Source organism: Kogia breviceps, chromosome 14 (genome assembly GCF_026419965.1).
Source record: "Kogia breviceps isolate mKogBre1 chromosome 14, mKogBre1 haplotype 1, whole genome shotgun sequence".
Taxonomy (NCBI): domain Eukaryota; kingdom Metazoa; phylum Chordata; class Mammalia; order Artiodactyla; family Physeteridae; genus Kogia; species Kogia breviceps.
The window spans coordinates 5,395,844-5,467,378 of NC_081323.1; the positions used below are offsets into that span (position 1 = coordinate 5,395,844).

At 45.4% G+C, this 71,535-nt stretch overlaps 2 protein-coding genes across 3 annotated transcripts; both read right to left on the minus strand.

The window, feature by feature from the left end:
• Window positions 1–5,380: 5,380 nt before the first annotated feature.
• Window positions 5,381–23,156, minus strand: RAE1 (ribonucleic acid export 1). Its single transcript, XM_059038974.2, has 12 exons — window positions 22,956–23,156; window positions 19,912–20,008; window positions 19,274–19,378; window positions 18,186–18,278; window positions 14,203–14,289; window positions 13,158–13,244; window positions 12,651–12,722; window positions 11,504–11,611; window positions 9,159–9,265; window positions 8,999–9,074; window positions 8,219–8,413; window positions 5,381–5,843 (listed from the first exon to the last, which is right to left on the minus strand). The coding sequence occupies exons 1-12, from the start codon at window positions 23,135–23,137 to the stop codon at window positions 5,757–5,759; spliced, it is 1,296 nt and encodes a 431-aa protein (XP_058894957.1). The 5' UTR covers window positions 23,138–23,156; the 3' UTR covers window positions 5,381–5,756.
• A 5,905-nt stretch (window positions 23,157–29,061) lies between these two features.
• SPO11 (SPO11 initiator of meiotic double strand breaks) lies at window positions 29,062–41,920 on the minus strand. 2 transcript variants are annotated; one of them, XM_059038976.1, is made up of 13 exons: window positions 41,790–41,920; window positions 39,809–39,922; window positions 38,430–38,518; window positions 37,942–38,008; window positions 37,604–37,712; window positions 37,176–37,259; window positions 36,191–36,227; window positions 35,790–35,899; window positions 33,409–33,508; window positions 32,955–32,992; window positions 31,954–32,030; window positions 29,663–29,774; window positions 29,062–29,181 (listed from the first exon to the last, which is right to left on the minus strand). In XM_059038976.1, the coding sequence occupies exons 1-13, from the start codon at window positions 41,918–41,920 to the stop codon at window positions 29,062–29,064; spliced, it is 1,188 nt and encodes a 395-aa protein (XP_058894959.1). The 2 variants fall into 2 exon arrangements, with proteins under 2 accessions (XP_058894959.1, XP_058894960.1); XM_059038977.2 differs by lacking the exon at window positions 39,809–39,922.
• Window positions 41,921–71,535: the final 29,615 nt, after the last annotated feature.

Genomic DNA, 71,535 nt, shown 5'->3' on the forward strand with positions numbered 1-71,535 from the left:
CGGGGGTGACCCAGCACTGCCAGTGGCCATGATGACGCAAAGGGCGGTGCTGATTTGGATCCATGGGATGCCGGGGATTGACAGTTTCTTCTCAGTACTGTGTCCAGTTCCTCTCCCCACCACCGCCTCTGCCCCACACCTGGCGGAAAAAAACCAAAAGAATGCACACCAGTTGCTTTTTAGGGGCTGACTTACTATTTCAGCAAGTGTGTAACAGGTTTTTCTTATTTGCTTTGGAAATGGCCCTCACCTTAAAGAATATTTCTCAACACACATCAATGCAAAATTCACAATAGACTTACATTCAACAGGCTACATTACTTAACTCTGCTTCCATTTGCCTTTTGGTGACATAACCCCTGTTGTGATTAAAAACTCTCAAAACCACAGCCACATGGTTTTGCCACCTACTCCCACCTTCTGCTCAACAAGATCTGTGAAATCCGGGTAACCTCACTTAGCAGGACACCCTGCAGACCTATGAAACAGTGGCAGTCTCTGGGTATCAACCCAGCACCTCTCAAGGAAATAGGACGCTTGTGTTGAAACTGCCTTTCCTAAACACCGCAGCCCTGAGAGATTTCCCACCAGGCACTGTGGACCCAAAGACTGGGGCTATACAGCTTGTTCAAGGGCCTACAAAAGTGTCTGGGGGTGAAAGAAGAGAGGGGGAGAGGGGGGAATGAGAAGGAGGGGGCGAAGGGGGAGAGAGGGAGAGGGGGAGAGAGAGAGAGAGAGAGAGAGAGAGAGAGGAAATTGGCTTCAAAATATAAAAATCACCACCCAAAATTAACATTTCATCGTGTCTACAAATGTAATACTATCAAATGGTTTAGTGTTCCAAAAATTTGTCAGAAAACATGTATGAGAAATTTCCTGGTATTCAAGGTGATCATTAAGAAATCACTGCCAAGTGTGAATTAAAGACTGCCAAATAATTTCAGAAGTAACACATGAAACAAAAATTTTCAGAAAATTTGCAGCAAGAATGTGTATTTAAGGAGGGATGTGGGTGTATTTTAACATATGATGTGATGAGTGGGGAAACCTACAAAAAGTCAGCGGGCCTGGGGCCCCAATGCCCCAGGGACATACACCGCGAGCAGTAGATTCACATTTCTAGGAGCCACAGGTACAAAAGTATGATCAGGTGAAATTAATTTTATCATCCAGAATATTATTTGAACGTATAATTGACATAAGAAGTTAATGAGATATTTACATTCTTTTCGTTTTTGATATCTTCTGTGCCAAATTTTACATTTACATCTCAATTCTGACTAATCACGCAGAGGCCTAGAGCATCCAAAGTTACTAAAACTCATTGTAAAATGGCCTGTTTGCCTCCAGTACCCATCTGGGATGGAGATTTTCCGAATCTTTCCTTCCCAAACCAGGGCAGGGATGCTAAAGGGTGAGCAGGTGCTCGGAGCCCCCTGCGCCCCACACAACAAGGCTTCAATGTCCCAGGAGGAAACCAATGGGGACATTAAATTTTAAGTAGAAAAGTCAGGAATCTGACCACTGAAAAATTGTCCCCTTCAGCATTTCCTAAGGAGGCCATCAATCTTCTAAAGATAAAGGTGTATTATTTTAAAGAATAGTCTTCTAGAAGGATAAATAATCTTTGACTTCACTTTCCAACTATTTGACAAGCTTACTGACAGCAGCAAACAGACAGTAAACATAACACTTCTTTCAATCAGCTGAAGTCGGTGAAACTGAATACAGAACCTTGTCCCCAATGCTGCCATTGGCGTCACTGGCGCCCTCTGCTGGCCACACTGAAACACCGCCTCCCCCTGCGACCATCCTCTCAGGGACGTTTTCATTCCAGCAGGCTCCGTGGGATAGGAAACTTCCCACCGAGGCCATCCCCCGTGAAGTTACAACTGCAGCAGCTGACACTGGAGCGTTTATTACGTGCCAGCCACAGAAGCCCTTGGCTTTAAATACAACCACCTTTTGCGGTAGCTACTTTTAATGTCTATTTTACAGATGAGGTCACTGAGGCTCAGAGAAGTTTAAATCACAAGCTCAAGGTCGCAGAGCTGGTCAATGACAGTGCTGGGATGTGAAGACAGGCAATCCAACTCCGAGTGCATGTTCTTAACTATAACGTTGTACAGGCCTTTCAAATGTCACATTAGAACTGATATAATCACCCCTCCCATTTTGGGGAGAACGCAAGGGCATACTTATGACTGGTACTCATGCAATACTACTTGAGGTTATTACTGAACCTCAAGAACTCACCCTAAACCATATAAAAAGTAAAAGGGACAGAAAAATGCCCATCTCTGATATTATTAAAATATACATACATGCATAGATTCATATATACACATGTAATGGTAGCACAACAATACTTACCATTACTATATGCAACATACTGGAGTGGGTTCTGTCATCTTCTGTGGCTCCATTTAAAAAAATGCTACAACTACAGTCATTGTACCACCTATGAATGGGTCATGATTTAATTTGGAAAATGCTGGCTTAGATGTTCCTATATGCATTCAAGGTTCATTTCCTACAGAGCCCTTCCTTAAAAGGAAACTCAAATTTTGAATTAAAAAAAGTATCCCTCCACTCTACCAAGTAGCCTAGAACACACGGAATAATGTCACCTTTGCGGAATTTTCCAGCGAGGTACGCTTGCACCTTGAAGACGACTTTCAGGTGTACGTTTTAATTTCCATTGTATTATTTCCTGTCTCATTTTCATTGCTTTATTTTCACTATATTGTTTTTTATGGTTACTTTCTACAGTACCTTGGGCAAGAGATATTAGTTTTCCATATCCTGAAATTTTTTCTCTTAATTTATAGCAGCAACAAATTTATTTTTGAAAGGTAACTATGTTTTCAAGAAGTGGATCGATCTGAAGAAAAATCATTAAATACCAGTGGAAGCGGTGGCTCAGCCTGCCTGGGCAGCTGCACTGACACCCGCCGTCCAGCGCAGGGTCCCGCCTCTGAGGAGCTCCTCTCCTGCTGGAACAGCCATTTCTCTGGAAGGACAGCAGTCCCTCACTGCAGGAAGTCGGGCACACACCCAGTTCCACCCAACCCCACCCCTGCATCCTCCTGTCCAGGGCTGGTGACAGATGAAGACGTCGGTAAGGCAGCCTTGGGCAGGGAGGGTTTGGAAGACCCCCGCTGCCTGAGCGGGATTCTCCCAGGCAGGCTCAGACGTGGGCCTGCAGACCTGCGCTCACACACAGAGAACCACAGTTCCCGACACTTCCAGGATCTGCCCCTCTGGACCCGGGTCAGACCAAACGTTAACAGGATCAGAGAGGTGCTCCTCCCTGTACTCAGGTTTGGGAAAACCCATAAGGACACCTTGTCCGGCATCCCTTTTTTTTTTTTTTTTTTTGGCTGTACCATGAGGCATGCAGGATCTCAGTTCCCCGACCAGGGATCGAACCCACGCCCCCCTGCAATGGAAGCGCGGAGTCTTAACCACTGGGCCACCATGGCGGTCCTGAGCAGCATTTTAATATGATCGTGTCCACAATTAACCAAGAATGTTATGCTATAAATAGGGATGAGAAGAAGCCTAATAAAACCAAGTGGAAAACTGAATGGAAGCAAAGTTAACTGTAGAATCTAGGTGGTAGATACATGGTCACTATAAATCCCCAACTCCTCTGTATGTTTGAAAGTTTTCATTAAAAATGTTGGAAAAAAAATAAGTGAAAACAAAACTTGTCTTCTGCATGAGGTTTACATATTCCATCTTCAGCAAAAGCAGGAACTCTATTTTTAACTGGGTGTACATTTTTAATGGCAGAATGACTTGACACTTATTAAAGCAGTCAAGATTACACTTGTATCTTTCCAAACTAGAAGATGCCATCAAATTTATGACTACCTATTGAGCACCTACTGTATGCAACATACAGTAGCGGTGCCTGCGGGGATGAGGGTGTTGAAGACGGAGCGTTCCTCAGACTTCACACACCTTTTAGGAAACATGAGAACAAGTATCTTAAGTGTAATGACTTCAACAAATATTTACAGGTTCATCGTTAGAAAAAACACGGCAGACTTTTATGTTCTGGGTTCTAGGCCGACAGAGAACTGAGCCCGTCTCCCAGCAAGGAGCTTACTTTACTCCTGGTTTCTGGCAGCCCCAAGTCCAACCCTGGACTTAAGCCAATGTTTTAAATTTGCCAATTAGGAAAACTATCCCCTTGGTGATGTGACAAGGAAGGCCCAGTCTTGGAAAAGAACACTCTAAAAGGCTCATGACTTAAGACTCACTATTTTGTGGTCATTTTCAACCACAGCCAGTCACTAGCTTGTAAAAAGAGTAACAAAACTGCAGCTGAACTAAAAGTGATCCATTTATTCTCGCCTCCAACGAACGTCGGCTACTGAAATAGCCTGAGCTTGGCTAGAGCTTGGCTCTCCTAGTGGCAATCTTTCCTACTCGCCGTATCTGCCGATACACACAAATCGCAGAGCTGCAGGGCTGATTCATAAAGGGAAGGAAAAAGTTAGCTGTAAACAGTTAACCTGAAAATTAAGACTTTTCTAGTGCACTTGCCTTTCCCTCTCTCTCAAAAAAAAAAATAAAAGAAAAAAATAACCAACCCCAAACAAAACTTTTCAGACCAAAAGAACCAGAGAGTTAATGGTCTGAATTCATCTGTGATCTGACTACCAAAGAATTTAAACCGTTGAGTGCTGGCAATGTCTTTCAGTAGAAAACTTTATTTTGTCTTTTAAGAGTAGGCAAACATGTCTTACAGTATTATCAATACCAGAGCTCCACACTCAGGAAGTTAATTTACACACCAGCCCCAAAGAGTAAAGCAGAAAAAGCATTTGGGATTGCAGGGTTAAAACACAACAGGCTCTCATTTCTGATACTTACCAATCAGGAATTTTGAACTACATGAAATAAAAAGGCAACACCCCAAACCTATGGCTACTGGGGGCGCCAGCTCCAAGAACTTCCCATGCAGGGAACTTGGGTTCTAACTTGAAGGCCACACATGCATCACCCACTTGGGCTTTGTCCACAAAGGCCTTGTCACTCAGAACAGGAACACCCCTGTTCCGGTCACCAGGACATCTGCCCTGCACAACTGAAAAGCACTGGAATGTCCAAGACAGGAATGAAGGGAACAAAAGAAAAATACATTCAAACTCTGCCCACCAATGCTTGGAGAGACTGCTGCTACACAAGCCCCACAGCAGAAATACTCCCAGCTCAGGATTTCCTCTCTCCTAAGGGGCAAAATTTCTGCATTTCCCACAGCGCCTCTGCAATCACAAATCAAAACCCAATGATGGTGCTGGGCACGGCAACCACTTCAGAGCTTACGGTGGGGGCGAGGGGAGAGACGGACAAAGGGAGCTTAGGAGACAATCTTCTAAATATTTTATTACAAAATACAGTGCAGGGCTCGTAGAATGTTTCCCAATGTTCTCTAATACACACACTGCTGAACGAAGCACTGCAAAATACCTGGCAGTTGCCCACGTGAATCTAAGAACTTCTATAATAATTTTAACCCCCTTAGAGTTACAGACGAAACCTGTAACCGGCAGTGGAATGGAGAGATGGACAGTCGCCGTGGCCACCAGGCTCCGGACTGCTGGACAATGACATCATTTTCTCCAGGGGTTGAAATCCATATCCATGGCTGACAACCCACCGAAAGCTGGGACCCAAACTCGTACAGAGACGAGGCAGAGCGGAGAGAAGAGAACTCTGGCCAACCCACAAGTCTCCAGCCACTACTTCTTATTCCTGGGCTTTAACTCTTCAGCTGCGTTACGTAGGAAAATGTAATTTTTCTTTTGGGGGTTATAAAATTCATGTCCCTAAAGGGGAAAAAAAAACAGTACCTTAAAAACTGATTAAAAATCGGGTTAGTGTTTTGTGGGCATTTTTAACACGCCAAGTCCTGTGCTCCATGCATGATGTGTAATCTCTCTGGAGGAATAAAACAGGTAAACTGGAGAGAAAAAAAAAGTCAGACGTTAAACAAAACCTTTAATCCTCAGAGTAAAGGTTAAGGACTTGGTGGAAATGTCTTCAGTATGCCCCTGAGAAGGATGGTCTTCTACATATTTATCTTTTCAGCACCGAGACTTCTGCCCGCCTTCCACCGCTTTACTGTCAAGATGCTCCCCCTCAATGAGCACAGGCTAGGGAGGGGAGGATGGCGGAGGATGAGCTGGAGGTTTCTCAGCACAGGAGACTTCCGCTCTGTGACGCCACCGGGAGCAGGTTAAGCCCCAGGACGCGCCACCCCAGACGCAGAGGGAGGTGAAGTGCAGGTGTCAGCGTGTCTGCTTGCGCCCGTGCTGAGGAGGAAGGGGGGCTGTGTGACGCTGGGGGAGTCGGAAGCACCCAGCTCAGGCCAGGCTAGAAAGGGCTGTGAACAAGCCGAGGCCTGTGAAAACTGTCCCACAGGGAAAAGGAATGGCAGCCACAAAGCTAAGTGACAATGACAATGACAGGACTTATGATTCAGGAAGACAGCAGAGTGGTGTGGGTAAGACAGGTGAGTGGAAACCCGAGGTAACCAAAAGGCCCGGAACAAGGAGGTGGGAAGCGCCTCTGGGTGCGTTCTGCCGTCTGCAGTGCAATGATACGCTTTATTCTCACTCCTTGACAGTTACGCCAAGATAGTTCTAGAAGTTCTGCTCACCCAATGACCATTAAGTCTCATCATAATACACAAAGTACAGCTTTTCGGAACAGTTACGCTCAAGCAACAAGCTAATAATATTAATCATATGTGGGGATAACCGTCCTTCAACTAAGAAAGTTAAAAGATTATAATTTAAGTGTTCCACGGTTAAGTTGACATTAATTGCTCAGATGAATTAATTCTGAGTAACATTCAAAGCGATGAGCTTTGCCTTTACACTGCTTTCAATTTACAACTATTTTCTCAACGCGTGAAACACACAGAGCCATGAGTGTGATGTGAGTTAAACATGGAGTTTTAATGCGGCTGCAGGCTGAGCAGGTGACGAAGAGGAGATCCATCAAAGAGGCCCACGGGGAAACTGAGGCCTCAGGCCACAATCTGGCTCCAACCCCAACCAGGCAGAACCAAAAAAGCACACTCTTTGCAAAACTGAGTGCGTGGCTTCCACAGGTGAATGGATAAACCAACAGTGATACATCCAGACACCATGGAATACTACTCAGCTGTAAAAAAAACAGACTAGTGACACTTTCAACAGCAAAAGAGTACACAGTATACGAGGCTACCTATATAAAATTCTAGAAAACACAAATTCACCTATAATGACAAAAAGCAGATCAATGTGTGCGTGAAGGAAAGGATTACAATGATACACAGAGCAACTTTGGGGGAGATAAAAACGTATGTTATCCTGACTGTGGTGAGGGTTTCCGGGGTATATACACAGATACTGAAACTGATCACACTACACTTTAAATGTGTGCAGTTTACTGCCTTTCAGTTACAATTACAGGAAAGTTGCTGGAAAAAAGGTAGCTCCATAGCTCACATAAGCAAATGCTCAGAGAGCGCGCGCCTCCCACAGGCCTGAGCAGGCATCACCGCAATGCGCCAAGCAGGCAAGACGTACTGCAGGTGAAGTGGACAGAACTCCGTGACTGCCCAGCTCTTCTGAGAAAGAGGACCAAAGGCGACTCCAAGAACGACACCCCACCGACCAGGAGGTGTTTGCCTCAAAGAGGAACGAACACAGGAGAAGCAGCAAGCCGGAGGGTAAGGTGGGTTGGGGGGTGGGGGGAGAGACACCACGGCTCTGGAACCCAAGTACCCAGGTCTGCTCTCTTTACCATCACACTGGGATGACTCCAAAACACAGCCAGGACCCTGTCAGTCCCTAACTTCCCTCCTCCCCACACAGCAAACAAGCAGAGAGCCAATGCCTCTGGTGGAAGGCCCACAGACTTGCTGAGCTCTCTTCACTCTCACCCAACAACCCCTGGCATCACTGGATGACTTGGATCCCCCAGAGTGGTGGCCACTGGGTTTACACTGACCAAGCACTTGACGTGGGCACGTCCTCAGGGAAAGGATGAGAGGGAGGCCCTGCTGTTCCCTTTGCAGTCAGGTGACGGTGACATGCCATTTGCAGACACGCAGCGTGTCTGAGGAGGCCTCACGACTCAGGCCCAGGCCTTCCGACTCCAGAGCCTGGCTCTGCTGCCTGAAGGGGCCCAACGCAGGTTTGGGAATTCTCACCTTTGACCAGTCATAGCTGGAAGCATATGCAAATATGTTTCCATTGTGATTGAAGCAGCAAGCCGATATCGGTTGATCTAACTGTTCCGAAGTTTTTAGTTTTGTTCTGGCATCTTTGTCCCAAAAGCTGAATCTACCATCAGATCCCACAGTTGCAAGGGTGCCATGAACAGGATGGAACGCAATTCCATTCACCTACAAATGATGGATATGTACAATGAGAAGCAGAGGCAGAGGGGGAGGAGAAGTCAGGTTTTCACCAAGGCAGGCTTCCTGGTTCAGTCAGGACACAAAATGGAACAGGCCGTCAGTTCAGTAGAGCTGGCGGCCCGCTGATGACAGGAGAAACTAGCCCCACTTCCTGAACCAATCGGGAGCCCAGGACTGAATCTCGTCTCTTGTTCAAAACACGAGTCAGCAGAGGTTAATAACTAAGTAAGCTAGTGACACCAAGGAGCGAACCTCAGGAAAATGCCTTTTTCTTTTTCAGCAAACAGCAATTTCTTGGTTTTAGCTAAGTGTATCAACTGTCTACCAGCACTCATAGAGGTGGAAGTTGCTCCCCCCCAAACTCCTAAGCCTGCGTTCAGAAACAGAGAGAACAAAGACGGTCAACATGTTCATAAAACAGAAAACTGAAACCTCTCACGTAAGCCATTTATCTCTGCAACGCGAACACACACAGTGACGGTGATCTTTTCTGACCCCATAATGACTCAGCTACCCACCTCCAAGTCTAGTTTCTAGACACGTTCTCAGGGTTAGTTTCTAAAAACGTACCGCGTAAATGTCCTGCGGAGCTGAGGTGTTGGTTCCGTTAGACCGATGGCACTTAAAGGTGAAGTTATCTTTGGCGCTGGAAAACAAAGGCCCAACTTAGTGCTCCTCCTTAAAGAAAAGCCTCAAGTGAAAATCTTCAAGCTGATCAGGCCTCACTTACGGATTTGGGGGGTTGATGTAGTGAATGGCAACTCTCCCCTCAATGCTTCCCAGGGCAAAACCTGTCGGCTTGTTCTGTTTGTCTTTAAAAATAGCCACACATCGATGCTACAGGTGGGGGGAAAAACGTATATCATCACAACGTAAGCTGTAACATTCCATAACTAATGTGACTGTAAACAGCTTTTACCCCATTGTGGGGTTTTGAAAGAACCACAAACAGTATTTCTCAAATATGGTAAAGAAGATAATTTCTATTCCTCCAGGAAGCATTATTTTCTTTTTACGCAGCCACATGATCTTATGAACAAACCTCGGACCAAGCGCTTCCATCCAGGCACTGTTCTCCCTCTGCCACCCTGAAGGCCCTGCGGTCACTGCAGCGGTGCACGCGGCCCTCAGAGCCCCGCCAGGTCCTATCCTGGGGCTGGCCCCCTGGTGGGTCGGGAGAACATGTCACTTTGATTCACAGCCCACCGACTAGGCAAGTGTCCTCTAGCAAGCCACCCAACGTTCCAGAGCCTTTACATCCCCAACTGGAAAAGGGAAGTAGTGTCTGCCTGTGGAGCACGGGGGACCAAGGGTCAAGCATACAGTGGACGCGGCCAGAACTTTCCAAACCGTGAATACGCTATGCAGAAGCCAGACACTGCACTTAATCCAACACTGAGTTTGAGGGTCCAAAGGAGGGTTTCCTGGACTCCACAGAAGATCCCACAGAAACAGCCCACGGCCCAGCCTCCGGGGGGTCGGGGGAAGGAGCACAGATCCACATTCTTATTGTCATTCAAGAAGAGCTGCATTAAATGTGGATGGAGGGAAGGAGAGAAATGAACAGATCTGAAACCACATGCAGGGTAGAAGCAAGCTTGGTGGTTGATGAGATGGGAGAGGAGGAAAGGAGGGAGAGTGAATCAAGGATGAGTCCTGCTTTCTGGCTTAGACAACTAAGGGGTGGAGGCCCTATTTAGTGAGACGCAGAGCACACTGGGAAGAGCAGGCCGGGGTGGTGGCGAGGGGCAGGTAAAGACTGCTCACTTGGCAAACACAGAATGCCGTCTATTCAGGCCTGGCTCCAGGTGCCAGGAATGAGGCGGCAATGAACACAAAATCCCTGCTCTCACTGAGTCTGTGCTCTAGTCACAAAAAACAGGATGAGTAAACCCTACACGTATGTATATATGACACACACGCACATGTATATGTGCATAGCCTGGGGAGAATGAGCGGGGAGGATGCTGAGAAGAGGTAACATGACCTGCAGAAAGTGGTCCCGGGTTTGGCACGGGATGCTCTTGGGCTGAGACATGAGGAGGGTGCACAGGAGCTGTTAGACTGTGGGTGTCCTTGTCAGGAGCACAGAGGCAAGGCCTGCTGGGGATCCAAGTCTCCAGCCCACAAAGCATACCTAAGCAACAGCAACGGCCGGCAGATGTAGACGCCTGGGGAACCTCAACATGCAGCAAGAACCAGCGAGGAAGACAAAGCAGCAACCAGAGAGGCAGGAGGTAAGAGGCTGGCATTACAGAAACCAAGGACAGAGTTTTAAGAATATGTAATAAGAACAGCAGCGAATGCTGCTGCCACGGTAAGATGAGGCTTGCTGAGTATCCACTGGAGCTACTGATTAGAAAGCCATCAGTGGCCATGCCAGAAACAGTTTCAGTGGAGTAATGGGGGCAGAAGTCTCAAAGGAGGGTGAGAGATGAATGGGAGGTAAGGGAACCAAGAAAGCTCACGTAAGACACTTACTTGACTTCACAGGGAAAAGGGGACGGAGGTGGCAGAGGACGTGGGGGTCAGAAGAGGCTTGTTTCCTAGGATTGGACTTGAGCCTGGTTCAGTGCCAATGAAGTGCAAGAAGAGGGGAGATGAGATACAGGAGAGAGGCAGGTGGTTGACAGCCGAAGGCTCCTGAGAAGGCTCGCCTAACAGCTGGAAAAAGGCAGGGAAGATGCAGGTATAGCCTGAGTTCTAGATGCAGAGGGAGGAAGATGGGGAAGTTCCCAACCATCAGCTTCTACGTTCTCGGAGGGAGTGTCCAGGGGTCTGAAGAGAGTGAAGGAGATCTAAGAATCCGTGGCAGGTGAAGACCGAGCTAAAGACGGAAGCTGTGGATTCACAATGGAACCAATCCACCGAGGTGTGCACCCATTCAGCAGCATGCAGCAAACCCGGGGGATGTTTGCAGAAGATGGCATTTACTCACTGAATATTTGTGTTTATATCCTTAAATTCACCCCCTTTGAATGTCTGAAAGTACAACGATTTCCATATGTGGCCACGTGGCCAGATTGCCTGCGACAAGTGCTAAATACGAGCTTCTTGATTTGACTTGTGACTCACCTGATGTTTCAGTGGAGATTCTATCCTCCTGAATTCAGAAGGCTGATTCTCTAACTGATAGACAATCAGTCCCCTCTCTGCAGTTGCCACGACAGCCATAGGATATATCTGGGAAACACAGGAAAGCAGAGACATGCTTCAAGTGGACTGTGCTCTTTTTTATACCAAAGTATTAGATCAATTCTTTTTAGAGTCGCAAAAGTAAGTCTGAATTCTTTTTCAAGTTTAACAGTTCAATGATATTGTCACATTTCAAGGTAACCTAGAGAAATCGTATTTGAAAGTAGAACATTCATATCTTTTTAAAGGACTCATTTTTTAAAACTACAAAATATACATTTAGAAAAAGTACTGAGAAATAGAGAAGAAATGAACGTCACCTCTATCACCCCTTCAAATGATAACTGTTGTTAGCATTATGGTATGTCAACCCCCGTCTTTTTTCCTGAACATGATACAGGTGTGTATATGTATGTTTCTATATAACGCTGATCCTTTACTCAAAGCGTGTTCAGTGAGCACCGCCCCGCACATTTTCCAGAGGACACTAGCAGTGGCCACATAGCTAACATTCCCTCCAATGAACCCACCACAGGGTTCACTTAACCATGTCTGTCTTGTTGGCCCACTGGGTCACTTCCCATGTTTTACTACATTATAGAGAAAAAACATTTGCATCTTTACTTTTCTCATGATAAATGCCTAAAAGTGGAATTACTGGGGCAGTTGGTATAAAATTTCAACTTATTGCTAAACCAACAGAGAAAGTTCTTTAGTTTCTATCCCGCTCACTCAGAGACAGTCACCAAAGCTCTAGCACCACACCACAAAGTTACTTCCAGTCTTCCTACAGCCACACAGTGCATGGCATTCCGGGGACAGCATGGCACTTGGCTATCTGCGTATGTTCATACAAGTGACTAGAAAAATGTGACATCTAGTTTTCTGTAATCCTGGAACATATGCACACAAAAATCTACAGATTTAATTAAGACAACCGAGGCACTCCAAACTACATCCCATATCTATTATTAAAGTTTGAAGTGTTTTTACATTACCCTCTAATTGCAAGATATCATAAGGTAAGAAGTGTCTTTTTTTTTTTTTTTAAAAGGAAATAATTAATATTAAGTTAAAAACTCCTTACCATGTCAGCACAGTAACACCTTTCAGGGAGTTGTAAAACCATCATAGGATTTGATGATCGTGTATCCCAAAACTAAAAGACACACAAAAAAACAAAACAAAAAAACCCAATAAGTGACCATTCAGAGCTAAAGTCCAAATAGTGCAAGAATAAATGTTGGGCTTCCCTGGTGGCGCAGTGGTTAAGAATCCGCCTGCCAATGCAGGGGACACGGGTTCAACCCCTGGTCCAGGAAGATCCCACATGCCACGGAGCAATTAAGCCTGTGCGCCACAACTACTGAGCCTGAGCTCCAGAGCCCGCGAGCCACAACTACTGAGCTCATGTGCCACAACTACTGAAGCCCGTGGTCCGCCACAAAAGAAGCCCCCGCACCCCAATGAAGAGTAGCCCCCGCGCAGCAACGAAGGCCCAACGCAACCAAAAATAAAATTAATTTTTAAAAATAATAATAAAATAAATGCCAATCTTGGTCAGGCCATGCAGTCCCTCAACAGCACATTATACCTTCAAAGTCTTATCCCAGCTCCCGGTCATCACACAGCTGTAGTTTGGTGCTTTGATCCAATGTATAGTTTTAACAGGAGCATCGTGCTTTCAAGATAAAACCAAAATACACCAAGGTGAATGTAATAATATGCTACACAGCTTTGGTTCTGGAAATTCAAAGAGAAGGAACCTTAAATACTGAGGTCATACCAAACAAAAACCAAAGGATAGTTCAGCCCTTCCCCGTGACCAAAACATTCACTGTAACATCAAGAGCATGTATCTACCTTCCATTCTAACAAAATTTAATTTGATTTTATCCATAGTTAACTAGCATGTGAGAGTGAAAGGGGGAGATATTCAGGAATAACTCAGGGAACTCCAACACAGTTGTATCACTTAGATGACACGCATTAAGAGATTGAGGAGATGCTTCTAGCACACAGTACTGCGATCTCACAGTGTGCAACACCTTCCTGAAAATGTCTCAGTGTCAAGAGGCTCTTCCTCACCAGGCCAGACCCTCTGGTTCCAGGTTCTCTCATCTTCCTCATTTCTGCTTTTCTTAGCAGTCTTCACACAGAACCTGCCTGCTGTCCCGTGCAGACTGTAAAAGCTCCTGGCATGTGGAAGGGTCCCTCTTACCCACTTCTGTATCTCTACTCCTAAGGACAGTGCCTGGAGTATCACAGGCATTCATTCGATACAGACTTGTCGAACGAATGTGTGACCAAAGGCAAGCCACACACGGGTGTCAGACTGTTGAGGGTGAGCTGTACCATTTACAGATTTCAACGTCACTAGCTCCGTATTATGCCCTCCTCATCCACACACTACGGAAGACCCATGACAGAACAATTGATGAAACACTAGTTAAAACGAGAAGGTGTACAAAATTGGGGTCATTTTTGTGCTACAGGGGTCTCTGGTATATTTAAATCTAATTGATTTGGAATGGTCAAACTGCCTCTTTCCTATAATAGAGAATTATTGTATAAGCAATCATCGCAACCCTGGACACCAGCCTTGCCCAGCCTTCCTGCAGAGGGTACGCTTGTACTACCTGTGCTATCTGTATCGCCTGGTTACTGTTGAGGTCCCACATTTTGGCAGTTTTATCACATGATGCCGTAAATACTTTGCTTCCATCCTAGAATAAAATAGAAAAAAATCTGACATCCTAAGAAAAATAAAACCTCTATGTGAACATCTAGATATCAGACTGAACATACCGAGGCAGGTTTTATTTTGCAATTTTAATTTTTCCCATTATTTGGGGGGCCAGAGTATTGCAAGCTACACTATCATATACAAAACGTATTTTCTGCTCTTTTTAATTGTTAATTTTTTCTAAGAGATAATATGTAAAAAGGTTTAAAAAAACTTGAACATTTAGAATTATAGAGTGAAAATGAAGTCTCTCCTGACCCCAGCTCACCGCTCAAGAGGCAGCCATGGCCACTGGCATGTCCTCCAGGAACAGCCTTTGTACATCCTGTATCCATGTGTATTACCTACCAGGAGCCACTTCAAAATTTTTTTATTTTCATCAATTTCAAGCCTTCACAAAAGTTGCAAGAATAATACAATGAATACTCATAAACCTATCACCTAGATTCACCAACTGTAAACACTTTGCCACATTTACTGTATCTCTTTCTACCCCCCCATTCCCGCTCTACACCACATGTACAATCATGATTACTTTTCAGCTCAGTATCTCATAGCATTCTAAAGTGAATGCAATAAAACTACACTAATTTATGATAGTCACTAGTCCAATGTAAACTATAGAATAGGTTAAAAAATTGGCAGTCACTGTATAGTGGTTTTAAAATACTCACAGAACTCATAAAGTAGGTCAGTCAACATGAAGCACAAGGTAATTTAAAAACAAAAAGTACTGAGTTGAAAATTCTAGACCAGCTGTCAACAAATTTTTTTCCTTAAAGGGCCATATAGTAAATATTTTAGTCTTTGCAGGTCAAAAGGTCTCTGTTGCAACTCCTTAACTTTGCTGTTGTAGCTTGAAAGCAGCCACACACATTATGTAAATGAATGACGTGGCTGTGTTTCAGGAAAAGTTTATTCACAGAAATTGGTAATGGGTCAGATTTGGCCCATGGGCCACAATTTGCTGACCCCTGCCCTACAGTACTTCATTTCTAGTTCCACAGCTCAAAGATTTACCACTACCTTCCCCTAGCAAAAACTTCTTCCCATTTGAAGTCGCCAGTTCCCCCTGCGAAAGAAGAGAGAAAACGTCTCTATTAATGAAGCTACGAGGGCAACTCCACACATCCTTGGAAAGACGCTAATGAACGGGGCAGGAGGCCCCGAGGCTGAGGGAAACACTGGCCCCTAAATCTCAGAAAATGCCAATGCTACCGGCTGTAGGATGCCAGGCCCCGGTGGACACGCTGAGACAGAGGCCAGTCTATCAAACAGCTGGGGCACAGAAACGAGATTCCCAAGTGCTCTCGACTCAGCTCCTCTCAGGTCCACCTGCTGTGGCCAGACCGACCGTCCTCAGACTGCCAGAGAATCACCCTCACCAAGTTTGGCTTTTATGCCTCAAGTGTTAACTGTGGCTCTTCTGTGCTTCTGTGCCTTTCCACACCTGCCTTCCTCTCCCAGGCTAGCTCCCATTCCTGTAAGCCCCTGTGAGGGAGGCTGTTAAGTGCATGGGCTCTGGAGCCAGGAAGGTCCAGGTCTGGGCTCAGCCCTTCACCCCCTATATTCCCTCAAACAAGTCTCTTAACCACTGCCCACAGGTGCCCCACTAGTCTTTACGTGGCTGACTCTAGCTGTCACTGATTTCCACTGCCTGAAATCCTTCTCTATTTCTCTACATCTGTCTTAAGAGATCATGAGCTCCATAAGCACAGGATTTGCCGACCTCACCTACTTTGCCTTCCACTATATCCCAAGTGCTTAGCATACGATAGGTGCCTGACACTTATTTGAACTAAATGATGTTATTACCTGTGGTAAAACTATTATTATCGTCACCTTACAAGTGAAAAAAACAGACTCAGAGAGATTAAATAACTTGGCAAAGTCAATAAGTGGAGATACAGCTGAAATTTGAACCCAGGCCTGGAATGGATGAGACAATGCTCTAAAGCTATATAAGCAGACGGTTTACTTTTAAGATTCAGCTCAATTCCTGCCTCTTCTGTGGAGCATTCACAGCCCCCTTCCCAAACTTTATAGCTGCCTTCTGGGTTCTGTCCACCCAGCACAGTGCATCCTCTCTCAGAACTCAGCTCACTGAATTGGAACTCTTCGTGTCTATGTCTCGAGGCCTCCACTAGATGGCGCACAACAAACAGGCGGTACACATCCTCGTAAACCGCAACGGCCTGCTCAGCACCATCTGAGCAACAGAATTCCGGTGTCAGTTAATTCTACTTCTTACCATACTTGATAAGAAACTTACAATTCTGATCAGTAAAGAAAGGCAGGCAAAATAAATTAGAAATATTTAAAATCTATTCAAGTTGCTATTTTTCTGCAGGTAAATGAAAACTATTATTCGTCTCATAATAACCCAATCAGACGTGTCAGAAATACATTTTACAGATAACAAAAATGCTTTAGAGAAGGCTGTCAGAGCTAATGATTAAAATGGGAGCAACTCTGGCTCCTTAACCATCTCAAAATATTTATAAATAGTAGAATCATTTCCTATTTGAAAGCTAAGTAAGATCACATAAAGTATGGTGTGAGTAGTTTGATATTTCTCATAAAGTTAAACATATATTACATATGACCCAGCAAGCCCACTATTAGATATTAATGCAAGAGGAATGAAAACTTATATTCACAGAAAATCCAATATACAAATGTTTATAGCAGCATTATTCGTAATGACCAAAAATGGGAAACCCAAATGTCCTTCAGCTGGAGGATGGTGAACGAAGAGTGATACATGCATACCATGGATTACTACTCAGCAATAAGGAAGACAAACCGCTGCCAGATACAACGACCTGGATGGACCTCAAATGCAGTGTGCTCAAAACAGCCCGATTCAAAGGGCTTCTGTTTATGACATTCTAGTAGAGGCAGAACCACAGGGACAGAAAACACATCAGTGGTTTCCAGGGACTGGGGGCTGGGGAGGATTTGACTACAAAGGGCGGAGGATATCCTTGGGCTGATGGATCTCTTCTATATTTTGACCACAACTCTATGCATTTCTCAAAACTCACAGAATCATACACTAGAAAGGTTCAATTTTACTGTTTGCAAATGGCATCTAATAAAAAAAATTTGCATGAGCCTGAGGAGGGACCTTGAGGCTCAGCTTCCTCAGCACAGCTGCCCCAGACTCTCAGTCAGGCCCCTTTGTTCTCTCACTTCCGCAGGGTTCAGCCTCAGCAGAAGGGAGGAGAGAAAGGCTGGGCTGTCAATCCTGGGCTCCTCCTTTACAGAGGGGGGAGTCCTCCACAGCTGCGGCTCTTGCTGTGTGACTTCACCATCCCTGCTGGTTTCTTTGTAAATGGAACCTTCATTAAACTCCCCAATCACCCACCCACTCCCCCAAAAAGAAAATAAAGAAGAGCTCAGAGCTGAATAAACTTGAACACGTTTACTTATATTGCTGATGTTCAGGATTTGGGAGGAAAAAGACTTCCAAAAAAACAAAATATTTCAGAAGTTTAATAATGGAAAAGGATTAATTTTTCCCCTCGGACTTATTTTCTGGGACAGTAATTTCTAATTTTAAAACAACATAAGCTCATGGCACATGTAGAGGTAGGAAAGGCTTTAAAAAATTGTCTAATCCCTTGCTCAAGGAAATATGTCAATAAATTAATGGATTTTTTTAATGCAAGGAAAGCTTTCAGAGAGACTAAAGTTAACATGACTAAAGTTAACTGACGACATTATGAGTATCAATAAATTACTATATTTAAATTCAGAAACAGCACTTCTACAATGTGTATACATACTTGCTATTTGTGTTTCAGGTTATATAAAAACATATATACATTTATATACACTCTGAAAACATGAAAAAAACTGAATGAAATTTACATCACTCCAGCAGACATCTAGCACAGGCCCAGTGTGCATCTGCTGGGCTTTTGGAATAGTCTGTCCACTGTCTTGAACTTCCCAGCATCGAACCTATAGTAATAAAACAAATTAACGCAAACAGCCAATTAATGATACATTATATGCATTTTAAGCCCTTTGCTCCAAGCCATAATCAGATAAACACAAATTTACATTATAGACATTTCTTTCCTATCAAATTAACAAAAATAAAATGAATAATACTTGGCGCCAGCAAGGATAAACTGAAACTTGTACTACTGGTAAGTGTGTGAATTGGGACGGCTCTTCTGGAGGATATTTATCTGAAATCCTTAAGTCTGTACCCTGCGTCTCAACTATTTTGGGACTTGAGGATTTCCCATGATGTACTTTACACGCGTTATCTGAATTAATCTCTACAACAGCTAAAGCTCTGTGAACTTACTGTCATCTCCATCTCATGAAAGAGGACACAAGGCTTAGCGAAGATAACTGGCCCAGGGCCCGTATCGAAGAGAGTGGCAGAGCCACTATGTGTTTAGGAGTGCGGCTGAATGTTTCACGATTGCTCCAGCAGGCCACTTGCACCCCTTTGTGAAGTGCCTCTAAACACCCTTCGCTTATTTTTCTACCAGAGTTTTTATCTTTCTTTTCTTATGCTATCATTTCTTTTTGGTAAGTATAGTGTCTGTGCAGGATTTATGCTATATCTAAAGGTGAAAAAACTTTAACATATGCCTGAAGAACATCTGCAGGATGTCTAGAAGGGAAATTTGTGTATACCGTCATGGACAACTTTTATTTTCAATGAATACTACAGATCTGGGAGTATACTTCAAGATACTGAACTAGAGTAGGAATTTTTGAATGATGCATATGATCCTGCTTTCTTAAAAAATCGGCACAAGAAGGGACGCCTGCCATTCAGATGGGTTCACACTCTAAACTCGGTGCTTAAAAAAAGCCACGAATAAGCCTGAACTCTCTGCTTCATCCACTTGGAGCAAAAAAACACACACAAAATTGCTAACTGTGCTCATACAAAGAGATATGACAGAGAGAACATGCGTTTAAGGAGCACTTACATCGTTAGCCCACGATCCTGCAATAAGGAAGTTCCCCGGCAAGGTTGGTGGGCTAAAAGATAGACAACCAATGCTATCATCAGGAGAGGATGTTACTTCAATATCCTGGGGTGGAAAAAGTCCGTGTTAAAATGCATACATCGTCACAATTCAATGTGAATTAGACCTTTCCTACTTTGCTAAGAAGGGGCGTGTAACTAAGCCAGTGAGAGCACTGGTGCTGCGGGGCGACGGGCAGCACTCTCGAAGGCAGGCCCACAACCGTGCTTCCCAGACGATGGCCCGCCCGGCCACTGCTGCCCCCAAGGGCTCAATCACAGCATCGCCTGCCTCCCGCCGCCACAGACATTCTGAGCCAACAGTTGTGGGCTGGGCCCTAGGAATCTGCAATTTTAACAGGCATCTCGAGTGATTCCAGTGATCGGGAATGTCAGGGGGAATAGGACACAGTGTCCCCTTGACACTGTGCGTCCAGGGGACACACAGTTTCTCTGCTCCAGTATTTGAGAAAGCAGCCTGGACAAAATTTCAGTTTTCACCCCCAAAGGAGGCTCCCAAGCCATCTGGGTCTCTCTCACTGTCACCAGAGTGGGGCCCCCTGCAGTGTCTCTACAAACCCATGAAGCCTCAGGCGGTACCTTCATAGGGTTGTGATTATCTGCAGCGGCGCTGCCAAACATGCTGGCTCCCCCAGTGCCAAACCCGGAGGCTGCTCCAAACAGGCTCATCTTGGCCCTAAAACATAATGGGAAAAGTTAAGGACAGGTCCTCTCTTAAGTAATAAACATCACTGAGAGGCAAGATAAAGATAATTAAGTTATAGAAGGGAAATAGAGTGTAAATAAATTAATGGCTTGATGTCAGGCTTCTCTCTCCTGAAGAGATCTAAATATGCGATAAACAGAGTGCTTTTTAAAAATAAACTTTCTATTTTAGAATAGTTTTTAATGGAAAATTCTTAAGACAGAAGAGTTCCCTGGGCCAATGCAGGGGACACAGGTTCGATCCCTGGTCCGGGAAGATCCCACATGCCACGGAGCAACGAAGCCCGCGAGCCACAACGGCGGAGCCCGCGTGCCACAACTACTGAAGCCCGTGCACCTAGAGCCCGTGCTCCGCAACAAGAGAAGCCACCGCAATGAGAAGCCCACGTGCCGCAACTAGAGAAAGCCCGCGCACAGCAACGGAGACCCAACGCAGCCAAAAATTAATAAATTAAATAAATAAATTTTTTTTAAAAAAAGAAGAGTTCCCATACACCCCACATCCAGTTTCCTTCTTAACTTTGTCACAATTAATTCACCAACACTGACACATTACAGCAGAGTATTTTTCAGTCACCAGGTAAAAAATAAATTCACTCATTTCTTTTGACACACTTGGAGACGACGCTGAGCACCAGGAACACAGCTGGAAACCAGGAGAAGAGGCCCCATTCTTCCAGCTTCCCACGTAGTGACAGTCCACTGTCTTCGTACTAACTTCCCACTCTGGATTAGGTCAATATCTCTGCATGAAGCTACTTAGAAAAGCAACCAACCCTGACAGCGATCGTAGGAGTTCAAAAAAGTAATCCATTTTGGTCTGCTTAAGTAGCAAAAGGTCTGGCATTACGTTCTGGACGTCGGTCCAGCAAGAATCTCCCCCTTTGAGTTTTCTCCTGGGCACCACAGTCTAGAAGGCCCACCTGGGTTAGAACCCTGCCTCTGCCACTCACCAGAGCTGGGGCCCTCATCTCACCAAGGCTCATTTTCTCTATTCTGCAAACACAGAGAATATTAACACCTTCTCCAGGGTTGCTCTGAGGATCAAATCAGATTATCTATGTAGAAAGTGCAGTGTCTAGTGCATAGTGGGTCATAAACAACTTTCCCTTTTTTCCTTCCAAGGAGAAAGTCTATGTATTATAACTCTGATGCCACATTTTCAATTCTGTCATTGGTTAGTAAATTTTTACACCCAGAAGCCTACCATATCAGCAACCTCTCCCAAAGGAGGCTAGCAGCTGAGTGACAAAAGTGACTAGCCCAATAACATACAGCTCATGTGACAGGAGATAACAAGAGTAGCATCTCTTAAGAAGACAACACAGAATGGGAAAACTGTGAGGAATTCTGGGGAGGTATTTGAATTTCCCGAGCTTTATGAAAAATAATCAAGTGTAGACCTACTAGGTCTATGAAACCATTAGTAGCTCAGAAAGCAACCCTGTGAGAGGCCGTGGTGCTTGCTGACCACCTCTGCCTCAAATGTTTGAGATGTATTTGAAACACCAGTTAACTGCACAAGCAAACAAAGGAATGACAGGGCTTCTGCAGTCAAGCCCAGGAACTAAATATATGATTTGGGGCACATTAGTTAGCCTTGATTTTCTCATCTGTAAAAACAGACCCTGAAATTCACTTCACAGAGTTACGAAAACCAAGTGAGGCTGTACACACAGTGCCTGAAACGCCTGTGCCTTCCTCTCTTCAACCATCAAGTTGGGAGAGAGCATTTCTGCCATTAGGGATGAACTAAGGGAGAAGAACACAGACCATGGAGCATTAATCAACCTACGGGGGCCACATGTTGTGCAGGACACCGAGAACCCTCTAGAAGTTCGGAAGACAAGTGTACGTCTCCAGCCTACCGAGGCGCGCGCTACTTCCCTCCTTGCTGCACCCCAGCTCAGATTGCTTCCTCTCTGCCCGGGAACAAAGCAAGCTCCTCCCAGCCCTAGAGCATTCCTACCAGCTGTTCCTCCAGCCTGGGATGATCCGCCCTCTCCCAAACCCCCAGCTGTCTCAGTTTGAATCTTCAGGTCCCACTTCAAAAGGGGCCTCCTGCGAACTTTTGCGGGTGACGGAAACGGTCTAAAACTGCACTGTGATGATGTTTACACGACTCTATTAAACTTCCCCAAATCATCAAAATGTACATTTTAAACGGATTATCGTGTGTAAGTGACATTCAGTGAAGCTGTTAAAAGCATCTTCTTAAATAAAGGAAGGCCCCTCCCAGAGGCTTCCCTGCCTTCCTAATGTAACACATTGGAGCCTCCATCGCATCTCCGTCTTCTTCACAGCACCTGTCCCCATCTGGAACTTGTTAGCAGTCAGTCGCCTCCCCAGAAGAGTGCCAGTTCCACCACGGCAAAAAGCCACCTGGACGCTCCCCTAAAACACACCTGGTCCTCAGCACAGCGCCTAGCACTTCACAGATATTTGCCTGGGCACAGTGTGTGCACGTGGATACAGGACTTCTTGGCGGAGGGAAGAGAAACAACCAGTTTCAGAGAGGAATAAATGCAACAAAGGAGATGAAACCGGTTACCGTGGGGGAGACTAAAGGGGGCTGGCCTTCCGCAGAAGAACGGTCCGGAAAGGTCAACGAGGTGGCGGCTTCTGTCTGATGAGAAGCCAGACGTGACAAGGAAAGGCAGAGGCGACAGAGGCTGCCATCCACTCTGTGACCCTTCCCGGTGCCTCGGTTTCCCCACGAGAAAAACGAGGGGGTTAGACCGGAGGTGACCCGTAAGGCCCCTTGCACCTCTGACGTCCCTCCCAGGGGCCACTAATGGAGTTCGCCAACGGTCCTGCTCGTGCCCCAGCGCCTCGCGGCGGGCCGCACTCGCCCGGGAGGACCCGGCCTCTGCGGCGCCATGGCGGCGGGGAACGGGGGGAAGCGGCAGGGGGCCTACCTGAGAGTTGCGCCGCGGAGGGAAGCCGGCGACGGGGAGCGGGAGGAGCTCCGGGAGCCTGCGACCCCGCTTGAGCGCGGAGGAGGCTGCAGCGAGGTGGCGGGAACAGGAATCTCGGGAGCCTGACGTCTTCTCACGCCGGTCGAGGAAACGGCCCTAATTACCGCGGAGACACTGCGCATGCGTCTCCGAACCACTTCCGGTGTTACCCGGAAGGCAGGGAAAGGAAGGAAAAAGCTCCTCCTCCCTTAAGGGAATTGCACATGCGCAGAAGCACTATTGACGCCAAGAGGAAGTCCTCGTGCCAGCAGTTTGAGGATTGGTCGAAAGTTGGCGTAGCCAACGCAGCTGCCGAGCGACCGCTCTGATAAATCCGTGGCCCCGGCTGGCGAAGGTTAGTTAGCAATTTTCTCCTGTGAATGACAAGTCTAGCAAAATTACGATTGCCGCCAGTTGTCAAGGCCATCCTTCGAGAAGCTGATGGGACGCTGCCTGGTTTCTTGCCCTGGCCTCCCTGTTTGCGACTGGGGTATCTTGAACCATCTGGTCTCTTTGGACTTCAGTTTCCAGCTGTGAAATGGGGATAATGATGCCTAACTTCCAGGGCTATTCTTAATTAGGTTCAAGTAAAGTAACACACATGAAGACCTTTTGCTAAGTGTAAGGTTCCATAGGAATATTAAGGGGCTGTTATGACGCACACGTGACAACTCCGAATATTTCAGCTGGTTGCTTTTTCCCACTTTAAGAATGTCTGAAGGAAAAAAAGGAAGGGATCTCCTGGGGTTGTGGTACATACACTGACCCTTCTCCTTTACTACTCACCGTGGGCTGCGTACCAGAAGCCTTGACATCTTCAGGGAGCCTGAGGATCTTCGGGACCCTGTTGCAGTTTCAGAAGGTCCAGTGTGGGCCTGAGAAGCCACATTTCTAGCAAACTCCCTGCTGAGGTTTGCCAGGCCGCGGACCGCAGTTGAGCACCGAGGATCTAGATGAGGTGTTTAGAATCACCTGGGGAAACTTTTTTTAAAAACTCTGATGCCTCACCTTCAGAGATTCTGATTTAGTTGTTCTGGAGTGGAACGAGGGAATTAATATTTTTTAAAAGCTCTCCGAGTGATTCTAAGATGCAGGCAAGGTTCAGAACCTCTCGTCTAAATAATGATGATAATAGTAATAGCTCCTATAAGCACTGGATACTCCATCTCCTGTAATTTCTTTACCAAATGGATCATCTCATAGCATCTCTCAACTCTCAAAGCCCTCTCAAAGCTCTCTCAGTGATTATCATACTGTCTCATAAGACTGTGGGTGTATTTGCCTTGTCTAGCTTCCTAGATTTTAAACTTTGTGTCTTAAGCCCATGTATATAGCACTAAGCACAGTCTTACATATTTTGGTATTTAATATTTGTCGAATTATATTTTCCATGCCCAAGGAATCTTCCAGAAGCCTCTGTTATGTACAATACTGTTTATTCAGCATGCTTAAAAAAAATCTTTCTGTTGTTTAGGGGTGTGTAATCGACAAGCTGGTTTTGCATATACCATCAGTGGAACAATGGTAGCAGCATGTGCACCCAAGTATAACAGTAACACTCCTTGACTCTTAAAGAGTGTTATGCAAACCCACACTTGTTCTCACAATGACACTATAGGTTAGGTATTATCACTATTATCCCCATTTTACAGTTGATGAAATGAAGGCCAGGTTGTAACTTCTCCCAGCTACAAAGGCAGTGAGTAGAAGTGGAACTGGGATGCAAGCAGTCTGCCCCTCAAAATATGACTAGAGATGGCAGTCTGTGGCTTCACCTCACTTTTTCCCTCAGAAACAAAAAGGGGGATCAAAACAATCTGTATCCATGGGTATGATTATTAAGCCAAAAGTCTAGGTGAAAGTTTTTAATAATAAAAAGTAAAATTAAATTTTGGTCATGGCTATTATTCACATTAGTATACCCTTCTGCAGTTTTTTACACAAGGGAGTATTTATGAATGACTACACTGTTTATATTCCATTTCAAGGTAAATAGAAACTGAATGTTTGTAATTTTAGTATCAGTTCCTTTTCATTTGAAGTGATCTTTGTTATTTTAATTAAAAAGTCCTAATATGTTGTCTTAAGGTTTTGTAAATAGCTTGGTTGCAACGAAGCACACATTAAGTGTAGCTTTACAAGGAATTGGGGGCATCCAAAGATGATAATACAAAGTGGGTTCCTGTCTAGAAGTGCTCAGTCTCACACAGAAATCCTCATGGTTTCCCCAACCTCTTCTGGTTTCCCTAGACTCTTCCACCCCATTCCTGAAAACAAGGATTTGAATATATATATATTATTAATAGATCTTTACTGGAGTATAATTGCTTCACAATACTGTTAGTTTCTGTTGTACAACAAAGTGAATCAGCCATATGCATACATATATCCCCATATCCCCTCCCTCTTGCGACGAATATATTTTAAAGAAATGTCCATCCAAAACAGTGGAAGGATTTGAGAGAACATAGAGCTTCTGCCAGCAGAGGGAGACCTTGGCTTGTTTTTACAAGATTTTCTTGGGATACATAACCTTTAAATGGTGAACAGAAGTCCAAACAAAAGTAATGTTTCTCAATAGTTTACTACAAAAACATCCTGTTGAAAACACTGTTTAGTATACATGTACTTGTTGCTTAGCTTTGACAGCATCTCTTCTTTTCAGCACCACTGAACAGGTATCTACATCAAACAGTTCAACTGAGACATTCTTTAAGGGAAGTTATAGATAGAAATCCTGGAGTGTTTTTTGCCTATTTTGTAGAAAGTGCAACATGGGTTTCTTTTTTCATGAAATCATGACTTCTGAAATCAATTTGCATCATCAATGATGACGGGTAAATTTCCCAGAAACCTGGAGATATTAGGAGAGCTTTTATTTTACGAGGGTGATTATGAGCCCTTAAGGAAAAGACCAAGATTCTCTGAACATCTTTTGGTTGCACCAGTTTTTATTCACTTTAATTATAAACAGACTCCAATCCAATTGTTCTTTCTTGATTAAAATTATGGAAATATTAAAAATAAATACAGATGGTAGAGACTGGAGCCTACCCGGGCTCTTTGGTGGGGCTAATGGTGGACTCTGGGAGGGCTCACGCCAAGGAGTACTTCCCAGAACTTCTGCTGCCAGTGTCCTTGTCCTCACGGTGAGACACAGCCACCCCCCGCCTCTGCAGGAGACCCTCCAACACTAGCAGATGCTAAAGAGATTCAGGGACTTCCCTGGTGGCGCAGTGGTTAAGAATCCACCTGCCAAGGCAGGGGACACAGGTTCGAGCCCTGGTCCAGGAAGATCCCACATGCCACGGAGCAACTAAGCCCGCGAGCCACAATTACTGAGCCTGCGCGCCTAGAGCCCGTGCTCCGCAACAAGAGAAGCCACCGCAGTGAGAAGCCCGAGCACCACAACAGCATAGCCCCCGCTTGTTGCAACTAGAGAAAGCCCGCACGCAGCAATGAAGACCCAATGTAGCCAAAAGAAAGAAAGAAAGAGATTCAGAGGAAGGGAGAGATCTATATAGGTTAAAACTCATTATGAGAGACTTCTTAGAAAGCTCATTCAAGAAATGGCTCAAAATGTGACATGGAAAATAGTGCTATTGCAAGTGTAGTTAACGGAGTCAGGGCAGTCCTCAAATTGTTATCTGTCCATGATAAATTCAGAAAATAAGATTAAGCATTTAGAAACTTTTATAGTTGACTATTTTATGTGTTGAATCTAATAATATAAAAGTGAGCTATACAAAATAAACAAATAAATAATAAATACACATGGTAGAGGGGATGTCAGTTGCCATTTTTAACAGCTGCCTATTTTACAGTAATACTTTTTAGAAACAAATCTTAAGAATGAGAATTCTAGCTGCGTCCCAAATAGCTACTAACATTAACTTTTCAGCTGCATCTAATAAAGATAGGGAGCAAAGCCAAACTGCAGTGCATTTTGCTCTCCTCCCATTTTCATTTCCCAAATAAATGAAAATTATTTTAAGTAAATTTCCAAATACAAACTTGAAATGAATTTAATTATCCAAACTGAATGTAGCTGCAAGCCTTTTTCAAATTTATTTTCAAATTTTAGTGACTATTATAGATTTTTTTATTCCTTCCCATTTTGACAGTATATCCTAATCCAGACATTGTGTGGCTTAACCATATATTTCTAAGTTAGTATTCTTCTCCCTTACAAAACTTGTCAAAATTCAATGATTATTAGCTGTTGAGGGAGGGAGTATGGCATAAATTCAAAGAAAAACTTGAGATTTATAAAATGTTTTTAGAATCTTCAATAGTCTCGCATGTAAGTCAAATTAACAGTTACCAAAATGTTCTCAGAATGAAATACCTGGTTCTGATGTGACTAGAGAATATAACGTAACAACCTCGACATCACGGGCTTGATATCAGGGAGCCTTGATTTGACACCTCGCCAACAGCAGAAATTGTAGACCCTTCCTGAGTGGTGTGCCTGCCCGGCCAAACGTGAAGCACTTTACATGTACCAGTATTGTGATTACAGCGTGAACTCTGGAGTCAGACTCTCTGGGATTAGGTCCCAGCTCCACTGCTTGACACTTATGTGACCTTGGGAGAGTTACTTAACCTCTCTGCATGTTTGTTTCTTCATCTGTAAAATGGGGATGATAAGAAAGGTACCTAGCTCATAGGGTTCCTGTGAAAATGAAATTAATGTTCGCAAAGCACCTAGAAAAATACCTGGCACACCATAAGTGCTATACAAGTATTTTCTTTCATTATATTTGACCTTATTTACCTCTTGAGCAGGGCTGGCTTCATGGCTGTGCTACCTGTGCAGTCCCACTGGGCACCAGGCTGAGAAAGGCCCCATGCTCGGTTTAATTCTCGGCTGCTGTCATCTTGAAATTCTTAATAACTCTTGAACAAGGGACCCTACACTTACCTTTTGCACTGGGCCCCAAATATTCGGCACCCGGCCCTGCTCTTGAGGTAGAAAGTGTTACTGTCCCCGTTCTGCTCCGTCTGGCTGTGTGGCTTTGGACAAGCAACATCCTCGGTGTTCTCACCTGTAAACTACAAGTGTAACTACTGACCTGACATGGCTCTTCTCAGGAGAATTAAATAAGATAACGTGTAAGCAGTGATTGGCACGTACAAGTTCTCAGAAATATCTATTATTATTATTAACATTTATCTCAATAAAAAACTCACCCAACATTTCTTTACTTCTCCTATAAATACATAATCTTGCTTACAATTACAATAAACTTTCCAGTGCAGTTGAAACGTTATTGAAAGTACAGAATAAAATCATAAAACTCATCTCTGGAAAAATTAAGATAAGTTTATGAGAGGAAAAGATCACATCTTTACTGTTACAGAAAGGCCTTAATAAAACTGGAGGTTTCTGTTAATCTTAAAACAAGTTCTTTGTTCTCTAAACCTAGACTAGAGAAGAATTCGGGTGACTTGAATCTGGGTGAGAACTGATACAAGCCTGGGGAAATTTTTCACATAAGTATATTATTTTTTTTAAAGTATGCTCAAAATCAAAGCACTGAAGACTACATCGATCCAAATATTTATTCATAATAAACATTACTAATTTCACAGTAAATGAATGAGGTATGACCCTTATACTATGAAGACAAAGGAAAACATAACTAAGAAGAAACTCCTGGACACTATCATTCATTTGCAACCTCTCAAAGTTAGGTTATTATTATTTTTGTTACTAATAAGATACTCCATGCCTTAACATTACTTGTATTGTAGAAAGTAAATAAAATATTTCTGCAGACTTTGATGACACATGTAAACTTTTTTCAAACAAAATTTAAAAGTCAAAATAACATACATTCTTTTATGATTTACTTTAGAACATAGGATAGAAACTCGTCTCTACAGCGAAGGATAAAATAAAGCCTTCTGAAGAAAATTAGAGTGCAGCATTTTTTTGACAAAAAATACAATTAACGGAAATTATTTTATTAAGACCATATGTTCTTTCCACAACAGCATCCACTGCTGAAAACAAAACTAATGAAAAGCCTCTTGCAATCACAAGATATATTCTGACATATTTTTATATCCATCCTCCAAATTTTAATTTGTTGGGTAAGTACACTCTGGAAAGATAATCTGATGATAGGAAGGTCAAAGCTTGAATTTCTGCCTTCATTTTAGAGTCGGCCATTATTTCCATCTGTCAATAAAAGTAAAATATAATCATACCAGAGTCCTTTGCTACAGTTCTGTCAACTCAAACTGGTAAATCTAGATTTGTTTTATTCTCCAAAGCCATCGGCAATAACCTTTAGGTCAGCCAGAATATTCTGGAGCTGCTACAGCTAAAAATATTAGTATGGATTCCTTCAATAATTAGGAATGGTCTGGGATCTTTATAATTTCCTTCTCTCCTTTTTTCCCCCATGAACTATGATACAGCCATAGACAATGCGTATATAAGTATGATGAGGATAAACAAGATCAGCTCCACCCAGCTGATCTTATCTATTAGCATTCACAATTCAATGTTTCTACAACCATTTACTGCTGAACAACACACACGTTAGTTGTTGGTTATATAAAAATTCAAGAAGGATAGTTCCAAAATATTATGTAAATACCCACTGCTAAAGTAAAAGGCAATAAAACATACATCTAAATTTTAAAAAGAAACATACTTCTTTTCTCCAAAATGGTTGGCAAGTAATATAGGGTCTCTTCAGGATACTGTCAAGTTTCATTTGGTCCTGTTTTGTCAGTGGAATTAAAGTACCTTTAGGTATGTTTAATCTGGAAAAAAATAGATGAAAAAAATCAGTAAAAACAAAGTGCTCCTGTAACTTTAAGGTCACATATATTTCATTTTTATTTATCATGCTATTTCAAGAGACTCAGAAATAACACATGAGAAAATTAGTACAGATCCACTTTTAAATACAGAATTTGGGGGATCTGGCATGTCTCAGACCAGCAAATGTTCAAGATCACAGCAGAAGTCTGTTTTAAGTTGTTGTTTTCTTTCATGCCACACTCACAGAACGATGACAGGAAGACAGACACTGGTTATAAAACAAATGCCGAGAACATTAACATCGTGTGTATCAACACCAAGGCAGCCCCCAGAGCAGCGCAGGTTTGAAGCGGTGAGCGCCAGTATGTGTGGCCAGCAGCAAGGTCCACCGTGGGATTTTAGGGTCCACTGAATACTTAATTCTCTGTTAATTCATTGAGAATTTTCTGGGCCCAAGAAGTTAAGTCTATCAATTTTCACTTATGCATTCATGCATGCACACAGACATGCACACATCTATCTAGTTTTACACTTTAAAAAAGTAGATTGTAATTTTATCTTGGTATGTGTTTTAAAAATAGAACATGAGAGGTCCAGGATTTATATTGTGAACTGCTTTTTGAAGTCACAAATCCTGGATTTCTCAGGAGAGCTCCAGTTTCAAACAGTCTTTTTCAATGTCCCCATAATTATGACCATTTGCCAGTGGCAGCTCCTGAATAGGATGACAATTTGATTGAAAGGGAGGCCTAGAGGATTTCCCTTGAAGCCATGTTTGTGTTGCTATCACACTTTTTTCTTTGATTGTACATTTACTTAGAGTGGCTTTTGAGGGCACTGATGGAAATTATGAGATGCAGCTAGAGTTTCTTCAAGTTTTCCACCTCAATAATCAGATCCTCTGTCCTAAAGTTGTGTTAGAAATGATATTCCTACAAATAGATGACCCCCAAGGGATTCTGACCATGACATAAACACTAAATTGACAAAACTTTGAATTCACCAGAGTGTAAACATTCAAAAATCAAAACTGAATGTTTTCTCTGGTGCCCTCATTTTGTAAGAAGCAGTGATTACCCAAACCTATTCATATTCCATATTTATAAAATAAGCACCTGTTACCACGGTTTGCTCACTGCTTAAAGAAATCCAATAAATGTGTAATTTCATTCTCACTGGCTAATTAAAACAATAAAATATTTTAAAATATCACATTAGCAGAGATGAATAAAGTGATAACATCTCATGCTGAAGGACAGATGGGCTCTTACTCTCCAGGGAAAACAAAATAATTAACCTATCCAGAGGGCAGTCAAAGCCTTAAAAATGTGCATACCCTTTGACCCAGCAATTCTGGGAATTCGGCCTATGGGACTAATTAAGCATACGGGGCAAAGATTTAGTTACAAGATGGTCCATCAAAGCACTATCCATTGGAACAGAGACGTGGAAACCACCCAAACGTCCAGCTGCAAGGGGCTGACTGAATAAACACACTCAGAATTGGGACTCAGCAGAAGACGACATTTAAATGAGGTCTTAGGAATGTATTTATTGATAAGGAAAAGCGATCACATTGTGTTATGTGAGAAAAGCAGACTACAAAATAGAGTGTGACTCCATTCTTTTGGAAGAAGTTACGGCAATGCACAGCAAATAATCAACAAGCGTAAAGCTGTTCATCTGTAGGTTACTTTTATCTTGTTACTTAATGATATTTTTCTATAATGAACATATATATATTAAAAATGACAAAATTTATATTTCCCAACTTTAATCGTAAAATGAGATTTTTAAGTGAAGATAGAATTTTAAATCTATGATAAAGTTAATTCGTATGGCAAACGGTGTTGTCAATGATTTTACCATTTAACTAGGTTCAATGTCTTCATACTTTCTAAGTATAAAAAAAATTACTAAACGCTTTAACCATAAAGGTAAAACAAAAAATGTCTTCTAGCTAGCTAAAGGTTCAATTAACCAAATATATTTAAGCATTTTAGTAGTTGAAACAGAAACAAGGATAAATTTAATTCATAATTATATAATCCCGAGTCATTGTGAACACGGTAAGTCAAACCCATTAAGTGCTTTCCCTGGTAGTGAATTTTTAGGCTGAGTGTTACGTATTACAATGAATCATCATTTTAAATATCCTACTTCTGCTAACCGCCTAACCTTCTGATATCAGAAGGGAGGAGACCAAGCCATCTAATAGCTGGAACTGTGAGATTATGGGCTTCAAAAGACATAGCCTAAAATAAAGAGCAGAAGTATATTAGCTAAGATATGCAGAGAACTAGCATACTTGTTTATGCAGCAAATTTTTTAACTTATTAGGAAGGACCAGTACTGAAGACTTCACACCCCCAGAGAACCACAGAAGTTAAGAAAATCACCAGGGGCTTAGCTAAACTTGACTTTCAGTGGAGGTTTTAAAACTGCTCTGTAGTAGTTCTGTATTGGTTTCCTATAAAGTAAAACTACAAATGACCCCTCTGACCTGCATTTACTGTTGTTCGTGACTCCATACCTTAACACCTTGCTCCACCGTCCTTTTCATCTGCTATAAACATATACATCAGGACACTCAAGGTGTACACCAATGGTTCCCAAACTTCACCATGTGTCAGAATCACTTGGAGGGCCCACCCTTGGAAATGCAGACTCAGGAGGTCTGGATGGGGATTGCGATTTGCATCTCTAACAAGTTCCCAGGTGACGCTGATGTCCAGGAGCACATTTTTGACAACCATTGATGTGTGGTAGTTGCAGTCTCTAGTGGTGAAGTTTGGAGTTTGGTGATCTTCTCATTTCTCCTTATGGTTGGAATTGGAAAAGTCAGAATTCAAGGCTATATATAATTTTCAGGGTGTAACTGGTGATCAATGTTGCTGTGCTGAGGGCCCACAGTTACTTCAGCAGGCCAGGAAAGTGGAGAATAATGAATGCCTCTTGCCCACAGGTAATCCCACTCTGTCATCTGCAGTCACACTGGTCATGCTGGAAGCTGGAATCACAGGTCTGAAATAGACTGGCCCTAGACTAGGACAGTAGCTTCCCTGGTACATTTTGGGGGCCCTTAGCTTACTAGGGGCTGATAAGTAAATGCAGAAATCACTTCAGTGAATATAAAGTATCTCAATAGTGAAAAAGGAAAAATATTTTTCTATACTTACCATCGATCCATACTTATAGATACACATTATTTCTATGCCTGTTAAAAGAAAGTTAACTTTAAAATTAGTCTTCTTGCATATTATAGGCTAGATAATTATACCTAACATCTGCAATTTTTATTTTTGTGGACATTACCAATGGAAAATTTATGGTTCAGTTTAATACGGTAAAAACAGCGATAAGTTGCCCCAAATGATTACAGTCATTCATTTTAATCTAATAATCATATTCTTTTAATTTTTTTTTTTCGCCCACACTGCACGGCATGTGGGATCTGAGCTCCCCGATCAGGGATTGAACCCGTGCCCACTGAAGTGGAAGTGCAGAGCCTTAACCACTGGACGGTCAGGGAAGTCCCAGAATATTTTATGAAAGTGTTCTATGAGCAGAAAAACACAACTACAGATAGGATTTATTATGACTATTGTTTCAAATAGTCCAACAATAAGTTACCATGTGGATCAGCATCTACAAGAGTGAAAATAGGAATGTGAAATGTATCCCACAGCTTCTTGACTAAAAGTCTTGTGTTCAGATCAGGTACTCCCTTTCCCTGAAAGCAAGTATTGAAATCATTTAGTAGAATGAAACTGATAAAACTATATTCCTATTTTGTTAATAACTTAAAAGTTAGATCCCTTCACCTTAAATTTCAGGTGATGCAAGACTGGTTTTGACTGTGAAAAAAATGTACACTATATACAACAGGGTGAAAAGGCCCACATAACTTCATACCTTTGACAATTATCCCAGTCCTAGAAAACAATCCTAAGGAAATATTTCAGCAGAAACAGAGATAAGAGAAATCGGACATACATAAAAGCTGTCCACGGGACAGAGACTACGATAAGCAGCCAAAATGCCTCACGGCAGGGACACGGAGGGGCGGCGGAGCGCGGGGGTGATGTGCGCCAGCTCTGGGGCCGGACCGCCTGGGCTGCCGTCTGGCTCTGCCACTTCCTAGCAGCGTGAACCTGAAAGAGTCGCGAACATTCTCTGCAGTTGGGGCCTCTGAACCCCTTATAAAATTACTATAGGAATTAAAGTATGTAAGGACTATAAAGCATTTAAAAGAGTACCTGGCTTACGTTCAGAACTTAATAAACCTAAGCAGTGGAAGAGTATTATGAGGTCATTAAAACAATAATTATGTAGAAAAGTAATTTAAAGAGCTTTACAATAGCATTAGGAGCAAAAAGCAGAAAACCAAATGAAACATGGAGCAGAGAAGGAAGCAAGCAGAGAGAATGGGCTTTCCATGCGACCGCTCTGAGTTTGAACTCCCTCTCCGCCAATCATTAGCGGGTAAAGTTGGGTTGGTTTCTTAGTGTCTTTAGGCCGTGGTTTTATTTATAAAATTGGCATAAATATGCCTGCCACACAGTTGTGGGACTATAGCAATGTGGAGCTGAACTACCTGAAACCCAGTCCTAGTTTTGACCAGCCTTAAGATTGTGGTAAAATACCTTCCTGGGTCCCATCGTCCTATTGTTAAAATGGGGATGATAATAATACCTACCTTACAAGGTTGGAGAGACTTTACACGTTGATATGTGGAAAACAGCACTAAAATGGGAACCCTTATTGTATCCAGTGCCCGGCAGAGCTCCTGGCACATCGTGAGCACTTAGTGAACGCTAGTGTGTTTTAATTTTTTCCTTTGGGAATGACTACACATGTATGTGCTAGAGAAGACCACAGAGGAGTACCAAAGGCTCCTTCCTAGGCTGGCCCTCGGTTCTCAGCTCCCCTCTATAGAGACAGCTACTACAGGTCAGCTGCTTGTGGGTGTTTCACCATAGCAATGACAGCAATTATCAGTGGACACCATGAAAGCACCAACGCGTAGGTAGGCAAGGACTAGGAGGCAGCCTACAAGACGAAAGACAAGGTAGAAAAAGAAACGTGACAGAGAGCCGAGCTTTACTTGCGTCTCCGATGCACTAGTCGCAGCCGTGATTCAAACGCCAACAGCCGAACAGAGGCCGGGGCCCGGGCAGCTTTCTCTGTTGGTAGTGGCTTGGCTTCCTATCAGGCCAGCAAGCATGCACTCTCACCAGGGAGGTATGAAAGCGGAGGAGGAGTGGACCAAAGCATGAGCCACAGGACACCCCCACTGAGAGATCACTTCAGGGGTTCAGGTAGCGCCTTTATTACTTAGGAGCTCTCAGTCTGCATTTTCCAGCTCAACCGTTCTCCCCTCACTTCAAACTGGGCAGAGACCACTAGGATTTCCTGCTATCATCTCAAATTCATATTTCTGAAACTACATTCAACATCTTCCTGCCACAAAGAACTGAGCCTTCCCGCCAGTTGTCCTGTAGCACTGATGGTGACATCATGGTAAAGTTCCACACGCCAGAGTCATTTTGACTCCTTCCTCTCACCCCGTGGTCACCACGTCCTTTTGGATTTACTTGGAAATGCCCTTTGCTTAAGTCCTTTCTCCTTAATCATTCCCCTGGCATCCTTCCACCCAGGCAACTACCTGAGAGCCTCTGGACAGGCTCCCCAAATCCAGTTATGTTCTTGTCCGTCTAACTGATGACGCTGCCACACTAACCCTTGTCATTTCCTTTCTCACCAATCCACTTTTGTGAGCACCTGATATTTACACTATATCAGGATGCTTCCTGGGCGGCGTTATTTGATTTCAGTCAGATTTGAGGATGGTTCAATAAACACCTTGGAAATTCTTGTTCTATAATCCCAAAGGATGCATCATATTGATAACAGAATGCTGCCCAAGCTTATGGATGATGTTATAAACCCCTCTTACCAATCACCAATGTAGTATGTTAGTCTTGGAATTGTGGTAAAGGTAGATAATATACCGTAACCATGACGCACGGAGACATTTTGGTGCAAAAACTGTCATCTAGGAGCCGCTGAAATGTCGCATCTTTTTCTACAATTAATAGAAATTTTGCATCTGTAATTAAATCTGTGAAGTTAAGGCTGATAAATTTAAGGCACGAGTATTTCAATTTAACCACTAACTAAATAACGGTTATATTTGAAGGTAAACAGATATCTATTCACACACAGTATTTAGATATGTGTCTCTCCTACTAGATGGTGAGCTCCTAAAAGGATTTTAAAAAAGGGACCATGGTGTGCTCATCTTGACCACTACAGGGTTTGGCTTCTTGGTTACACGTTATGAAGGCTTGATTTATCAAAGTCATGGATGAATGAACATTCTAGACGTTTAAAGAGCTTTCCCAAAGGATACTCCGAATTCCTTGAATATTAGATGGCACAGCAACAGCCTAAGTTAACAAAACAAGACAGTTTTTATTTTAAATAAATAGCAAGTTTAACGACATTTAAAATTTTATCACAATAATCCTATATTTTCATTAAAAAAAATACACCTGTTATCAGAGGTCTATGCCTCAGTAAGAAAACAGTAGGACACAGATTTACTTTCCACTAAGAAAACAGACATATGACCTAAACTACTTCCCAGAAGGTGAGAATTTCTTGGAAATGTTATAGATATGTGGCTGAAAAAGCAGAAACTGATGAAGGAAAGACTGCCTTATGCAGGATCTCATAGGTGTCATTCTCCTCTTTCCAAAATGGTGAGCTGGTCCTTTCCAAACTTCTGTGCGAGTTCAGTACTGTGGGCTTTCTACGTACCAAGCCTAACAAATGGTTTAGTAACAAACATTAATTTCAGAACCAGAAAATTTTATGAAGATTACATAAATAACATGCTAAAATGGTCAGGTCACACTCTACCTGAAAACAACAGTGCATTTTAAAAAGGAATGTGTATTTTGTGGGTTTTTGTTTTGTTTTGTTTGTTTGTTTTTTGCGGTATGCGGGCCTCTCACTGTTGTGGCCTCTCCCGTTGCGGAGCACAGGCTCCGGACGCGCAGGCGCAGCGGCCACGGCTCACCGGCCCAGCCGCTCCGCGGCACGTGGGATCCTCCCGGACCGGGGCACGAACCCGTGTCCCCTGCATCGGCAGGCGGACTCTCAACCACTGCGCCACCAGGGAAGCCCAGGAATGTGTATTTTGTTTCTTTCAATATGACATTTGGCAAGTGGCATATTTTGAAACTATGTAACGTACAACCCTGTACAGCATATACATATTCATTGATATTATTTAAAAATCTTAAGCTCCAAACTACATAACAAGGCAGTAAAAAAAATGCATTTCAAAAACAAACGATCTGAAATGGAGTGAAAACATTAATGATGCTTACTGTTGCACATGCACAATTCACCTTGGTGCCATCTTCCTCGATATACCTTAAATTGCCAGCAATTAAACCTTTTGATGTAGATAACTGAAAAAATAATAGACATATCTGAAACCTTTTTCTTGAGTTTACTTTATGCTTCTAAGTCCCTTCTCATGTTCACCTGCTAAATTGTATGTATTTTGGCTCAGACTGGAATTTAAGAAATAAAGGAGAAAATATGTAAGAGCATTTAGAAATGAAAAATATTTGATAATTCATCTGTTTTGGTTCTTTTATCCAAGGGAATACAATGAGAATAGATTATTTAAATTCATAGTGAGAAAAACATAGTATCAAAAATATGGAAAGAAGGCACAGATTACATTTATTCTTCCGTTACAATTTTTATATGTTTTGTCTTAAAATGTTTTGTATTAAATGCTACTTACTATATGCAGACTTCTCCTCGGCACTTTTAACATACAGGAAATATCATTGATAATATTGTCCACAACAGTCTGGTTACCAAAGAGTTGGCTGTCAGTGTAATATATGTCTCTATGAAAATTTTAAAAATATATATTTTAATTAACCATATTCTCTTTGAATATAAGTACTGGAGTGTTAGTTGAATAAAGCTTTAACTGGATGAACGCAACATATAAGCAAAGTAGTTTACCACCCATAGCCTAGTTTTATGTAACTTTTCAAAACATATAATGAAAGTTAATGCCACTAAATCTCACACTGCATTTTAAAGAGTAATTTATTAGAACAGTGTACTTACCGTTTGGTTGCGTAAGTGTTGCTCTGTACTAATTTATAAATCACAGACAATATTTTAAGAATTAGCGCTGGAAAATAAGATGCAATAAACAAGTTACTCATCATTTTTCTTACGATTTCAAAACATACTGCTATCAAGGATTTTAACTGTCCTCAGTTACTTTCCACAATATTACAAAAATTATCTTCCCAAAATAGAAGTGTTAAGTACAGAATAATAATTGCCTGAAGAATCAGATAAAATTAATTGCTCTATGTACAGCAAAACTGAGAGAATACTTTTCCACTGAATCATGCATCTTGAAAATTTCTTTTGAAATAATACTTTACTTCCATAGTTATTAACAATGCAAAATTCTATAAATTTATTTCAAGTACAGGGTGGCCCATTAAAGAACAAGTAAAATTATTTAGCTAGGAAAAACTATAACCCAGAAGGTAACCAAAATTATTTATTTTACTACAGAAAGCTAAGAAAGATTAATTTACCAAAATTTTTAACTGATTTTGGTGAATCACTTTTGATTTTTCTTGTGGTACAATGAGATACCATGTGAAGGCCCACAGAATCTTCAAACCTGTCATTTTGTTTAAAGCAAGGGAATAGAATAAAAAACAATTAACTGCTGAACACCAAACAATATACATTTAATGTCCTCTTCTGAACATCATTCAAATCCCCATTTCTTCTCAATGTAAGCACTGATATATTATGATAACCTTGTTTATAAGCTTAGATAATTCCAGGTGGTAATTAGGTAATTAGCTTTGCAACATACAGAGGCACTAAAAGCAAGTGTGTAAAATACATGAATTAAGTACCTTTAATTATGATGTGTGTGTGTGTATGTATTTCTTTCCTAGGAAGATATTTAGGGTATGTGAACTATTACCAAATATTGCACAATTTTATTAGCATTTTGCTCATTTTCTTGATTGGTTTATTTAATTGATTGGTTTATTTAATAATTTTACTCATTTAATAAGTTTTGAAATGTTTTGTTTAATTTACCCTCAAAGTTACAGTAAATGAAATAACAATTTATACTAGGTTGTTAAATTGAACTGCCAACCCTGTCCTAAAGGTGGCAGAAGGCACCAGGCAAATAGGCCAGGTGACAGCTGCTTCAAGATCCATCTTGCAAAATATGATTCAATAGTTTACAGTTACATTAATTACATTGATCATAAAAGAATACTTAGTGCCTAAAGAGCCTCAAAATTACTTTAATTCTGTTTCTGTAACTCTTATTGAAGACTATTCTTGTAGTGTTTTTCATTATTAAATGGTAAGGTCTATAGATTGACGATCTGAAAGAAACAAACTATGTAACTAGGTTCCAGGACTTTGATAAAGCTGTTTGTCGATTTTACCCTCTTGGACACAGGACTTAGCAGGGGGAGATTTGCTAGGGGAAAGAGCCATCAAAATGTGCTCTATGTTCAGGATACATTTATTTTGGTCTCAGTATCAGGACTGGTTGTAGCTCCCCTGAGCAAGTAGTTTGCTTTTGCAGTATACATGAGAATTCCACTGGTGCGATTTCCCCCTTTTGAGTGCTAGAAAGCTTAGATCCAAGTCTGGAGCCTATTTTTAGCAGGACTGTGAGACTTTATCATATGCATTTTGAATTCTAACCCCTTTTGGCTCCATTTTTTGTTCCTAGCATTGTTTTCCCTTTGCCTTATCTTTCACACCTACTTCTAGTTTATAAAACCTGCCTGTATGGTATGTATTTTGTAAACTTCCTTAGATCTTTTTGGCAGGGTAAAGGCAATAAAAAGAATTAAATCCAACTCGAATGAACTCAAACTCAAATAATGACATAGATAACTGCATTTAAAAGTAAAAAATGCAAAATGCCCACTTTATATTTTCCCAGCTTGATCTGTTGTCTATCGTGAATGCAGGTGCTTCATTTCTTGCCAAGCTTGTGATTATGTCTTGGATAACATTTTCTATAGATGCAAGAACCTCAGAACTGAAACAATAAATACACCATGATTCAATCTTAATTCTAAATTAGCTCTTTACAGTACGTAACATTTCCCCAGATTAATATTAATTTTTAGTTTCATTGGTTGCTTTTTAAGACTAGGTGACACATGTCAATAATATTCTCTCCCACTAAATTCCCACTAAATTTTTACAACAGTAATGCACTAAAACAACAACTGTATTTATAGTGGTGAATTACAGAGAAATTTCATTTGCTTGTAATTTTACTTCTCAATTACTAATTGAGGTAATATCTCCCTTTTAAATTAATGACTAGACAATATAATTTATAAATATATTTTTATCTACTCTTCGTATCAACCTACTTTAAATACAAACTCATTGACTTGAAAAACTACTGATATATTTTTTAATTAAAATTGACGTAATACTTGCTTTGAATTAATTTCCCAAAAATGCAAAGCGAAAATATTTCAAAAGAAAAACTTCCTGCTGTAGCACATTACCTTAAATTGATCTCATGCCATACATAAATCAGCCCTTTTGAATTTTAGTGACACAAAAAGAAAAAAGTTTAATCACTACCATAAAGGGACTTGGCAACTACTACACCACAGAAAATTATTAAGACTTAGCCCAGTTTTCTGTCAGCTGACTTTTAATTTCACAAGCCATCAGCTTCAAAAAATGTTATTCTGTTATAAACACTGTAAGAATATTGCCTAGGAAGGGAACTCATGTTAAATCTAGAAAATGCACAAAATGTAGTGTGCATTTCTAATTTCTACAGAAACATCAGGGTTTTCATTGAAAATGCATGTATCAGAAAATAAATTTTAAAACAGTCCATATTTTCTAATAGCAGGACACAAAACCTGATTCAAATATCTCATTTTTCCAGCCTGGAAAAAAAATGTTACAATAACATTATGACCAACTTTAAAACAACCAGATTTACATCTGAAATGTAAAAAGGGACTTCCATCCCTTTCTTTCCTTTACTCTCAATTCTCCCTTAAACTAAATCCTTTTGTAAAAAATTTTTTGTGGGTTTTTCCAGCTTTTTGGTTTTTTGGTAGTTGGTTTGGGCTTAAACGTAAAAGGCAGTAATTTGTTTAAGTGAAAAAGTTTGCTGATAAATGGGGAAAGCAAAGCAGATCAAGGAAACAGAAAAACAGAGCATTTTAAGTAAAAGTGGTGAATAATGTAAACATAATTTCTGTAGTTAACTCCAAGCTGGGCAGCTGGAGAATTGCGTAACTGATTTTATCAGCACCGCACTCTGAGCTAACCTCTAACTGCTTTAATCGATTTAAAGAAGTGTACATTCTCTTCAATTCGAAGTCAAAAACCCCATTGTCTCACTAGAAACCACTTAAAATGTGTTGACTTCCTTGTTCATTTTGATAAAACACACTTATTGAGAAGTCACAACATTGATTTTCCCCTTCCAAAAAAAAAAAAGCCTGAAAACTTCTAAAGTTAAATTTTTACACTTTTTTTTTTTTTAAAAAAAAACAAACACAAAGCCAAACTGTGCCCTAACTCCCCCAAACTGTTAGGATTTCAAGAAACTCGTGAACCCAGCTGTGGGGATGCTCCTGCAACATTCTAGATGGGGAACATTCTAGAAGACATGGGGGGGAGGGTGGTCTGTCACCAGGCTTTCTGAGTTCAAAATAAGTTAACAGTAGAGAAAGGGGGTCGCTAAACAAGGGCCTTCCTCGGGGTTCAGGGTTGGCGGGCCCAACAGGCCTCACCCTGTGGCCGCCACAGTGGGAGACGGGAAGGGGGCCCAGCATTTCCCCACAGAACACCTCAAGCCCCGCTTCGCCGAGGAAGCTTTTCGCTAAGTCCCAGTGTCTGCGCCCCAGAAGGAGCCCTCATACCTAGAGGCCAGGTGCGTCCCCCCGCCGGAGGGCTCCCCGCCGCCTTTCCTCAGGGCGGCCAGCAGGGAAGCCCTGTGCCGGTCCAAAACCTGGAAGAACGAGGCCTCAGGGCCCCTGGGTGCAAAGGCCATGAGGACAGCCCGGCAATAAGTGTCCAAGAGCGGCAGGAACTTGACTTGGCCGGATATCGCCCTTCCCCGCACCCACAGCGCACTTCCGGGAAAGGATGGAGCTCCTTTCCCGCACTTTTTGGAGCGGGCTGACCGCGCATGTGCACTCCTCACCCCCTCCCCAGGCGGAGCTGGACCAACGCATGCGCATAGCACCTCCAGTGAGTGAGGCTTGCGTCCATGAGCGGCTCTCTCAGGTGCAATCCTACCTGGGAGGGAAAGTGAGGGACCGTTGCCTGGGCGCCGTCTGGCAAGTATGGGGACCAGCATAAGGGACCAGAGGGTATGCTTGGAATGTGGGACCTAGATTTGGGACTTTGAAATGGTTTTAAGTCTTTTTTTTTTTTTTTTTTTTTTGGCTATTTATGGAAAGTAGTACCAGCGATTTTTCACTGAAACAAATAGCTATGGCTATCCAACTGTGTGTCAGATACAGCTCTAGGCACTGGGTTCATCTCAGGATCAAGGCAAACAAAATTCTTGCCCTTGCTAACATTTATGAAGTAGTTGAGGGCTTAAAAGCCCATTTCACTCAGCCTCTCTCTTTTAATTCTCACAACCACGCCAGGAGTTTCGTAATATGATCACGGGGATTTTGCAGGAGAGGAGAAAGTGAGGTCCACAAGCTCAGGCAGGCCTGGGTTAACATCCCAGCTCCATCACTTCATTGGCTTGCCAGATTTAGCAAATTATAATACAGGACCCTCAGTTACAATTGAATGTCAGATAAACAGTGAATACTTTTTTTAAGGATAACCAGGTTCCATGCAATCTTTGGGACATACTTTTACTAAGAAATTATTTCACTGTTCATCCAAAATTCGAATTTAACTGGTCGTCCAGTATTTTAACCTAGCAGCCCTGCCCTTGCAGGTTTGGTGAGCTGAGCCTTTACCCCTGCTCTCTTCTAGAGCAGAAGATAGGAATTCTGAAGCCCCGGGGAAGGAGTCCTGCCTCTGGGGGACAATTTCTTTGAGAGAGAGGACAGTGGGGAGAGGCCCTGGAGCAAGGTGGCTCTGAAGCCTGTGGAGGCAGGTCCTTCATGGATGGGATCCTGGGGGCTTTGCCCCAGAAAGAGCCACCTGACATCAGGCCCTCTCCAGAGATCTGTTTTGTTCCCTCAGTTCCTGGTGATTTGATAGTGTTGAAACAAAACCTGATTTCCCATCATAAATAACAAACTCCCTCTGTTCATAATGATGAGTGTCTGTGCCGAGCCCAGTGCTGAGGGCCTTCGTTATTGTCAACACAAATACTTCCTCACCGCCTACCCTGCACTAGGCAGTTGTAGTTATTGAGGTCACGGCTGTGAGCAAGGCGGACAGAGCCCTTGCCTTTAGGGGACTCACAGTCTAGGGGAAGGGGGGAATTGAGGAGAAATAGGTGAACACTTAAATAATTAAATTGGCAGGGTGACTTAAATCAACAACCCTAAGCTGTAAAAATTATTCTCGGGCTTCCCTGGTGGCGCAGTGGTTGAGAGTCCGCCTGCCGATGCAGGGGACACGGGTTCGTGCCCCGGTCCGGGAGGATCCCGCATGCCGCGGAGCGGCTGGGCCCGTGACCCATGGCCGGTGAGCCTGCGCGTCCGGAGCCTGCGCTCCGCAAAGGGAGAGGCCACGGCAGTGAGAGGCCCGCGTACCACAAAAAAAAAAAAAAAAAAAAAAAAAAAAAAATTATTCTCCCCATTTCACAGGTGAAGAAACTGAGGCTTGGAGAGGCTGAGCAGCGTGGGCAAGATTACATTGTGGTCGGCGACGGAGCGGAAGGTAAACCTTGACTCCCCGGTGGAGCTCTTACCGCCAGATTACGAGGCACCACTGAGGGTCTGGCCGGGAATGCATCATAATTTTGCAGGGGTTTCTTTGGTAGTGGAATTACCCCTCCGGCCTCAGCTTTTTCATCTTTCAGATGAAGGCATTGCAGCCGGTGGGTTCTCCACGAGAAACAAACAAATAAAAGGCCTTTGAAGGGAGAGGCTGAGTCAATGACACCATTGAGGCTTGTCTGGCTGGGAGGCACCTCTCTCCTGGGACAGAAACCATCTGACCACTGATCTCTGTCTCTCAGGAGGGCAGACCCTTCTGTATCACGTAGCGCTACACTCAGCCAGGAGCCAGCGGCCTCACTAGACCTGACATGAAATGAAAGGTCCTGAGCTGGGTGGGGGGGTCCCAGGGAGGGGATCAAAACAGTGAAGGGAACAAACCCATAATAAAGCTGGCCTTCCTGTGGGGAGAAGCCACAAGGTGCAGACTTGAAAGGGCCTCTCTGGGGTTCCCACTGCGCAGACCAAAGGGGGAGGCCTTAGCCCTCCTCCCAGGCAGCTGCAGCCTTGCCCTCAGGTCTCCACCTCCACTCAGGTAACTCCTTCACATCAAAGTGAAGCCCAGCCCCGGGCTGAGAGGAAACCAGAAAGACAGATTCCACCCCTAGCAACAGATTGCAGAGGAAAGTTGCAGATACCACTTTGCAGGGCAGTCCCAGTACCAATTTCTTTCTTCCTACTGGCCGGCTGTGCTCAGCACAGGGACAGGGGGTCGGTGGGGGGGACTCCCCAAATTGTGTTCAAACTGCATTCCGCTGGGAAAATGAAAAGCTTTTCCCCAAACCTTACTAGTGGGTCTTTCCTCCAAGCTCAACCTGTCACTTAGAAACTTGTTTGAGTGCCAGAGCCTCCATGAGGGATGGAAAGAGCATCGTTGAAATTAGGTGCAATTATCGTTTCCATGTCTAATGCACCAAAAAAGGGAAAGGAGGTGGGGAAGGATGGGGAGGCCCTTCCAGCAAACCAGATGGGAGAGGATGCTGTGCTTGTTAGATTTTTTTTTAAGTGTTTTTTTTTTTTTAAGCAAATGTGAATGAATTTTAACATATTGTAGAATTCTTGAGAGGAAAAGAGTAGAGAAAATGCTATCATAATTTCTTTACTTCTTGGGGCTTTATAAGGTGTTTTACTTTTGTATGTTTTTTTTTAACTTTTAAAAAATTATAAGAATGACACATACTTCCATAAAATATTTACGTAATTCAGAAGGTATGAAGTAAAAATGAAAGAAACCCTCTCCCAGCTGTAGCCACGCACTACGCACTACCCCACCTCCATTTGTCCTGCTTGGGACTCTGATCCTTCTGAGCCTGGAATTAGTCCTTCTTGCCCTGAGGGCCTTTGCACTTGCTCTTCCCTTAACAGCTCGGAATGCTTTGTCCTTTCTTCTCTCCCACCTCTCCACTCTCCCTCCCTAAATCCAACCTGGCTAATTCTCCAATGTCCTTCAGCTCTGGTCTGGACCTCTCCCTGCACTGCCCCTAAGTCTTGACCCCTGTTTTCCCCTTGTGTCGACATGCCCTCCTTTCTCTTCCCAGGAGAGCAGGGGCTATGCTCAGGCAGTGGCCCCAGTTCCCCTGTGCCTGGCACATGGAAGGCACTTACTCAGTTGTGTTTGTTGAATGAATGAATGACTCCCCGTGGGATTATCTCTCTGTAATCTCTTTGTAGTATTTCATCCCAGTCATCCCTCTGCAGATGCCTGAATAAGCATAATTTTTTTATATGAATAGACCCTACTCTGCATTCTTCTGGTACTGCTGCCACTGGTCATAATAGTCACTGCAGTTTTCTGACCGTCATACACTGGGCCAAGTGCTCCACATGCAAAATCTCACTTACTCCCTCCCATTTTACAGGAGAGAAAGTTGAGGCTCCGAGAAGTATATTTACTGGGTTTCCTAGAGATGCAAATGACAAAGCACAGACAGGAATAGTTTCTCTACTCTCAGCCACTATATGATATTGCCTCCAAGTCAAGGTAATTTAGTAGTGATGAATGAATTCACCCATTTTTCATAGCCAGGAATTGTATACCTGGATGTATGATGTAAAGCAGAGCAATAAAGAAAGTTAAACTGAATTTTAGTAAGAGCACCAAAATATTTGTAAGCTTGTAGGTCATCTGATTGATGAAGTCATGTTTGTTTTTAGGGAGAGGGTATGTAATCCACTACCACAGACCCAACAGCAGCTGCCATGATTGGTCAATCACGGCCAAACAGCCAAACTTTTTCCATCTACATCTTCCCCTTTCCCCACCTCATTCCAGATTATTTAGAAACAAATCCCAGGCATCATATTATTTCTTCCACAAGTATTTGAACAAATATCTCTAAAAAAACATAAGGATTCTTTAAAAAATAACCATGATCCCATTATCATACCAAAACTTGCATTCACAATCATCCTTTAATATCACGGAATATCCCATCACTGTTGAAATTTCCCCAGTCGTTTCATGAATTGTTTTCACAGTTTGTTCTTGTCAAAATGCAAGCAAGGTGCATCCATACATGGCTGTTGGTTGAAGTGTCTCTTAAGACCCCTTAATTCCACAGGATTCCCTCTTTTCCTTCCTTGCAGTTTATCTGTTGGAGACAGCTGGTCATTTGTCCCAGAGAGCTTTGTGCAATTGAGAGTTTGTGGGTTGCATCCCTGTGGTGTCATTTAACATGTTTTTCTGTCCCTGGTAGATCCTGTAAATTGGTGGTTAGACTTGGGGACTTGACTGTTTCTGGTTTGATTTTTTTTTTAATAAAAATATTTAATAGGTGGTTGGAAATATTTAGGGCCTCCAGTCTAACCTCCCAGGGCCACTGTGGCGGTGGCTTCCAGGTCGAGACATTCCAAGCAAGCCTGAGCCTCTCATTAACAGGAGGAGAAGCCAAGCTCAGGAGGCTTAGTTGTGCGCAGCAAAATCCTTGCCAAGTTCAAAATCCCTTCACAGGAGACCACCCTGGAGGAGGAAATCCGGGGAGAGCTTTAGAAGCTGCAGTTCCTTCCAATGCCTAGAGGTACCCTGTGGATTTGCCGGAAGGTTCCTCAAGGCGGCTCTCTCTCTGCCTGCCGGTACTCAGGGCGGCCCCAGCCCAGGCTGACTCATCCTCTCTGCCTTGTATTTCCTTCCTCCTCACACCCCAAGTGGAGTGCTCATCGCTCGCCTCCACCCACCCCCTGTTGACAGAACTGCCGAAGCCGTGACCTAGAGACACCCCACCACCGCTTTCCATTCCCGTTCCAATGTCTAGTCCCTGCTTTGTTGGGAAAATCAGCCGACACTAAGCAGAGACTTGCTTTCGTTTAAGAAGACTTTAAAAATTTTAAAGTATCCTCGTCTTCCTCTTCTGCTGTTTCTTTTCCTTCTTGTATTGTGTGTTTTCCGTTTTAAAGGCCTCTTGGCAACCGATTTTGAAAGAAAGAGACCTTTTACGAAAGACCAGAAGGCATGCCCACAGCCACGGTGATAAAACTGATACAACTCCTCAGGTGTTTTCCCCTCCAGTCGCCAGTCTTGACCGTGCCCAGGCACAGACCAGGAGGGCTTTTCCCGATTTAGCTGTTGACAGGTTCATGATTCATCCAGCACTCAGAGACAAGCGGCTGCCGGGTAACCAGGCTCTTCTTGGCACCGGAGATTCAACGAACAAGATCACCAGGCGTCCGCACACACATTGCTGGTATTTTGGGGGGTGGGGGGAGAACAGATTATAAGTAAATAACTAAATACATATCGTAAATTAAATAATGGTGTGTGACAGGGAAAACAAGTCCGAGTATTAGGGGAGTGAGTGGCTGGGTAGAAAACAGCAAAGAAGGTGGACAGAGAAAACCTGAATAATGAGGAAGAAAGACGGAGGGAAGAACACACGAGAAGAGCCTGAGGAGGGCCGCGCTCGGAGAGTTAGAAGATCAGAGAGCAGGCCCCCGTTGCCGTGGGGTGTGGGTACCGGAAGGTGGTCGACGAGGAGGTGGGCAAGGCCAGACCATCAGGGGCTTCTCAGCCACAGCGAGGAATTGGGACTTTCTTCTAAAGCAGCAATTCCGACCTGGCCAGTTTGTCCCTGTGAGCAGCTGGCAATGTTGGGAGATATTTTTGGCTGTCAAACTCGGGGAGAAGGTGCTATTGACATCTAGCAGGGAGAGGCCAAGGGTGCTGTGAAGCCCCCTACAAGGCACAGGGCAGCACCCCCGGCACAGAGTGAGCCAGTCCCAGAGGCTAACAGCGCCGTGGTTGAGAAACCCTGGTGCACAGGCAGCAGGAGGCCCCTGGGGGCTGGGAAAGGAATTGCACTCGCCCAGGAGGGATGTGCCTGCCCCTGGACCGGGGTGCTGGCCTTGAAGCTGGAGAGAAGGCAGATATTTCGGGAGTCTTTTTAATTAAAGTAAGCCATGGTCAAACACGTCTTGGAAATGCTGTATACTACATCGAGATATGCAGTCCGGCATGCATCTCAGAGCAAAGCTCGTTGGGTTCAGTTCTGGACATTGTCACTTGCCGCCTGTGTAATCTTGGGCAAGATTCTCAGCCTCTCTGGGTCTCAGTTTCTTCATGCGTGAAACGAGGGTAATAATAGTAACTACCTCATAGGGTTAGCATAAGAATTAAATTAGTTAATATGTGTAAATGAGTTAGTATATGTCTGGCCCATTGTGAAAACTCAATAAACATTATCTGTCATTAGGACATGTTCCTCTTAGGAGTGTCCCTGTGCATATTGATGAATTGCAGGCTCTGAGAAGTCCTGCATTAAAAACCTTACTGAGCTTGTTCAACCTGCATTTGCTGAGCTTATTTTCTCATAGCCTTTCCCAGTGAACGCTCAGAAAAAACCAGAGCCCCACAGAACATATTTTGAAAACAGCTTTATTGAGATATAATTCACATATCATAAAATTCACTGTCTTCTTTTTTCTTTTTTTATAAACTTATTTATTTTATTTATTATTTTATTTTTGGCTGTGTTGGGTGTTCATTGCCACATGCGGGCTTTCTCTAGTTGCGGTGAGCAGGGGCTACTCTTCGTTGCGATGCACGGGCTTCTCATTGCGGTGGCTTCTCTTGTTGCAGAGCACGGGCTCTAGGCGCGCGGGCTTCAGTAGTTGTGGCACGTGGGCTCACTAGTTGTGGCTCACGGGCTTAGTTGCTCTGCAGCATGTGGGATCTTCCCGGACCAGGGCTCGAACCCGTGTCCCTCACATTGGCAGGCGGATTCTTAACCACCGCGCCACCAGGGAAGCCCTCCTTGCGACTTTTGAAAGGCAGGATTGGAAACAGGTCCGGGAGGACAGGTGTGCTGGTTGGTTTGGAGAGCCTCCTCTCCCCAGACATCAATAATCATTGTGTTTAGCCTTACAGTGACCACAAGGACATCATCAGGCCCCCTCTCCCCTGCCACATGGACCCTGCTGGGGCTGGTCCAGCCACACCAGCCTCTGTGCTGTTCCTGAAATCCACCAGTCCACTCCTGTCTCCGGGCCTTTGAACCTGCAGTTCCCAGTGCCTGCAGCACTCCCCACACGTCACACATCGTCCTGCGGCTTTGCTTCTAGGCTTCTGCCCCCTTAAGGACTTTTAGATCAGGCTCAGTTTGCTGCAGTAACAAACAGGCCCCAATTCTCCAAGTTCAGGCACAGCCAGTGCTCATCTCTCACACACACTGCATGTCTGGTGTCATCCCCTGGGGGCTCTGGTGGTCACTCAGAGGCCCAGGCTGACTGAGGCTCCATCTCTACTTATATCTTCACGGTCACAGTGGCCACAGGACGGGGGTGTGGAGAATCACACGGCGGCTCTGCAGTCCCACCGGGTAGGGACACCTATCACTTCCATTCACATTTCGTGGCCAAAGCCAGTCACAAGTGTCCAGAAGGAGAACCAAAAACTTTCAGTGAACAGTGCAATGTTACCCCTTTTCTTAATCACCCTACATCTGCTCACCCCACCCTGCTTTAATGCCCTTCCCTGCGCTGCTCCCTACCTGACATTATATTATATTTAGTCGTTTGCATCTTCCCGTAGAATCTAAGCTCCATAAGGGCAGGGTTTGTCTGGTTTTGTTCACTGCTGTACCTGCAGCACTTAGAACACTGCCTGGTATACAAAAGGGTCTCAAATAAATTTTATTTAAGTGGATCAGTAGTAACACATATTGTGAATGTCTAAGGTTCTTACCGTGTGCCTGGCACTGTTCATGCATTAATTCATGCGATCCTCATTTCAGTCCTATGGAGGATGTAGATCTATTATGACTGCCAGTTTCCATACAAGAAACTGAAGCTCAGAGAGGTTGAGACACTTGCCGAAGGTCACACAGCCAGTTGGTGGGCAGAGCCAGCCTCTTGATCTGAGACGTCCTGCTGGGCCCAGCTGCTTATGACCAGGGAGCAGGATCACAACATCCAGGCACAGCAACTCAGTGTCCATCACGTGCGGGGACGGGGACTGGAAGCACGTGCAGAAGATAGAGTGACGATGGCTAAAAAGAAATAAAAGTATCACGGATTACTGGGTACCAGGGAGGCACATCTTATTTCATGCTCAAAAAAATCACAAGAGCAAGTGTTCAAATCCCCACTGAGCAGAGGGGGAAACTGAGGCGGTGCAAGGACTTTCCAGGGTGCTGCTACTCTTGAAGGGACAGTGGGACTTTGGCCCCAGACATCCAGACGTGGAGGCTGGAGACCTTACCGCTGTCCTGCTTCCCAGCCGACCCATGCAACCAGGGCATCGAGAAAGATGCGTTTATTTCCATCTGCAGCCCCTCAGCAGTCAGCTGGACCAGCTTTCCTCACCCGACTTTCCGAAGCCCCGTGATAGAGATATAATGCAGGACGTTGCCTTATTGCTTTGCAGGGGCAGTTCTATCTTTCCAGCTCGGAAAAGGAGAGTAATTTTCATGTTTTCTTCCCACACGTGCTTGTACTTCTGCCCCCGTCGGTGCCTCACCTCACCTTGGGCTCCACCTCCCACCCCCCACCCCTTCCTTACCCTCTGTCACACCCGTGTGGCCACACGGTTGCAATAATCACACGCGTGAAGTACATGCGGGGTTTCGGTCCCTAGCCTCACCACTTACGAGCCTTCTGACTCTGAGCATGTTTCTTAGCCTCTCTGAGCCTCAGTTTGCTCATCTGTCACATGGGGGTAACCATCATACCTGTCTCAGAGGGTTGTGAGGGTAAAATGCATTCACGCCATTAGGACAGACACAGTAAGTGCTCAATAAATGGAAGCAGTCATTACTTCGAAGGCCTCTGGTGATATCAAATTTCTCTGCTAAAACATTCGGTGTCTATAAAAATCGGCAGTGTTTTTCATTGCCTCACTGTTTGGAAATGCAAAAAACTTGCAAGCACTCAGATATTCTCCAGTGCAAGATTGACGCAGTGCTTTCCATATACACAGTGGAAAACTCTATAAGCTGATAAGAGGAACAGAGTGCCTACTGCCTGGCTACCCGTTGGGTGAAAAGGCCAGCTGTGTCACATTATCCCACTTTAGTACATTATATTTTGGGGGACTTCATCTTCTGTATTATACATGTCTGAAATGTTTGAACCGTTTTATAAGATAGGGATTATTTTGTCTTTAGGAAAAAGGGAAAGAGACGTGAGTCTCATGTAATAACAGTCAGCAAGGATCTTTGTATTTCTGTGACTTTGTCTTCCTCCTTCCCAGACTTGGCTTCAAAGAGTTTTGGGTCCGTAAAGCAGAAATCCTTGTTCCTGGTGTTTTTTGGAACTTGTTTTGCCGCTGAACGTAGAGTGAATGGGTCTTGTAGGTTTGATCACAGTCCGCCGTGAGGGCATCGCTCGTTTCTCTTCACTTGCCCTGCGCCCGTGCTCCGTCCACCTGTCTTTTCTTTTTTTTTTTTTTTAATGTGTTTTATTTTTTTATTTTTTGCGGTATGCGGGCCTCTCACTGTTGTGGCCTCTCCCGTTGCGGAGCACAGGCTCCGGACGCGCAGGCCTAGCGGCCATGGCTCACGGGCTTAGCTGCTCCGCGGCATGTGGGATCTTCCCGGACCAGGGCACGAACCCGTGTCTCCTGCATCGGCAGGCGGATTCTCAACCACTGCGCCACCAGGGAAGCCCCGTCCACCTGTCTTTAAACAAAGTTTGGTGCTGCCTTATTTGGTGGCTTTAGTGGGCGTTGTCCCCTAGCCCTCACTGTGGAGGTAGCAGCAGATGAGGCCGTACCCTTTCTACCTCGTGCACCTCTTTCTTCTACCTGCCTTGAAAACCATAGCCACGTGCTTGAAAACTGTTTTCTTAGCCCTGCATGTGGAGGCCGTGCTGGCGGCTGGACAAGCCTTGAACTCCACTATCCCAGTACCACTTGGCATCCCTGCCCGGTCCTGTCAGTCAGGTTCATTCGCCAATGCCAGCCGTTCTATCGAGCAAATGGGTTTCATTAAGAGACACTACCAGCCATCCAGACCTTCTCAGGTAACTCATTAGCATGTTGTCTAGACAAGGTAAATTCTGGAAAGAAAATAGCAGGGGGGCAGGCAGAGGGGAGCAGTCACCAAATCTGTGGTTGGGGAACCTCTCAGGTGATTGTCCCAAAATCACAAGGGCATCCAATGACCAGTGGCTTCTATTTCTACCGCATTTGATGGGGAGTTGGTTTGGCGTCTCTTTCAAAGTACTGGTTGATGGCTCCGCAGTCAGGGCCAGGAGCAAGGACCTCCCTGAGAGTAGCCCAACTTCCCAGCTGCAGGTACCATTCACCTTGGTCTCTGTAGTGGCTAATAGCATATGATCTGTGGCCAGAGTTCCCGGGTTCACACTTGAGTTCTAGCTGTGTGACCTGGGGCAAAGTATCAGTCTCTCTGGACCTCACTTTCTCTGTCTTTAAGAGGAGGATGGTAAATTATCTGCCTCATAGGTTGTTAGGAGGATTAAATGAATTAACACATTTCACTCATTCATTCATTAATACAAACATTCATAAGTAAAGAGCATAGAATGGGGCCTAGCACATAGAAAGTGCTCAGTAAAAATTAACTGTCATTATTACTACTACTGTCATTATTATTATCATCATCTTACAGTTGTGATGAAAATGTAGGTCAGTATAAGCACGGGTTCAAAACTCTGGTCACATCTTTTCATCTTTTTGTCCATTTCCATCAGTTTAATCAAAAGTCTGTCTGTGTTGGCTAAAGGTTATAGTCTGACCCCCTTCAAGATCCTGGAGTTTGTTAACTGTAACATCAGCTTTGCCTCCATAGAACTTGGCAGTCTTACCTGCAGTCTCCCACATGACTCTTCGTCCTCATGCAGAATGCCACCTCCCTCCTCTGGTTGGTGTTGTCCATACCTGGGGACAGTCTCCCCTGTAAGTCTCCCTCACTCCCCCGCCCGCCCCACCTCTTCCTACTTCTTGTTCCTACAGCTCCCAATTCTGGGACACTCGCAGAGAATCTTATACGCAGACCTGGCCGCCTACTCGGTCTCTCATCTAAGATCCTTTTCACTCCAGTGTGGGTTTTTGAAATATAACTAAGAAAATATTGATGAAACCTTTACAGGGCAAATTATAAAACGTTATTTAAGGTCATGAAAGAAGACCAGAATAAATGGAGACATATGCCATATTCGTGGATGTAAGACTCGGTATTATAAAAAGAAGATTGTGTCCAAATTAACCTAGATCCCATGAAATTCCAATAATTCTTTTTGGAATTTGCATTCTCAATGGACTTAACACATCAATTCTAAAACTTGTACGGAGAAACAAAGGGCAAGAATAATTTAGATAAATTGGAAGAAGTTGGGCCAATTTAACTTACCAGACATAAGACTTGTTACAAAGTTCTAGTTATTGAGAGAAGCTGATGTTGAAACGGTGATGGATAAATAGATGAGTGAAAGACTTGTTCCATGACTTGTTCCATGAGTGGAGACTTGTTCCATGACTCAGGTGACCTTGAAGATAAGGGTAAAGGATGGGCTACTTTAAAAAATAGTGCTATGACAACCATTTTTCCACGTTAAAGTTATTTTTTTCTTTGATTCCTAGTGTGTATCATACTCAAAATTCACTTCAAAGTGGTTTAAAGACCTATATGTGGGAATTCCCTGCGGTCCAGTGGTTAAGACTTCCAATGCAGGGGCTGCGGGTTTGATCCCTGGTCAGGGAGCTAAGCTCCCACATGCCTTGGGGCTAAAAAACCAAAACATAAAACAGAAGCAATATTGTAAGAGATTCAATAAAGACTTTAAAAGTGGTCCACATCAAAAAAAAAAAAAAAAAAAAGACCTGTGTATGAAAAACAAAACTTCAAAAAAGAAAGCACATGACTTTGGGTAGGGAAGGATTTCTTAAATGCTGTAGGTCGGAAAGGTCAGGAAGACTAGTGGCCAGGCTGTGGGCCTGGAGTCACCACCTGCCAGCAATGTGATGTCAGACACGCAGATTCATCTTTCTGCACCTCGACTCTCCTCGTCAAGGATGGGTGAACATTTGAGGAGACACTATCAACTGTCTGCCTCCTCCAAGTCCTTCTCCTTGCTGACAAAGCCCACCTCCCGCCATGGGAGATGAACAGTCGGGCTGATTCCTTGCTAGTGAACGGTGGGGCTAAGTGGAGGGCTCTGCCCCAGTCCTGGCAGACGACACCCGACGGCCTGCGTGCCTTCAGTGTAGGGCAAAGGCTTCCCTTCCTAGTAGAGACGGACAGGACAAATGCCGCTGGTCAGAGCGTTGTCACATCTGCGTGTGACACCTGGAGCTGCAGCAGCGTTGCGTGACCATGAGGGAAGAAGCCAGTCTGCAGTTGACGGGGAAGCAAGAGGATGGAAAGAGCCTGGTCCTTGGAGAGTTCACGGGGACACCAATCCCACCCGGGACAGCCTGCCAGCAGACATCGAGTGCTGGGAGAAAACCCACTTTCCCCCTTGTTCTATCGGCTTTTAATCGGCCGACCTGTGACCTGCTATCAGAAATGTTCTGACTGATGCAACAACGGTCCCAGTGTCGTAGGTTTGCTGGGAAAATTAGTGAGGTAACAATGTTTGTAAAACACTTAGCACGGTCCCAGGTGCCTGAGAGCACTGGACAACGGGCAGCCCTACAGTCACTGGAACACAGAAGCCCTTCACTGTGGCAACCGCAGTTGAGCTAACAGGGCGTCAGAGGCACTCATGTAGCACATACAACGCTGAAAGCTCTGGTGAGTGTTTGATGAGCGCGATCTCACCGAGTCCTCCTAAAGACCCTTTGCGGTCGGTGCTATTATTATGTTCGTTTTACAGATCAGGAAACTGAGGCTCAGAGAGGCCTCAGGGCCTCAAGTGAGGCTGAGGCTCCCAGCAAGAAAGTGTTGGAGCTGGGACTTGAATCCAGGCCTGTCTCCCAAACTCCAGAGCTTGTCCACAGTTGTCCTGGGACAGGAGCCCCGCTGGTTCCCGTCCCAGGTGGAAGCACTTTTGTGCGATCAACAAACCCTGCAGAATGAAGTGCCCCTCGGCTCCTGCAGATCCCAGCTCAGGGCCTCCGGTCCTTTCTCTTGCCCTGCCTGTGTTATGGCTGGTCCTGACGTGCTCCCCAGAGAGGCAGGGAAGAGCCAAAAATGCCTGGCTCAGACGCCTCCTAATAGAATTAGAATGTTCTTGTCAAGATGGATTTCTTCTGCAGATGGCCAAGCAAGCCAGTACTCAGCTGCCAGAGGCAAAGGACAAACGCGATGTGTCGCCACAGCTGACACTTTGTCTGCCGGGCTGAGCCTGCGAAGAGGGGCCTGTTATTTGCACTCCAAATCCAACTTGACTGGCGGAGTTTTGATAATTTTGATAACTTTGGGCTTTCCTCCCATGTTTCTGTCATTTCTCCCCTTCTTCTGAGGCCACGCTCCGTGTCAGCTTGCAAGAGCTCCATTGCTGGGACAGGGCATGACACGGTGGCCCCTACCCTCTTGGGGGTCCGATCGGCCCAGGACAGGGACAGCAAGGTGCTGATCTGGGGTTGGGGCCCCCGGAGGTCTTCCTTGACCATCTTAACATCACCTCCTTCATGGAATCCCACAGACCGTGAGGAACCCTGGGTCAGAAACTGCTGTTGCTGTTGGCTTTAAATTCCGTCCCTGGCTCTCTTCAAGGATTTCTTGGCCGGCTTCAACCTGGACCCTGCACAGCAGATTCCCTCCGGAGCACAGGACTGATTGCTAATGAGGTCACCCCCGAGCTCCCGGGGGTGGTTGCAGAGGCGGAGAGCAGCTGGGAGGCTGAAGCCTGCAGATCACAGCCTCCTAGGGATACCGCTTGTGCGGCCAGAGACTTGGCGTCGGAGGACAATTGCACACAGACCTGAGTCCTTTTTCTCCTTGTCCAGTGCTCTGCAAATCTCTGCACCCCGTTTTGCATGCTTTGCACCTGGGAAAGCCGGCCATACTGTCCTGTGTCTGGGAGTCCCCATCTCCACTGGCCTCTCACTCGTCCAGCTACTGCAACTCAGGGTTTAGCATCTACATTTAATTTACCCTGTTGAAATTCCATTCCCGTGTTCTTGGTTCTTATGTACTGGTCACAGATGAAGGACGTCCTAGTTGAGACTGTGCTGAGCTTTTGGCCGCTCACTCAAAAGAAGGCAAAATACAGGATTCGGGAGGCCCCTTCCCAGGTCAGCTAAGCCGGCAGGGGAGGCGTGCGTGGATGCCATCTGCTGGGGGCTGCCTGGTCCCGTCTTTACACTGTGCCCACGGCTCTGAGAGCCGGGGTGGGCGGGTGTGTGTGTGTGTGTGTGTGTGTAAGGAGTCCACCCCCAGGTTGACCTCATCAACCATCCCTCTCTGTTGCCATTTCAAAACCCCTGCTGTAACTTCCACTGCTATGTGGTGGCATTTACTTTGACCAAAGCATGACAGAGTCACAAATACATCCCCTCTGGTACTTTTCTCACTGCCCCTCTGGTTCTAAAATGCCACATTTTCAAAGAAACTATAAATTGTTTGCCTTTCAGCTCCTGTCCATCTCCTTCTCTCTGGGCTCCTTCACATCACCTCTGACATTACACTATATCTGATACTCTAGCTGACTCTTAAGGCCACTGCCTGTCCTCTCCCACTGGAATGGAAGCATCAGGAAGTCAGGGGCCTTGCAAGTCTCCATTCCCTGTGTCTAGAATAGTACCCTGCGCATGGCATGAGCTCAACCAGTATTTCGTGACCGATTGCGTTCATCCATTCACTAAATATTGACTAGAGGGTGTCCCACAATGTGTGTGGAGCCCTGTGGCGGGCATGGGTGACAGTCGGATGTACAGTTTATGGACAGCTGGGTGCAGATGCGGTGCCTTTTGCGTGTGTTTCACATCCATCATCGTGTCGAACCGGGGAGCAGTGGGGCTGGTGGTCAGAAAGCTGGGCTCCGCTGTCCAAATGCCTGGGTTCAGTTCTGGCCCCAGCGCTTGCTAGGTCTGTGGCCTCAGGCAAGTTGTTCAGGCCCCCGCTGCATCAGTCTCCTCACCTGTAAATCCCTCTTCTCTGGGGATGCCACTAGTACCTGTCTCATTGGGATGTTGCCCAGATTAGATGAGGTCATGCCTGTAACACACTTAGAGAGATGCCCTGCGCGGAATACAGGCTCAGCAAAGGCAGCCGTCACTCCTCCTTACAGCAGCGCTACTAAGCAGGAACCACCAGGAGCCCCATTTAGCAGACTAGGAAACTAAGCCAGCTTGGTAGCAGACAAAGCCAAACGAGACCCACCCTGCCCCTCAGGGGTTTGCAGTGTAGGGTAGAGGAGGAGACAACGGTACAAAAAACTCTGCTGTGCAGTGCACCGCGCTTAAAAAAGTCAAATGCGGACAATGTACTTCATTTTCACCACTCAGTTCCCGATCCTGACAGAGGGACTGGCTCCAAAGCCTACACCCAGCTCACAAAACTATCTTCCATGACTTCCAGAATGCCTTGGACTGATCTGTGTCATTTCGAGAGAATCCCAGTTATGCAAGGACGCTTGGGATGTGACCTCAGCATCATGTGATGGTAAGCATCTTACACAAGTAGCAGGATGTTTGAAGAGTGCTCTGTGAATGGAAAAGTCTCCAGGAATCATATCGCAGCCCAGGAGCATCCCCAGTGATGCTTTAGGGTGGGCATACTGTTCCAATTCGTTCACAGGCTAAATTCAGTTACGGGTTTCCTAGCATCTCTAGCTAATGTCCATTCATACATAGACTGTTCCATTTCTGCTGGAAGAGTGCTGAGCCTGGGGACTGAGAGGACCCGCAACAGAGTTCCCACGTGCTTATTATTCCTTAAGCGGAGGTCAAATGCTCCATGCAAGGCGAGGCTCTTTGCTACAGCCTCACCTAAGAGAAGCTCCAGGCCCTGCATAGCAGGCTGGAACCTGCCTTAGACTAAGGCCCAAGAGGGGGAGTCATTACCTGGCCCTGGGCTTTGAATCTTGCCGATGGTGGTATTTATATTCTTAAAACCTGGCTGAGCAGGCAGGCATTTCACTGGGGTGGGCCTCGTTTGAAGAGTTAAGTCATCAGCTAACAGTGTCTGCAGATGATTTCATGGAGACCACCCGGGAGATGGCCAGGGGCTTGGTCTCCTCTTTAGTCCTCAGGGTCACCGATGGCAATGGGCATTAATGGGCCAAGGACTGGGGAGAGGAGGTAAAGGTTGATAATAGTCGTCACTGTGGATGAGTACTTCCTATGGGCCATACGGTGCGCACGGCATATTTATAAGACTCGTGAACAGCAAGCATTATCCCCGTTTTACAGAAAAGCAAAGCAAGTCTCAGAGAGGTTAAGTAATCTCGGCAGAGATTACTTGATGCTTGATCTCTGATGTCTGGGGTGCATGATTCCAAATTCCACACTCAGCCTTAATTGGTCCTTGATTCATCCTCTTAGGAAAGCAGGGAAGAAGACAGTCTCTGAGAAGGGGAAGAGGAAGAAGAAGTGAGAGGACAGGAGGATCAGGGGAAGAAAGGGTTTCAGGTGTAAAGGAGTGAGGTTGGGTGGCCTTGATGATTTGCCCCAAGCCTCCCAGAGGAGCCCGAGCCTGTTGGGCAGGAGTGTCAGCTGGCAGCCGGCTAAGGAACTCCCAGGGCAAATGACGGAGGCGTGGCACTGAAGCAACTTCAAAAGCCATTCTGTGTGTTCTGCCTCAGGATCAGCAGGACTCTCTAGGTTGCAAGTGACAGAAAACCTAATCGAACCAGCTTAACAGAAAAATAAATATCCGCTCACGTAACATAAAAGTGCAGAGTCAATGGCTTCAGGCAAGGCTGTGTCCGGGTGCTCCAACAATGCTTCTCTCTGTGTTGTCTCTTTTCCTAGGCAGATGGTCTCTAAGAAAGACGGTGGTCGGCAGCCCCCGGCTTAGACCCAGTGCTCTCAGCAACTCCGGTGGCAAGAAGTGCATCTCACAAGAGTTCCAACAGGAACTTTCGCACTGAGTGGCGTTGATGCCGGCCACCCTAGCCTGGGTGCATTTATTGCAAGCTGAGGACGGGCCAGTCCGTTCCAAGTGCCTTACTTGTTCTAGCCCACTGCATTCTCCCGGACCCAGAGAGGTATGCGTTGTTCTTACTCCCGTTTTGCAGAAGGGGAGAAAGAGGCTTAGAGAGACTAAGGAAGGACCTTGTCCTTCATCAGCCAGCTAGAGCTGCACAGCTGGGATCTGTAGGCTCAGGAGGAGACCACACACAGCGGATGCGACGCGCTGCCCGCTGGCTGCATCTGCCACGTGTCCCTCAGCGCTCACGCTGCTTGTGGCTGAAGACGAGGGGCTTTCACGCAACACGGGCCCTAAGGCCAGGGCCCCTAGTGAGTTGGGGCTCTCTGGACAACGTAGTGTCTGTCTTGTCCATCCCCAGGGGAAAATCTGGCTGTACTGGACTCCGGAGATGTAGCAAATGGGGTCTCCACCAGTGTACGTTCTGGAGAGATTTTTTTTTTACATAGTTTTTTTGCTTGTTTACTTTTTTTTAAAATCGAGGTGAAATTCATGTCACATAAGTAACTATTTTAAAGTGAACAATTCAGTGGCCTCTAACATAGTCACAACGTTGTGCACCCATCACCACTATTTAGTTCCAGAACATTTCGTCACTCCGGATAGAAACCCCACACCCATTAGGCACTCACTCCCCATTTCCCCTCTTCCCCCAGCCTCTGGCAGCCACAACTCTACTTTCTGTCTCTACAGATTTGCCAGTTCTGGATATTTCATATAATTGGAATCATAGAACATATGATCTCCTGTGTCTGGCTTCTCTCCCTCAGCATATTATTCTCAAGGTTCGTCGCTGTTGTAATAGGTGTCAGCACTTCATTCCTGTTTGTGGCTGAATAGTATTCCGTTGTATGGCTATTCCGCGATTTGTTTATCTGTCCATCAGTTGATAGACATGTGGGCTGTTTCCACCCTTTGCCTATTGTGAATAGTGCTCCTCTGAACACTAGTGTCCAGTGTGTGTTTGGGTCCAGACTTGAATGTGTTTTCAATTGTTTTGTGTACATACCTAGGACTGGAATCACTGGGTCATATGGTAACTCTATGTTTAACTTTTTGAGGAACCGCCCAACTGTTCTGAGGGATTTTCATTTCAGTTGAGTTACAACTTTACTATTAACTACGCACATTGTTGGTGCACAGCTTGATACATTTTTCCATGTATGTGGACCATTTCCATCCCCCTACGGTGCCTCCTCAGATCTCCAACCCGGTGGAAACAGATTCGCACAGCACGTTCTCTTCTGTGTCTGGCTTCTGTTTCTCAGCATCATGTCTGTGGGATTCATCGGTGTTGGGTACTGGTTTATTTTTTATTGCCGTGTAGTATTCTACTGTGTGAACAGGCCATGATTTATCCATTCTATTTCTGATTGGACGTTTGGGTTGTTTCCAGTTCTCGGCTCTTAGGAACAAAGCTGCTTTAGGCGGCCCTGTGCTTATCTTTTGTGGGGATAGACGCCCACGCTCCGCACGTGCCACAGGGCGAGGGGCTGGGTCCCAGCGTGGGGCAGGGTTATGCTTAGCGTTAGTAGTTGCTGCCCAAAGTTTTCCAAAATGTGCAAAAACCTACTGTGCTTTCAGGCCAGCAATGCATGAGCTTTCCAGTTGCTCCATATCCTCACCCACGCTTGATATTTTAAGACTTTGGGTGTTTTTATGCTATCCTAAAAGAATTTCAAGAGTAATTAAGAATTGTTTAACACTTTGGGATTTCCCTGGTAGTCCAGTGGTTAGGACTCCACGCTTCCACAGCAGGGGGCACGGGTTCAGTCCCTGGTCGGGGAGCTAAGATCCCGCATGCTGTGAGGGGTGGCCAATTTTTTTTTTTTAATTTTAAAAATTGTTTAACACTTTGAAAAGCTACATTCATACAGTTTAAAATTCAAAACCTGTATAAACGTAAACAGTGAAAAGTCTTCCTCCCTCCCAACCCTCTGTCTACCCGATTCCCATTCCAACAGGAAAGCCCTATTAGTAGTTCCTTGTTTATCCTCCCAGATATTTTTATAGATAAAAGGCAATGCAAATATATACTCCCCTCGTTTTAACATAAAAGGTAGAATATTATGCACACTTTTCTGCATCTTGCTTTTTTCCTTCTAACGATCTTCTGAAGAGGTCTTGATTTTAATACATGAAGAAATTCACTTTGCAGAGGTGTCATAACTAGCCCCCCTTGCTGGCTATATTTAGGTTGTGATTGATCTTTTGCTGCTACAAAGAGAACTGCATTTAATAACCATGTACAAAAGTGGTCTTGCTCCTGTGCAAGGGGAAATCTCTAGGATTAGTTCCTAGAAGTGGCATGGCTGGGCACGTGAATTTGGAATCTTGATGGATAGTCCCAGATCACCCTCCAGAGGAATTGTACCACCAGCAACGTATATGGGAGCCTTGCCAGTGTGACGTAATATCCCAGCCTTAATCTCCTTAGGGAGGAGGAGGGGCAGGGGCAGAATGGTAGCTTCCAGGGGAGCTGGTCCTCTTCAAAGGTTTCTCCTGACGCCCAACCCAGCAACTTCCGCTGACATCTTATAGATTTTATAGAAAAGTGGATAGCAAATGCCCGTATCCCCATGGCCTAAGTTCCACAACTAACATTTACTACACTTGCTTTTCCTCATTACCTGTCCTGCTCGCAGACATTAGTGTAAAACAGCCCAGTTTTAAAAGTTATTGTGAAAAGTGTTTAGATAAATGCTACAGTTTCATAGATTGAGGTGTTATAGGACTAGAGTGGAGAGTTTTTTTATTCATTCATTTAGATTTTTGAACTATGTGCTGTCATAGTCTTCTAGGACAAGTCTGTCTCTTTCCCTACTCATCCAGAGGGTACGTCTACCAGATTTTTGACCCAGGAATTTTAGGCTAGCTTTTCCATGTTAAAAGTTTATGTAAAAATTGTCACTGACGTTTGTTCATTCACTCCTTCACTCATTCATTCATTCAAAAACACTGGTTGAAGTGCTTTTAGGAGTCAGGGACTGTTCAAAGTACTAGCAGGCATCTCAAGACTAGAACAGGTGAGCAGTGCATTGTATGCAGAAGATGCTCAATCATCGATATTTGTCAGACAATGAAATGAATCTCTAGAGAACTTTCCAGCAATGACATTCTTGGATATTGGTTGGTTTATTTATCGTGTGTGTGTGTGTGTGTGTGTGTGTGTGTGTGTGTGAGTGTGATGGTTTCAACATATGAGTTTAAACTCCAGCTTTTACAAGTAGTAAAAATTGTAATATGTACAAATAGATGCACACTTTACAAATTTGTAAATTCTGCAGTTTACAATGTGTGTGGTTTGGGATAAATTATTCAAGTCTTTGAGCCTCAGGTTCTTGACTATGTAAAGGGAGATAATAACCTAACCCACAGACTTGTTCAGGAGAGGAAAATAAAATGAGCCTTAAAAAGTGCTTAGCACACAGTGCTTGCCCACAGAAAGCCCACAGTAACTCTCACTCTAGTTATGCCTATGACCTGGACAGCTGTGTGCCGTCTAGTGGATTCTGAACGGTGGCAGGGGAAGGAATGTCTGAGGGAGCGGGAAGGAAAGGAGGATTGTGACCACCTTGGCCCTCTGTCCCGCTGTCGGCTCTTTCCTCTCCCACCCTGAAGCAGCCGCATCCCAGAGTGGAGGGACCTGGCCTACCAGTTCTGAGCCCAAGGTCTCCCTGGTCTGAGCAGCCCAGACGTCTCTCTAGGTGGCCAGAGCTGGCTGACACAGGGCACTGCATGTCCCATGCCTGCGCCTCTGAATAGCAAGTGTCTCCTGGGCTGGCCCTCGGATCTCCGAGGTCAAAGTCACACTTGATGCGCTGACGTTCCTTTTGCAAAATATGCGACAGCCCTTTCCAGGTCACTGCAGTGGAATTTGACCCCTGGAGCCCGGCTCTCCCCCTTTCCAGAGCCAGACTCTTGCCTGGTCCGTTCCCACCACCTCCTAGAAGCTCAGCCTCTGCCTCCTCTGAGGAGGGCAGTGACGGCCGTCTGCATTTCAATGTCTCTTTATTATTATATTACTATTTTAGATTATAAAAGCCATGTAGTCTTATCGTAAAAATATTGAAACATGAATGTCAAAGTAAATCCCTCTCCCCAGAAATCAGCATTCTGTGAAAATTCTCTTAAAATTTTTTTTGCATATCCCGACAATATTTTTTAAACAAAAATGAGATAACACTCTGCATATTATTTCATCACCTCCTTTTTTTAACTTTAGGGACATCTTGGACATCAGTCTAAATCAAGACATTCTTTTTTTTTTTTTTTGGCGGTACAAAGGCCTCTCACTGTCGTGGCCTCTCCCGTTGCGGAGCACAGGCTCCGGACGTGCAGGCTCAGCGGCCATGGCTCACGGGCCCAGCCGCTCCGCGGCACATGGGATCTTCCCAGACCGGGGCACGAACCCGTGTCCCCTGCATCGGCAGGCGGACTCTCAACCACTGTGCCACCAGGGGAGCCCAAGACATTCTTTTTTAACAGCTGCAAAGAATCTGTTGTATGGATGATCTGTAGTATATTATTCCTTCCCCTATTGGTAGCTATTTAGGTGGTTGCTAATTCTTTGCTGTTACAAATAATGCTGCAACAGACAGCCTCGTGCATGTATTGTGAGGCACTTGAGGAATCATAAAACTGAAAACAGGAATTAGAGTCAGAAAAGTAGAATCACTAGGTCAAATAACCATCATAATATTAATCAAGCACTTACTAGGTCCCAGGCATTGTCTAAGGTGCTTTCCGTTTATTAATTAATTTAATCCTCACAGCCATCGTTTTTGTTTTGTGTGTGTGTGTGTGTGGTACGCGTGCCACTCACTGTTGTGGCCTCTCCCGTTGCGCAGCGCAGGCTCCGGACGCGCAGGTTCAGTGGCCATGGCTCACGGGCCCAGCCGCTCCGCGGCATGCGGGGCACGAACCCGTGTCCCCTGCGTCGACAGGCGGACCCCCAACCACTGCGCCACAGGGAAGCCCCTCACAGCCATCTTTGAAACAGTCACTATTAGTCCCGTTTACAGGTGTGGAAACTGAATCACAGAGAAGTTAAGTATATATGAGATCATAGCTAGTAAGAACTGTGTTTTAAATTTTGATCTAGGGACTTCCCTGGTGGTGTAGTTGTTAAGAATCCACCTGCCAGTGCAGGGGACACAGGTTCGAGCCCCCGTCCGGGAAGATCCCACATGCCGCGGAGCAACGAAGCCCGTGTGCCACAACTACTGAGCCTGCGCTCTAGAGCCCGCAAGCCACGGCTACTGAGCCTGTGTGCCCAGAGCCCGTGCTCCGCAACAAGAGAAGTCACTGCAATGAGAAGCCCGCGCACCGCAATGAAGAGTAGCCCCCGCCCGCCGCAACTAGAGAAAGCCCGCACGCAGAAATGAAGACGCAACGCAGCCAAATAAATAAATAAATAATTTTTTAAAAATAAAAATAGGGCTTCCCTGGTGGCGCAGTGGTCGAGCGTCCGCCTGCCGATGCGGGGGACGCGGGTTCGTGCCCCGGTCCGGGAAGATCCCACATGCTGCGGAGCGGCTGGGCCCGTGAGCCGTGGCCGCTGAGCCTGCGCGTCCGGAGCCTGTGCTCCGCAACGGGAGAGGCCGCAACAGCGAGAGGCCCGCGTACCGCAAAAAAAAAATAATAATAAAAAAATAAAATAAATAAATAAATAAAAATAAATTTTAATCTATATTCCAATACTGACCTCCAGAAAGATCGTTTCCAAGTATGCCCTGCTGTCAGGAACTGAGAACCAGAGCTCACACTTACCCAGAGTTTCATCGGTGCTCTATGTATCATCCTACTGCAGTCTTCAAAAGCACCCCATGGAACAGGAACTTTCGTCACTTTACTGATGGGGGAACAAGGCACAGAGGTTCAATGGTTGCCGGAGATCACCGGCTGGCACAAGGAGGGTGGGGTCGGTGACGCCTGTTTCACTTATGTGCAAATGGTCTTAAGAAGTCCATGGCCACCCAAGGGTTTCCTGGACCCCCCAGGTGACCCCTCTCCCTAGTCATTCCCTGCACGCAGTCGTTGGTGGATTTGTATCATTGGTTATGGCAGTGACAGTGCCTTTGGAGGTCTTTGGGGGCGGCTGGGAGTGATTTGGGCGCAGAGCTGGGCAGAGTTTCCTGAAGGAAAAGGCAAGACTCTTCCCAGGGTTAGGAGCATGGGGTGGGAGCAGAGAACCCCTGCAAAGGCTGTGGATGGGAGTGACCTTCCACTTCCAGAAACAACCACGTGAGTCCTTTGTGGGAGTTTCTAGCACCCCTGGGGCGGCCACCTCCGAGCCCCTCCCCATCCGCTGTCCTGCCGCAGCTGCCCGCCCACCGCTGGGCACACGGTGGTCTTGACTCCTCTGGGGCCCTGCAGGCATCCACCTTCGGGTGAGGCCACTAAGTCGCTCACACCCGAGTGTCAATTGCTTTACTCAGCTAATTAGATCAGCACCTTGCCTCCTGGATGCCCAAACCTCCCCCGAGGGCTTATCAGAGAGGAGACAGACTTATTTCTGAGGGAAGATAGCCCAAGGCTGATGGGTGGAGCCAGAGCTGCCCTCAGGAATGCCAGAAGGAAGAGGGCAAGGCTGTTTCCCAGCCACTCGCGGGGAGGAGGTTGGGGTAGAGTTAACTGGAGAGGGTGGACGGATGGAGGAAGGTGCTAGGCCTGGGCATGGCTTGGAAGAGAGGGGGGATGGCTTGGGCCCCAAGGGAACCGGCAAAGCCCTCAGGGTGGCAAGGTCACTCCTGCACTGGCCAGGCAGGCCCATGGCTGCCGCAGCTAGGATGTGACCCCACCGCATGCAACGGGTCCTGTGTACCCAGCTTCTCAGTGGATTCTTTGTGTCTCCTCTTTGGCGCATCTTCACCTGCCCACTTTCTTTCTTTCTTTCTTTCTTTCTGTCTGTCTGCGAGTGAAGACAGCAAGCTGTGGGGTGTGGGTGATGCCCTGAGAGGCCGCCAGGTGTCCTCCCATCTAAGATCAAGTCCAGATTGCTCAGTATGGTGGACCTGGGGCTGACAGTCCTTCCGCCTGGAGCATTCCCGCACCTCCGCTCACACCCCAGCCTCCAGCTGCACCCAACCGACCATATGTTTTCTCCTCCGAACCTTTGCACAAGCTGGTCTGTCTTCCCAGAATACCACCCCTCACCCCAGCCCCAGGGACAGGGTAGGGTTACCCCCTCCTGCAACAGCAATTTCCTTGAGTGACCGCTCCCTCTGGGCAGAGGGTCCCTGCCAGCCAGGGGGACCCTTGTGTGAATTTGTACAAGACGCCCCTGGACCACGATTAGGTGGGAAGTTAATGTTAGGGAGAGCCGGGGGAGGGGCACGCCGGACCCTCTGTACTGTGTTTGCAACTTTGCTGCAAGTCTAAAATGACTTCCAAAACAAAATGTTAACAAGAAAAGGCACCCTTCCCTCCATCCTACTGGGCTTGATTTCCTGTCCCCGGAGCAGGGTAACCTGTGTGACTGGACCTATCGGACCTGTGGGTCAGGGTCTCTCCTTTGTCTGTCCTCCAGCCCCATGTGGCCCCAGCTGATACAGAGCATGGTCCGATGGAGAGATGGCTCAAAACACACACTCGTTGGCTCGTTGATCCCTCTGGTTTTGGCTTCTCAAACCTTTAACACAGTCAGTTTGACCTGTAACCTGCTGTTTGAAACCATTTTGCTAAATGTCTCTGCCTTAGGCCTACTCCCCTTGAAGCAGACACTGAGACACGGATTCACGTGCCCGTGACTTCCTGAGGATGTGTGTCCAGGGCAGCTGGACGGGGCAGGGAGACGCCAAGCATGGGGGGTTTTCAGGCGTGCCCAATGCCAAGCTCAGGACCCCGCCTGGTGGGAGTTCTGTCCAGAGTGTGAGTGATACTCGGAACTCAGCCTACCTGGAGGCAGGGGCTGGACTCTCAGCCGTCGGCTAAGGGCCGCTGGGACCTCAACAGCCAGGTGTCTTTGGCTCCCTGGGCCTGTGACACAGCAGGAGCAGCTACCCAGGTGCCAAGCTCTGGAGGGAGAGGCAGGAGGAGGGCACAGAAGCAGAGAGGGGGATCCGTGGAGGCACAGGCAGACGCTGGCACTTGGGATCTGCAGGGCAGACAGTGAGACCAGGAAAATGGACGTTCAATGGGGGAGGAACCTGCCAGAACCCACAAGCATGAGCTGGAGCCCACGAGGCTGGACCGGAACCTGTGTTGGTTCTTGTCCCCTCTGACCATGGTGATGGGGGTGTCTTGCTATGGCCGGGACCTTCACCAAGGGGCTGAACACACGCCCGGCCCAGGAGCTGGAGGAGCTGCAGGAAGAGCCAGGAGAAGGGGGGGCAGTGGCAGCCCCCTGTTATGGGTTGAATTGTGTCCGCCCCAGAAGATACGCTGAAGTCCTAACCCCCAGCGTCTCAGTGCCATGACCTCATTTGGAGATGGGGTCGATGCAGATCCTATCCGGTAATGAGTTGCGGTGATAAGATGAAGTCCTGTTAGAGTAGGGTGGGCTCCCAATCCGGGAGGGCTGGTGTCCATGAAGGGAGAGGGCAAGGTGGACACAGATACATGGAAGGAAGACGATGTAAAGACGGAACCAGAGATCGGAGGGGCGCAGCCATAAGCCCAGAACACCGGAGCTGCCAGAAGCTGGGAGAGGCCAGGAAGGATCCTCCCCTCGAGGCTTTGGCCCTAATTTGGTACCTTGATTTTGGACTTCTAGCCTCCAGAATTTCAAGAGAATAAATTCCTGTCATTTTAAGCCATCTACGTTTTGGGTGCCTTGTTATCGCAGCTCTAGGAAGTGAATGCAACCCCCTACCCAGGCACCGCAGACAAGGGAGTTCCAGGAAACAGGTCCCAGACTGGCCACGGCGGTGTATCAGAGCCACCCAGCCTCTTAGGTGAATGTCACCACCTCAAGGAGGACCCCTGAGCCGGTCCCCTGCCCAGCTCCTTACTGGTGCCAGCCGTGCATGTTTAAGTGGCGTCGGGTCACTGGGCATCCTTGCCGGCTCCCCCGGAAACCATCCGTTCTGGCAAACGAGCGTGCCATCTGGTTCCTTCTCTCTGTTGTCTCAGGCCTAGCAAAGTGCCTGGCACATTGTAGGGCCTTTGATAACTGACAGAAGGGGGCGGGCTTTGCAGGGAGGGAGACGTGACCATCGCTGGGCTGGCATCGCAGCCTCAGTGGGCGGGGGAGCTGGGACCTCCTTTTCCCAGACCCGCACTGGTCAGCAGATCAACGTCTCAGAGAAAACCCAGCTCTTCTTCCTTGCTCCTTTGGACAGACAGCCCCCAACCCTGACTTACCAGTTTCCTCCAAGTGCTGATTTATCAGGACAATAATAATCTTCGGAATGATTTATGGTTTGGAGGGATTACCAGCCTGTAGTGGTGGAGCTGATAGGCGTTTATTACCTACTTAACCATTTAAGTCGAACAAAAAAGGAAAGCCTTGTTGCACAAAAGGTGATGAATGTTTCTGTTAAAACACCCTGTTAACATGATTCATTAACATGACAAAGGACGGCTTGGTCTCCTGACACCAGCCAGGAGGTTGGAAGATCCCACCAGACCTGAGCTCTGGGGGCAGGGAGTCGGTGCAGGGGGGTGGGGGTGGGGGTGCCGGAGGGAGGCTCCAGGAATTCAGGGATTTGCTTCGATTCTGCTTGGGGTGGGGTGTGGGTCATATCTGCCCAGGTCTCAGGCCAGCTGCTTTGGGGGATTTGGGTCTTTTTGAGAACCCTGACCCACGTTCACCTCTGGCAGAGGCGCTGCAATCTGTATTGGGAAGGAAGTAGCTATAAAAAGCATCCCAGAGGGTTCCCTCAAATCTGCTCCTTATTGAATCATTTCTAAACAGCAGAGGGCTTGGGTAAGGATGTCACGACTGTGCCGTCTGATGCCTGTGTCAGGCCACTCAGCAGCAGACACAGAGTAGTGGATACTGAACCTTTAATGAATAGAAGCGTGGCAGAAAGTGATACAGTGGAGTGACCAAGAGCTGGGGGTGAGTAGTTGGAGGGGTGCTGTGGACTGGCCTGGGTTGAAACTCTCCCTCTGCCCTGCCCTCACTGTGCGATCTTGAAGAAGCCACTTCTCTCTGAGCCTCAGTTTCCTTGCCTGTAAAACGGAGCTGACACCTGGACCTAGTTCCAGGGTTGTTGCCAGGGTTCAGTGGAAGAATCATAGCAAAGCTCTTGGGCCAGTTCATGGGTGGAGCGTAGCACAGTGCCTGGCACAAGTGGATGCTGAATAAAGGATCTTTGGGGGTATATTCAGGCTGTTTCGTGAAACTCCTGGTTTATCAAGATACCATCTGGGCAGTGCGCTCCAGGATCAGACCTTCTCTGGAGTTCTGCCAGCTTGTTACTGTTTTTTAAAAAATACAGATCACATTTATCCAATACCACCTCGTCTTTCTCCCCTGATTCTCACCCCAGCCCCATGAGGTCTGCTCTGTCATCAGCTCCATTTTCCAGATGAGAATAGTTGAGGCTCAGAAAGGGTTAAGTGACGCCCCAAATCACATGGCCAGGAGAGGATGGGTGCCCAGTTTGAACCCTAATCTGTCTGAATCTTTGTCTTTGGTATTTAAAAGTGTATCCTGCCAGCTGGGAGAGGCAGGAAATGGGCAAATGTTTCTTAAGGAATCACGTACCAGAATCTTTCATGCCCTTTATCTCATTGAATGACTGTGGCAGCACTTCAAAGTAGGTATTTTATTAGTCTTGATTTATAGCTGCTTGCTCATAGAGCGTTAGTCCTTCGGTACAAGGAGTGACTCTGGGGAGGCAGGCCGGCTTTGGGGCAAACCACTTTCAGGTTCAGCTTCACGATGGAGCTGTGTGACCCAGCCTAAGTTGCTTAACCTCTCTGTGCCTCAGCTTCTCGATTGGTAACCCTGGCACCTATCTCCCAGGGTGGTTTGAGGCTCCATGACTTTATATCTCCATGAGGGGCTCATGGTCAGGGCTCAGTACTTGTTTTCTGTGACGATTGGGCAGCGGCAGGCTGGACTCCGGCAACATGGCCCCCTCTGTCCCCACACCCGTCATTCCTCAGAGGGTTACAGAGATCTACAGGGTTTCCATCACTAGAAACTGTTCACGCCGATCTGACCCCACTGATAGCAACTCCCCAAAACACACCTCCCTATTTCTCTTTTATTTGAAGATGAAATTCATATTTCTACTATCTACTATAGGTGTGTCTGAGAGGGAAAAAAAAGTAAATTAAAAGCCTGGAATTCAAAACCCGCAAACCTTTGAAGCTAGAGCCAGCTGAAAAAATTGCAGTCAACTGTAGTCACTCATGTTTATCACGAAGAGAAAAAAAGGTTCACTCCAAACAAAGGCGCTTACCGGGGAGAGGGAAAATATGAGAAGTATTTGGTCAAATGCCGTCCTCTGAGCAGCTTACCCAGCAAGGCATTTCACCCACCAGGGGCTTGGCCTCTCCCCCCACCCCAGGAAGTTATTAAGTTGAAAATAATTAAGGTTGCTACGTGATTTCACCTCTTGTGAAACCGCTAGAAAGGAATCCCATCATTGTTTAATTAAAAAACGAAGAAGGGAAAGAAGGAAGGAAAGAAGGGGAGGAAGGAAGGAAGGAAAGAGGGAGGGAGGGGGGAGGGAGGGGGAGGGGAGAAAGGAAACCGTGTGATGTGCTTAGAGGACGGGGCTCTCTGTAGGGGGGGGGGAAACATCTCTTCTTATCACAGAATGAGCTCATTTCCCACTCAGCTGGAAAGTGGTCCCTGCCAGGCCTTCCCCCTGTCGCCCCCACCCCTTGCTGGCACCTCTGTTTCGGCGGTTGCCTCTTTCCTGCACCCAGGAGAGAACAAAGGGATTCTGAAGTTCTTTTGGCACCATATGCCAACTTCTTCTAAAGGTACACAGGGTCCCGGTTAGAACACCGAGCAGAAGTTCTGGATTCAGACTGGCTCCAGCGTTTCCCCGTTATGTGGCCTGGGGAAAGGTCCCTGGCTTTTGCTCGACAATGATTTTACTTATGTGCAAAACAGGATCACTAATATACTTGTTCTGCCTATGTATTTAGACTGAACTCTATTTTTTTTTTTTTTGGTAGGTCAGAAATGGCCAAATATCAGTAATTCCATAAGGTTCTACCTACCTGAAGCAGTTAAAAAGGAGAGAGCATGGGAGCGTCTTGAAAGTGGTTAAGCGTTGTACCGATACAGTCATTAAGTCACCCCACAGGCAGTTGCTGAGTGTCTCCGAGATGCCAACACCGGGCTAAGTCAG

Bases quoted from the DNA above. Each gene is read 5' to 3' on its own strand.
- RAE1 (XM_059038974.2), bottom strand. From the start codon at position 23,137: ATGCGCAGTGTCTCCGCGGTAATTAGGGCCGTTTCCTCGACCGGCGTG. The intron at 13,245-14,202 runs GTAGTACAAGCG...TTATCTTGAAAG, and splicing joins AGGCGATACAGATAGCACAG to CACGATGCTCCTGTTAAAAC. The intron at 11,612-12,650 runs GTAAGGAGTTTT...TGTGTTTCCCAG, and splicing joins GGTGTTACTGTGCTGACATG to ATATATCCTATGGCTGTCGT.
- SPO11 (XM_059038976.1), bottom strand. From the start codon at position 41,920: ATGGCCTTTGCACCCAGGGGCCCTGAGGCCTCGTTCTTCCAGGTTTTG. The intron at 37,260-37,603 runs GTAAGTAGCATT...TTATTTTTTCAG, and splicing joins CGAGGAGAAGTCTGCATATA to TTATCTACATCAAAAGGTTT. The intron at 36,228-37,175 runs GTAAGCATCATT...TTGTTAACTTAG, and splicing joins TGAATTGTGCATGTGCAACA to GCTGTTGCTGTGCCATCTAA.